This window comes from Cupressus sempervirens, chromosome 9 (assembly GCF_028749045.1).
Source record: "Cupressus sempervirens isolate cs-2001-9-10 chromosome 9, ASM2874904v1, whole genome shotgun sequence".
Lineage (NCBI taxonomy): Eukaryota > Viridiplantae > Streptophyta > Pinopsida > Cupressales > Cupressaceae > Cupressus > Cupressus sempervirens.
In genome coordinates, this window is record NC_143126.1 from 646465512 (window position 1) to 646537600 (window position 72089).

The 72089-nt window shown below is 36.3% G+C and overlaps 2 protein-coding genes across 2 annotated transcripts; one reads left to right on the forward strand and one right to left on the reverse strand.

Moving 5' to 3' along the window:
- Positions 1 to 11764: 11764 nt before the first annotated feature.
- Positions 11765 to 39663, forward strand: RAD52-2 (cobalt ion-binding protein). Its single transcript, XM_089801497.1, has 4 exons — positions 11765 to 12134; positions 17238 to 17275; positions 36143 to 36237; positions 39270 to 39663. The coding sequence occupies exons 1-4, from the start codon at positions 11800 to 11802 to the stop codon at positions 39414 to 39416; spliced, it is 615 nt and encodes a 204-aa protein (XP_089657623.1). The 5' UTR covers positions 11765 to 11799; the 3' UTR covers positions 39417 to 39663.
- Positions 39664 to 69240: 29577 nt separating this feature from the next.
- On the reverse strand, positions 69241 to 70460 carry LOC149540394 (uncharacterized). The gene has a single exon (XM_089801498.1). It carries the CDS (start codon positions 70305 to 70307, stop codon positions 69687 to 69689), a length of 621 nt encoding a protein of 206 aa, XP_089657624.1. The 5' UTR covers positions 70308 to 70460; the 3' UTR covers positions 69241 to 69686.
- Positions 70461 to 72089: the final 1629 nt, after the last annotated feature.

A 72089-nucleotide genomic window follows, 5' to 3' on the forward strand; every position in this document is an offset into this window, starting at 1 on the left:
GGAACACAAGGATAAAACATGCACTAAATAATTTTTTTCTTAAGATAAGTTACTAACAAAAGCATAAAGTAACTAAGTGCAAGAGTGAAACAACCATATAAGATAATAAAATAAGGAACATGGCTAAGCTCACATGTTCATTTACACCAACAGAAGTCTTATAAACACTTCCAAAGATCTCCAAGAACTAAACCATAACTAATGAACCAAAGATCACATGAATCATGAGAATACATAAGGAGATATGTTGTTTTTAAGCCCCAAAGAACAAGTTCATAGCATGGTTAAATATACAAGTCCATTCACAACTAACCATAGCATAATCAAGAAATACAAGCAAAGACCAACAATAACCACACACAAGATGAGGGCTCAAAGTTACAACCACTAATCTACTAGACACCATGTTGAAAGATAAATATTTAATCCTAAAATTTGGCTGTCTAAATTTTTGAAGCCCTGAAATTTCCTAGAATCTTTATCTTAACTTGGAAAGGTCCAAAACCTATCTCAAATGAAACGTCGCATATATTAATATATATCTTAAGTATACATCAACTTATACTTAAATGACATATTTTAAACCCCATAGAAAATTTGTTGAACTAGGAAGGAGTGCAACCCTAAAGGGTGCCCAAATCACCCTTCAACTCTCAACCAAAAAGTTTAGAGATACCTGTTGTTTTCTTGAGCAGGTTTTTGCAAGAAATTAGGAGACACTTTTCCAGTATCGTATGACATTTCACAGTACTATTGAGCAACACTTTTCTAGTGTCGCATGATACTTCTTACTACTACTAGGTGACACTTTCAGGGATCACGTGATACAATTTACTTCTAACATGTGATACTTTTCCAGTATTGTATGATAGAACTTATAACTATTGTGCAATACATTCTTGTATCATACAATCTTTCTCCTTAAGGCGTGTGACACTTTTCCAGTTTTGCCCAATGATGAACCATTCTCACCCAAGATTGAAAAGAAACAACCCAACAAACAATTAGAAAGAGAAAAGAGTTCAAACTTCCACACCGTGGAGTACCAAATCCATAATAATCAAGGCTTGGACACTCAAATACATGAAATACAAAACACCATGCAATAGGGAGTAGAAAACATCTATCCATCCAAACCATAATAGTATAAGAAAGAACATGCAGAAAGCAACATCATAATGTACATACATGGTTCATAAACCAAACATCATATGAAGGAAAACATAAACATCTAAGCACCAACTCAGCTAAAACTCGTGCGTAGTTCTTCCTAACCATAATAGCATCATGAGACCTCAAAGGCCCTAGCCATCCCTCGTGCGTAACATCCCAAACTACCAACTAGATAGTCAAAGTTGTCTTATGAGGGAGTTACTCCTACTAATGTAACTAACATCATAAGAACAAGAAGATCTAACATGCTAATCCATCAAAGCATAGATACTCCAACTAGTAGTGAATCACATCATCTAACCATATGATATAACATCATAATAAAGGAGTGCATCAATGAAACTCATATCATCTAAATATGATATCCATACATTCCAATTAAAGCATAAATCACAAGGAAACAAACTCTAAAACCCTAAATACCAAGTGATCATCAAGCATTGGTCTCAACTGGAAATAGATCGTCTTTGTACACCAGTCCCCAACAATTGTATAGGTAGCTACACATCCTAACCACATGAAACTCATAGGTCCACTCCTGTTGATGGAGATAAAGATCCAACCACAACCACACATAAAACAAATATCCATGGCTAACACTCATGCCAAATAGTAAAGATGACTGAAACCAGGATCATGAGACAATGCAAGTGGATTAGGTCCTAGTCAGACACTTTATGGGTCAACTATGTAGGGACTCTAGTGGAGTGTAAATCGCTTGGCATCAGAAAACCCAAGCTAAAATTGATGTGGAACAAACCACTCAGGAAACTATCACACCAGTGTGGAATGAATCCCTCAAGAAACCATCACACCATGCCCTCAAAGACATCATACAAGCATTCACTTATCTAAATTAAGTTTTATTACTCATTTAATAATTTAGTTATCTCTTGTTAGAACTTCCTCACATTACCTTGTTGATAAATAACTGGGGTAAAGAGAGAAGCAACTCCACATGCCTACCCTACATACCCATGCTCAAATCAAAATGAATTCTGAGAGGCAATGCAAAGTCCCAACCCAACCCCAATGAACAATCCATCAACCGACCTATATCTGGGAGTTCGGGTCTTGCAAGACCTCATCAAACACAATGCGCATGTGCTCATGTGTGGGCATAACCAACTTCATGACATAATCAAGACTAATAAGGGTTGGATGAGAAACAAAAGACACAAGTAAACAAATCACTCAACCGACCTATATCCAGGAGCATAGATTCTACATGAATCCAAATCATGAAAATGCCACGTAACAAGAACACACACTCTACAAGCCTTAATCTAGGAGTATGGACTTTGCACACATCCCAGTGCAAACAAAAAGATGTAATTATGGTCGGATTGAAATCCTATAGATATTCTAAATCCATGACTAACACCATTCGAAGAAAACTTGAGAAAACTGGGTGGCACACAAATCGAGGTGAAAACCTCAAAAAATCAATGTTGACCAAAATCCACAAAAATAAAACCCATTCTACCCTCAGGTAAATGAGCCACATAAATCAAATAAGAATTGGGTTTGAACCTCGTATGCAAAAATGACCATCATAATGGTGCAAAACCCCAAACCCCCATCCTAAAAAATAGGAAAATGCTCATACCCACCCAACCAGTTAGAGCTAACAATCAGGAATGGAGGGGAATACTCGTTCTTAACCTCCTAACAAATGACTACCAAAAACAAAAGTTGAAATGAAGTTGAAATAATAAAACGGGAGAGCCCTACCTCGTACCCAAAAGGGCAAATACAAAAACACAAACAATAAAATAAAAACCCTACGAAAAATGTCGAAAGTTGTGACAATCCAAGGGTAAAAGCACAGATCTGTGTCACCGTTTGTGATACCAAAACCTATTTTGGTCAAATCTCATTTCTCTATCAAAACTCTTTTTTTTTCAAAAACTAAAAATACCCTTTTATAGATCTTAGATTCAATATCATCATTATATAAATTTTTGAGTGTTTTGATTAGTTATAATATGTTATAATCTCAAAGTATTATAAGTCAATATTTCAATATTTCAGAAGATGCTCCCTCAAAAAAGGAAAAAAAATAGTAAATCATATCAAAAAAATTTAAAAATTATATTTATCTCTAGAAGAGAGAATCCTCTTCACAAATATGTAATTTTTTTTCAAGAAGGTATAGATTTGATAGGAAAGTTTTGACAGGAGGAAAAAACTGTTGGATTCTAATAAGGTCAAACTTGAGTACTTATAACAAAGAAAATATACATCAAAAATAAATTTTTTTTTTTTTGTGCACTAGCTATACATGTCATCTATAAGATATTTTCAAATTAGAACAAAAAAAGATGATTTGTATATACTTTTTTGATGGCAACTACACCCTATAGTTTTTACAGTTGAAAAAGAGACTTCAAAATAAAATAAAATGAATAAATTCTTACTCAAAAAAATTAAAAAATTATAGGCATAAAATTCATCCAATTCTACACATTTCATCAGTTTACATCATCTTCATATTTTAAACACAAATACCATTTCTTTTGTCACTAATGTTGAACTGTCACATTCTTATATCACGTTTCTTTATAAAAGGTGACACAAATTTGTGCTTTTACCCCCAAGGTCTTCCTGAGCTGGATCCAACAAGACTAATCTCGTGACGATCCCATGCCCGTAGCTCCCACAATGAATAGAACAATATTTCCTTTTGAAGAGGATTTGAAATTTTCTCTCAAATTTCTATTTCAAAAGTGAGAAGTGAGGAATAAAATTGCTTTTTTGGATATTTATTCACTTTTCAAGTGAATAATGGATTAGGGTAATTAACCATATCACCTAGTTAAACCCTGAATCCATGCAAATGAAAATAGGTTGTTCCAACTAATTAGAATTCAACTATGACAAAGTTGCCAAAAACTAAATTTAATTAAATAAAGCTAGGAATTCCCTTAAACCAAAATCACATAATTTCCTTAATAACTTTCGCAAAAAATGCGAACCTCTAAATGCATAGACACTCTCATTGGTCTAATCACATAATGCAAATGAGTTCAAATTTATTAAATTACTAGATGGTTTAATTTAAACAATTAAATAGGATACATTGACCATATAGGGATGACATTGGTTAAATATGAACAGTTGACTCACTAACTCCATGTGTCACTGCCAAGGACATAAATCCTGCACACTAAACAACACGATCAAGTGCAATTGCATATAATAATATAGCCAAAGTGATAAATGCATTAAATCACCTAATTTCACCATTTATTTAATTATACTAAAATAATCCATTTGCATCACTCACTTTCGCATAAAACATCACAAAGCAAGATCATTAGGGTTGCATTCATCAAGATGACTTACAGAAATCCATTGGGAGAGGCACTATACTCGATCAATATTGAATTCTCTTTTTTAACACTATGAGCTCGGTAAACATTGATATACTTGGTTAACATTTTAGAGCTTGGTTAACACTGTGCTTTGCCTTTGAAGCTCGATAGACATTATAGAACTTGGCAGGCACTGCACTCTGTCTCAGATGCTTGATAGACACTATAAAGCTCGACATGAACTACAATCTGACTGTTTAGCTTGGTAGCAACTAAAACACTTGGTTAATACTACTAGAAGAATAATAGGCTCATTAGCAACTATAGAGCTCGATAGTAATGAAATCAACTAACTAAGTGTTAAGTTACTAATAGACAAATTGACCTTAATGTCAACAATCTCCCCCTTTGGCATTAGTGACAAAAATACTCATCATACCAAAAATCTAAATTCTCGACAATCTTTATTTGCAACTTGGTTTTGACTATTGTCTACTATTGTAGCTCAATTACCTCTTACTCTGCTTTACTCTACTTTTAAAAATTTTTCAAAATTGCTTTTGTAAACATATTTTATGCTTATTTGTACATGTGTTTCCATATTACTACTCCCCCATACATATATCTGGAGTATGGTAATATTTTATATACAAATAATCTTCTCTCCCTTTTTGACATAAATGCCAAAGGTGTAAAATATTTACAAGTTAATACCAAAATGTGACAAAAAATCACTATGTACCTTCAAAATGATAACCATAGTCTTGTCCCAATTCTCTTGCAATACCTTGGATGCATGCAAGGCTATTTATAGCTCTGCTAAAAGTTCCATCATGTGGTCAATTATGGATAAGTTATTTTCATAGATTAGTGCCTTTGCATGTGCAATATGATTTTGCAGTGAATCCATGTTTGGAAGAATCATTCCTTCGATTTCTACAAGTGTAGCCCTAATCCTAGATTCTTCCCTTAACAATTTTGCTTGGAGATTCATTAGGAATATGATCTTTGTAAAATGTGGGGAACTACAACTAGGATCAAGTGACAATTGTTGTGCACTTGCCTTCATATCTTTATCTATCTTGGATAATTTATCCTTGATTTCATTAGTAAACATAGATGTGTCACTAGACAAATAAAGAAATTATATTATTTATGTATTTTTCCAGTGTAGCAAGAATACTAGATAATTCTACTTGATCTATAGCTATCTTTCATGCTACTTGTTCCAAAACTTTGTTTTCAAATTTTCTTTCTACCCTCTACAGAATTTTTTCTTGTCCATTCAGTTCTTCATTGTATTTGTGGACAATTTTAACCAATTGATCCAAAATAGAATGTTTCTCATCAACCTCAATGCCCAGAGCATCAACAAATATGCTTTTGATGTCTTCAAGGACTTGATTTTTTTTTCCCTTTTGTCTTTGATCTTTTGCCTCCTTGCTCTTTTCTTCCATAGCTCGCCAAGGGTATCCATTTGATCAAGAGTCGGATTGGAAAGATCCCAATCTAGTATTACAATATCCTCCTCTAGATCAATTTCCTCTTCTTTACCCTTTTCTGTTGGAATAACAAAATGAACAATTTATTTTCCTTTATTCAAAACTTCAGTGTTCATTGCACTAGTCATGGTGGATACAATAGTCAAAATAGATGGAATAGCAAAAAATGTAGGGTAAACAAGACTAACAATAAGAATACCTTGTTGTTGCTCGGTCAAGCCTGATGCTGGAAAGATCTGAGCCTATTACTTGGTAGATGAAGTGTTACACTTCACTCATTGAAGTACTCGATAAAGTAATACCATAGATTGGTTGTGTGCTTGGTAATCCAATTTTAACCTCAACCAACTTGGTAGAAGCCTTCTTTGAGCTAGATTTCACTAAAGCTTTGCTTAAAGAATGATGAAGGGAAGTCATAACTTCTACTGCTATCTTCTCTGCATTAGTATCCTTAATACTCTAGATTTCTAGAAGAGTTTCTCCTATAGCTTTTTGATATTCTTCCTTATCAACACCATTAATATCTACATTTTCTATTTCATCGTCTTTTATTTCTTCATCCTCTTCTATGTCATCTTCCTCACCATCCTTATCATCTATTTGCACAATATTATCAGTAGGCTTGTGCAACCCATGGATGTTTTTCCATGCAATAGTATTAGATTTTACCACAAATTCAATGTCCTTTGATAGGATCAACAATGTATTGAACTTAGGGGTCAGTTTAGTTTCATTTCCCTTCAATGATTTCTTTACCTCTTTGTCACTAAGACTCGACACAAGTTATCTCAAGGTTCATTCTCTGATGTCTCTAGAAACATTTGCTACATTTTCCCATACTGGTGCAACTGCCTTGAGAATTACATCAGGAACTTGTTTGGTCCATTCATCAAGGGAATACTTCCATTTTTCCATCTACGCCACTAAGACATCTTCAATTTGTTTATTTTCTACTACACTCCTAGTGTCATACTTCAGTGATTTGAAGGATGCCACACTTCCTCCTTTTAGTCTATTCAACTTCTCTTCAAAGGTAGGGGTAGTCTTCTGAAATATTATTTGTTCAGCTTCATACTCTTCATCACCCAACTTTAGTTTCCTTTTAGATTTTGTGGATCTCCTTGTGAACACAACAGGGGAAGACTTTGTAGGTTTTTTTATTATGACCTTCCCTTTCTTATTGGGAGGCTCCTCTTGTTTAGCTTTTACTTCCTCTGCATTCTCCTCTTCATGTTCATCTTCAGCTATGTCATCTCCCTTACCTTCAATAAGCATGAGAAGAGAGCTTGATGACTTGGTTTTCTTCATGATTTTCTCTATCCTCTTTTTTTCTCTATTTATTGCCCGAGGCAGCTTGATCTCGAGTTCAATCCTAGCCTTTGTCTCTTCATATGTGCCAAAATGGGGTAGCCTTGGGATCCACAGGTTCATTTAGAAGAGCTTCAATAATATCTTTGGTGTCATCACTTTTCACCTCATAACCCAAAGGTTTTACTCATGCCACTCTTGGCCTAACTGCTTGGATGTAAACTTTATCACAGTCTTCTAGAAAAGAAATATCTTGCTCATAATCTTCTACTAACTTCTTAGGAATTCTATATGCATCTTCTCTTTGAATGTTTCAAAGTTGGCATCCATTATACTCTCAAAGTTTTCTCCCATTTCAGCTATGAATTCATTTATTTAAAATAATATAGGTACATCTTTGCTCCATACCACAATTCCTTTAGAAGGGAAAAACTTTTGAACATAGAAGAATAAACAGGTTAAATAAGAACCAAACTTACATAGATTGTTCTTGGAGACTTGCATACTCTCCATGTTTTTGCCCAATTGACTCAACAGTAGCTTGACAAGGTCAAAATTATTTTTCACCACTTCAACGCTAGGTCAATTGCTTCACAGGGAATGTTGATTTGTTTGCTCGAGCTATATATCTTGTGAGCAATAGCATGTATTCCAAACATGATTTCCATATCTGTTACTTCGTTAAGCTTCATTCCTCTACCATCCCACTCGGCACGAGTTCTCTTTGTTAGTTCAACCCAACCTAGGGTTTTCATGGTCTTAACTTTATTCAACACAGGCAACTTGGTAATCCTCTGTATCATCTTCTTTGTATGTGGGAGCCTTGCAATCCACTTCATGAATCAACATCTCTGAACTCTTTTTTACTTTAGTGCTTGATGATGCCATATTCTTGGTAAATTATTGAACACGAATAATCTTCAATAACTACTTCAATTCCCTCAGAGGCTTTGAAATCGCTCTTCACTCTTAGCTCTAAAAATTCATGGTGAAATGATTCGATGAATTTGCTCCTTTTGACAAAAAATTGTCTTTACAATCACCATTAATGCTTCGTACAAATATTCGCTCGGTGAGAAGATGTCCTCCACTAGGTTTGGTCTTCATGGCTCGGAAGACACCTTCAACTCAATAAGGTCTCTTGACTTGGTAGGAACTACCAACTCAGAGAGAACTTTGAACTTGGCAAGGTTACCATGACATAGTCTAAACTTGGTACTCAATAGAGTCACCAGACCTTGCTCGATAAGGTCTTGTGACCCAACCTTGCTTAGTGAGGCCTTGAACTTCCATAATCACTTGGTGATCCTTGTGCATCTTAATAGCTGATATGGATCTTTCTGCTTGCTAGCTGAAATTGATGTTGGATGACTTCTTTTGAATCACAGTTCCAGTAATCTCCATAGGGAACTAAGTTGAAATGGTTGAGTCAGCCAACTCATTGACTTGGGTGTCAACAATTTCATGACTTTGGCTTGCATTCTCTAGAGATTTCTGCACCCATTGCTGCATCATTTGTTTTCTGATATTGTCAGCTTTGGCTTTCTTTTCATCTTCAATTCTACCTATGTTCATATAGTTCTTGACAAGATGTCCAAGTTCTGTACAAACAAAACATCTTTTTGTAGTGTCATTCTTCCTTATGTGATGTTTTACAAAATTTTCTCTAATGTGCCCAAAATCACCACAATAGTGACATCTACACCATATGTTGTAATCCCAACCAAATATTGCTTTCACAATTGCTCTGCTGGGTTCCACTTCTTGGTTTTGCATTCTAAAGATTTATGTCCTTGTTTGTTGCAATTGCAACACTTTCCTTCAAACTTAGGTTTCTCAATGCATTCACTTGCTCTATGCTTATGCTTATTGCAATTGTAACACTTACTATTGAATTTTTCTTTACCTTTTGCTTCAACACTTATTTGATGTGTGACCTATCTTACTACAATGATTGCAAGTAGATCTTTGATTTTTTTGAGCTCCTTGCTAAGACGATTCTCCTTCATATGTATATCCTAATCTAGCTTTACCTTTGTGTCTATATTAATTTTGTTCATTCAATTGATTCATGCTTTCTTGAGATTTCATCATTCTCCCATTGGTTTGCTTTTCCATGCTGAGAACATTCTATAGTCTTTCATTTACAGTCCTCAGATTGATAAGCTCTAGATTTTCATCATTGAGTTGATCAATAAAGTTTGCTTGTTGAAGGGATAATTGATGGATTTCATTGTCTTTTCCTTCTAGCTATTCTTTGGCTTTGTCCTTTTGTTCCATGACTTCACACATTTTGACTGATTGGATTTCTTGCTCCCTTTTCAGCTTTTTGACTTCTTCTTGAGGAATGGGATTCTTCTCAAGTAGCCCTTTGATGACTGCATCAACTTCATCTGAATTTCTTTCTTGGCATAAGTCTTCAATTATTCTTCAATGTAGAGATTGTCATTCATCCGTGTTGCAAGATCTTTCCTTCTTTGCAAGGATTGAGAGAGCTGCTCCTTTGCTTTCGTGAGTTGTCCAATGGCCAATTCTAGATCCAACTTTTCATTCTCAATAGCCTTCCTAGTCTATATACCTCCATTGCCTCTGATCTTTTCTCAAGCTATTAAACTTCTGATGTGAGAACCAAAAGAACTCTGATACTAATTGTTGGAAATATAAGGTAGGCTAGGTTATTGAGAGGGGAGGGTGAATTAGAAACCAATAAAACTTTTAACTTACTTCACCAATGAATCCTTCATATATTATTATGATCTAATTGTATGCATGAAAGAATGAAAGAAATAAAATATTCATAACACTTTGACACAAGATATGGTGACCCAAAAACCTTCTGAATAGAAAGTAAAACTGGCGTGGGGATGATATCCACAAACTAGGGTGGGGATGATACCCATAAGCTGTAGTACTACAATATAAAATTGGCCTATTAAGGCTTACAAATAACCACTTCTAGTGATATGCCCTATTAGGAGCAATAAGGACTGATAGGTCCACCTTGTTAAAGGATTTACAAACATATAGTGAAGTATGCACTCTGTTAGGAGATTTAACTAAAGATTGTTAAGTCTACTCGATTAAGGGATTTGCTGGATGCACCTGTTAGAATGAATCAGTGGCTAATCTCTAATCTACAACTTTGATTTGTTGAATAAGATTAATTGGCTTGCAATGATCATCTTATTGTGATAGATAAGTCTCTACTATACCATATATTGCTTGTAGCCTTCTTCAATTCACACTCGTATGCTTCTTACTTTTTCACATACATTCTTACTACTTCTATTTGGATATGATACAATACATTACATATATATATCAATCCACTTGATTACCTTCTGAAGTCGGCTACAATACCAAATTCATCATAATTCACAAAGTCGACCCATTGCTATAACTCGGGTTCAAAAGACAACTCGGTGATGTTCTAACACTCGACAAGCATTATCAACACTCAACAAACTCTGGCACTCAATTGACATTGAAGCTCGGTCCATACTGATGATTTCGAGTAACAGGAACTCGGTCAACATTGTATGACTCGGTGAACACTGAGAAACTCGGTAGATACTAAATTTACTCGGTTGACACAATGATGCTCGATCAATACTGAATTCTCTTCATTAACACTATGAGCTCGATAGACATCGATATACTTGGTTAACACTACAAAGCTCGACTAACATTGTGCTTTACCTCTGAAGCTTGATAGATGTTGTAGAACTCGACAAGCACTAAACTCTATCTCAGATGCTCGGTAGACACTACGAAGCTCAACATGAATTGCAATTTGATTGTTTAGCTCGGTAGCAATTGAAACCGTTGGTTAATACTACTAGATGAATGATAGGCTCGTTAGCAATGAAACCAATTGACTAAGTGTTAAGCCAATAATAGACAAATTGACCTTAATTTCAACACTTTACACTCTTAGCTTTGTGGATATAAATGTATCATTATATACTAAAACTTGCATATGTAATAATATGATGATGCGGATTCAAGTTTAAGCCAGCAAGGTGGCTCTAGAGGTGGCCCACCTTCAAAAGCTTTTGCAACATCGGGGTAATGCCTTGTGTACGGTTGCAAGAATGCCACTAGATTCCCCTTTATATATAACTTAATAGAAACAAAACTATTCATGGAAAAATGAAAAACATTAAAATTGAAGAAGAATTTGCTTATCCCAAAAGAGAGCCGTTGATACCTATGAACAAACCGGCAGTATATATGCATGGAAGAGACAAGTCGACAGAATCGTTTCTTATAAATCTCAAAAAAAAACATGCGTTGCATATTATGACATGGCGCGGGTGACGTAGCAAACAAGCACCAACTTGCCACCTCAACAATGCAAGTTGACAAGGAAATGTGCAGCTGCCGTGTTAGGTGAGAAGTGGGACTGGAAAAATAGGACTACCTACAATGGATACAAATCTAGGTACACCTGCTTCTCCTCCTGCATTTCTCATTCTGCCGAATTCCCATTCAATTCAATGGAGGCAGTGCGCTCAATTCACGCGTCCGCACCTGCTCAAAGCCTCGCCATTTCCAAACCCAAATCGGTGAAGGTGCTGTCGCGGAGGTCAGAGGTTCGAAACCCGAGGTTACGGGGAGCGAGATTTTTGACGATCGCGTCCGCTGGGGATGTTAACAGCTTGAAGAAGGCGGTAACGAACTCGAATTATGTGGTGCCTCTCGACAATAGTGCGGCCAATTCGTCGTCGTGCATAACGCGGCCTCTCGTGGAGATCTTGCGGGATTTGAACAAGCGAGTCCCCGATAAGGTCGTCAAAACTGACGGCCTCATTGAAGCTAAATATATCCCCTGGTATGAGAAATTGTTCCGCTGTCTTCTCTCGTCAAATCCTTTGAAAAGAAACCAGAGAAAGAGAAAATAGTTCAGATTGCTTAATTTTGAGTAATACCAATATTAACGGTTTATATTCATTTTGCTTTCAACAATTTTGCTTAAAACTTTCTTCATTGATGAATATATTTATGTATCAATCTTCGGGGATTAAATTTATTTTCTATTAAGACAAGATTGCTTAAACATTGCTGTATGGATGAATGCACATTAATATTTAGGGCTTAGATGCTTTTTCCATCGAGACTAGTTTACAAAAACCTTGCTCAATCTGCGGATGTTGTGATATATTTCATTTTCTGAAAAATTATTCAATCTAATAGGTTGTTTTAATCTCAAAAGAAAAACTATACATCCTTCAGATCCTTTAGGACGTTGTACAATTTATAGATCAATTAATTCGACTTTGACCTTTTTTGCCACAAGTTCTTTAGGGTATACACGGTTAATTCAACTTTGGCCTTGCTGTAATCTGCATTCTTGGCGGTATATTTTTTTCTAATCAAGTTTCTCGTTTACCTTACCCTTCCACTATTCTCAAATATGAAGGGCCTGCAGTAAATTCAACTCTGGCCTTGCTTTGCCACGCTTTCTTGGTGTTCTTGCTTTTGTCAAGTTTTTCGTTCACCTTACCCGTCTATACTTTCAAATTTGAAATGCATCTAACCTTCCTCTCTTCACAATAATAACATCAACAATACTGTGAGAGAAATGACGCTTACGTTCTTTATATTTCGAAACTTAATATAATTCTCTGTGGCTATTTATTTCAGTCAACCGCTTCAATGAGTGTTTAGATTATTCACAACAGCTCACCAGGAGAAATTTTACCAGTAGGCTTGTATATTTACAAGGTTGTGAAACTCAAGAATTCATAGCACACAGTCCTTCATAAAGATTTAGGTTTCGTAGCTAAAAAGTATTGTTATTTTCAATTAAAAAATATTGGATGTTTTTAAAATTTAAAATTATTTAGATTTTGAATCGTATAATTTTGTTCTGAGGAATGTATCTTATATTAATTGAGGGAGCAGAACAGTGATATCAATATAATGAGAATGCAAGGGAGGTCTCTTTCTAATAAAAATAGCTTGAACTTGCCTTCATGGATTAATGGCAATGCACAATAATAATTAGGGTTTAGATGTTTTTTCAGTTGAGGCAAATTTGCTAAAACTTTGCTTAATCAATGAATGGAAAACATCTTAAATTTAATGCGGTCATTGTGATATATTTCAATCTCTGGAAAATTATTCAATCTAACAGATAGTTTTAATCTCAAAAGAAAAAAATATACATCCTTCAGGGCCTTCTAGGACGTAGTAAATTTATAAACCACTTAATTCGACTTTGACCTTTTCTGTTACAAGTTCTTTTGGTATAGATGGTTAAATCAACTTTGACCTTGCTGTAATTTATATTCTTGGCGTTATATTTTTTCTAAATCTTCTCTTTCACCTTATCCTTCCACTTCTCTCAGATATGAAGGGCCTGCAATTAATTACACTCTGGCTTTGCTTTGCCACACTTTATTGGTGTTCTTGTTTTTCTCAAGTTTTTCTTTCACCTTACCCGTCTATTTTCTCAAATACCAACTGCATCTAACCTTCCATTCTTCACAGTAATAACATCAACAATACTGTGAGAGAGATGATGTTTAACTTCTTTATTTAACTGAATCTGGTATAAGTTAATGTGGATATTTGTTTTAGGCAACAGTTTCAATGAGCATTTAGATTATTCGCAACTGGCCAGGAGAAATTTAGCAGTAGGCTTGTACATTTTAAACGTACAAGGTAGTGAAAACTCAATAATCCATGGCACACAGTCCAAACAGATTTAGGTTTTATAGCTGAAAACTATTTTTATTTTCGATTTAATAAATTGGTTGTTTTTAAAATTATAATTTATTTAGATTTTGAATTGTATAATTTTGTTCTGAGGAATGTATCTTATATTAATTGAAGGAGCAGAACAACTATATCAATATTATGAGAGGGTAGGGAGGTCTCTTTCTAATAAAACCAGCATCTTGTTATATTAAGATATTTTGAAAAAATATAACAAAGGTGTATTTTTTATCTTATATAATGTTAAATATAGAGATGGTATACTGAATCTAAGACAATGATCCTATGGAATGGTTCTGATTTTCGGATTTTCCTAAGCAGGTACTGCTGAAAAATAATTTTACCAGATGGACAGCTTCATGAAACATTTTTTTTTTGTTGAACTTGCTTTTGTAGGAAATTATTGTAAAACTACAAGTGCTTTATAGGGACACAAATCATAAAAAGTCTCACTTCATGATTACTGCTATTGGGATCAATCATCTCCTAAACTTTCTCAATGGGTATTGTATGCCTCCATTAACCTTCCTAAAGTTTTCTCCCAAATACAAGCCAGCTTCAATTTTGCAGGTCAAGATTCTATGTTTTTTCTGTTTAAATGTTTCTAAATTTTCATTGGGCCAAATTGCGTTACAAATAGGAGCAGTGCCTCCCTGTGTGGGATTGCAGTTTAATCTCTCTGGTTTCAGTTCAAAGTTTAATATATATATATATATTTTGAGTAAGACAGGTAGAGCAATTGTTCCATGGAGTGGAGCTTATGTAATGTTAGCTTACAAGATTTAGAAAAATGTGCAAACACAAAAAGTCCCATTTACAACAGAAATTATAGCTCTTTCACTAAGTCTGCATCCCAAATTACTATCAAATAATTTCTCAGAAGTAATTTACTGCATCTATGACTCCATTTGGCAAAAACGATATAGCTTTCTTATATGTTGAGCTGCTTGTGCAACAAGTCTTTTCTAGTTCCAGCTGTGGCCTAGTGGTGTAATGGAAGAGGGATTGGATTGCATTGAATTTTTTTCAGCATGATGCTGCTTAGAAGATTTATGATTTATTTTTGCACGAAAAAGGTCCAATATTATGCTCCTATTTATTCATGGACTTAGCTTTTCAAGACAAGATTTTTTTTGTTTGATTAAAGGCATTTTGCTGGAGTCCACTTTATAGCTAAAGGCTAAAGCCTAAAGATAAACATTTCCAAAGAAGGAAGGATTAGGCAAAATATGTCTGGTCCCCAAAGATTGTTTTAACAGCACCACACACATATTACAAACGAACATGTGCAGGTTAGGGAGGAAATACAAGTAGGGAGGCCAGAGATGGGTTCCTCTTGTAAGTAGGCCACTGTTGTCAGATGGATGAGTTTCCTGCCACTTGTGGGCCAAGGGGTGTTGTGTTATGCCCTTGGGCTTAATCAAGGTGAATGTTCCAGGTCACCCTATTATGCTTTCCTCTTCAATCTCTACGATGGTTTTTTAGTCAAGAATGAAGTAAAGAATTCAAGCAGTCTTATATATGGGTTAAGAAGGAGACATGAGTATGGAGGGCAGAGAAAAATTGCCCTTCTAAGTAGGCCAATCCATGTTGGATGGACGAAGTTCCTACCACTTGTGAGCCAAGGGATGTTGTATCACACACTTGGGCTTAGTTGTGGTGATCGTTCCAGGGCATCCTATCATGCTCTCCTCTTCAACCCCTGCTACGGTTGATTATTGAGAATAGAACTGTAAATTAGATCCATATACGGGATACTCATTTAATTTAATTGCTTATTTACTTTAAAGATTCAATACTATCATACGTTTAACTATAAAATACTATTTGTAAACAAATTTTGTTGTGGAATTGTTACTTTAGGCAAAAATTAGCTAAACCTCATTCAATGTAGTAGTACCTCACATAAAGCAAAGTTGATGCAAAAGTAAAATCTGAAATGCAAGCCACTGCATATCATGTCTGACAATTTTGATTCTTTTGTGAGCAATGATATATATTAGTAGTTCCATTTTAGCTATTTGCCTGGCAGTGGTCCACTCAAAATCTATTACGCTACGTCCAAGTGCCAAGATTGACAAAGAAATTTGATGTCAGGCATTTGAGACAATGAAAATGTAGAAGAACTTAACAGCAGGGTTACATTTGAACATATATGACAAGAATGTATGCAAATCCAATACAGACAATCAGGGTTTTAACGTTCTTTCAAAATGATTGAGCCACAAATAAGTGTTCTCTAACCAGCTTGCTTCTCTGTATAAACATGAAGCAATTGCGGTTTATTTGTATTTATGAAATCTTGTACATAAGTAGGCTGTAAAAGTTGGAATTCGGAACAACATTAACCTAGGAAAACCACTACCACAACTAGATTCTTAAAGAAAATACCATACACAATATTAAATTCTAAATACCACGAATCTCGGATATCTCATTCTTTTTCTTTAACTTAGTGAGATGAATTCCCTTTCCCTGCTTGAAATATTTGTTTCATTGTACTTCACCCCCTTACAAAATAAGGCTCAAGAATTAGGGGAACTTACAAAGTAGCACCCAGGGTAGAGCGCTTGCTTCCCTGCAAAATGGTAATTACTGTCCAGTTGGACACAGTAATCCTGTTTGTTTGTTGAACTGTCTTTCTAAATTTATTTCACTTTGTTTAGATTTGTAGAATACTTTCATGTCAGTTGAGCCAGAGCATTGTTTGGCTATGCTTGGCATATATTTAAGCTAGAGAGTATTAGTAAATGTGAGATGGTGACATAAATGCAAATTTTTCCTTTGACAATGAATCAGATTTAGTGAATGGGTGGGCCCCCAATAATATTTTTTATTGGAAGATAATTCTCCTTTTTGTTTGTTCTCCTCTTTTCTCACACATACTCGCCATACTCCCAACTTTTTATTTTTCGCACATAAATGTTTAAGCTATTTTGAATTTTCCCACTTGTTTTTATTTAAAATGACATTTATTTAGAAAGGAAAATTTTGTTATCCAGGAATCTTCTAACTTAAATTTATTGCGCATTGCATTCCCATACGGCCAGGATATAGATGTCTCTTGAGCTTGGAGTTTAATTTTCTTCACTTTTCAATTTAAATGACATAGAGTCTGATTTTGGCATAGCATGTTCCCTATTTGTTGACTATTTTGACCATTTAGTGGTGTCTTTATAGCAATAATCTGACAGATTCTTGCTTCTATGTGTAGGTACCATGCGAATCGTATGCTCAGCTTTTATGCACCAGGTTTATATTTTATCTTCATTTGCTCATTCATGTATTATCACCATGGTACTGGGATGCTGCTTCTCAGGCCTTCAACGTGAAATTTTTCTGTTGATAATTGCACAGTACAACTTTTAGGCATAAAATGCTAATAAACATATTGCCAACTTTTTACAAATCTATTGGAGACTTGTAGTACATCATTTCTTAGTCTTTGTATATTGGCTGGATAGAAGATGTATGATTTTGTATGCAAATATACTTTAAAGTGCCAAACTCATGATTGAAATGTGTCATTGTGATGTCATAAGAGATTGGGAACATATTCCATAAATTGATCATGACCTTTTTGGGATATGCCGCTGGTGTCCTAGGATAATATATCAATACCTGGAGTGTAATCTGATGAGAAGACATCATTGGCACAGTTGTTGTTCAAAAAGCTATGGTTTCTGTTTGAGTGCAAATATTATTTCCTTTTTGTTGAAAAGTGATGTACATAATTGAAGAAATCTTTAGTTATTTTATGGACAATTCACCTTTAGGGTGTAGCATGTTAAAGAAGGTTGAATTGAGACATGATACTAACTAAAAATTGAAGTCCCAAATCAACTACAAAGTTCCTTTAAAATATGGATTCTAGTGGACAGTTAAGAGTAAATACATCAATATTGGGAGTTGCAAGTGTGGTTTAGAATTCGAGAGTGAAAGGTAAATAGGTTCAGTGAAGTTTGAACAAGTGGAAGTAGAGAATCATGGAAGATTTGGGGAAAGCAAATATGTGCATTTATAATGCATTTTTTTTGCTCTTGGATTATGGGAATACAATATCAAATTATCTTGCTTCACAAAACAAATAAGACCAAGAAAAGAAGTTAGTTGTATGAATCACTAAGCTATTGTGATAGGGATAATAGGTGCTACTATAATTACTATCTTGGTAAGGGACCTTTGCCTATTTCATCTATCATTATATTTTTTTTAAGGGTTGTAAAATTCAGAGTAACTTATCGTCTCTTGTGTCTGGCTAGCTTATCGTTCATTTTTCACTTGAGCATTGCATTATATGTATGTACCTTATGAACTCAATATGTGATAAGATTTTCTTGCTTGTGCTTGTTTACTGCTTCGGGTAATAGGTGTAAACACATACATAAAATGTAGCAAAGAAAGTAATATGATGCAATAAAACACAGTATCAAAGAACTTGCCAACTTCTTTATTAATCTCAAGAAATGCTTACATTCATGTATTGAGACTCACAATTACAACATTACTCCTTCATTCACAATGATGATGATTGTTTACAAGTACACATTATTAAGATAATATCTTATACTTTCTATAATAGTCAACTACTTGTCTGTAGTCCGTCTTTCAGTCTAGATAGGAATGTTTCCTATCCTGTCTTTTTTCTTCTTCAGTCCAGATAGGAATGTTTCCTATCCTGTCTCTAGTTTTGTTTCTAATTCCGTCTTCAGTCTACGTTGTTTCTTTTAGAAACAATGTCCTTGTAATTCTTTATAAGGAACACATTTGTTCCTCTGTTAATCAATCAATTATCCGAAAATCTGTTAATCTACCAACTCTTCTTGAATCTTGTAACATGGTATCAGAGCCTAGTTCTTGAACTTTTTGAAAAATTTATAATTTCATTTGAAATTATTTGCTCAAATTTTTCGAAATCCAGCTAGGTCTCTTTTCTGAAAATCGTGGGAAGATTTTTTTGTTTTTGCAAGGTCTGCAAATTGAGGGAAATCGTGGACAATTTCATCTGCAACTCGCAATTTTCTTTTTCCTACTCGTGTTTTTTGAACTTGCGTTTGTGGCTGAGGAACTCACGTTTTTTTTGTGCTAAAAAAAATGACGGGTTTTCTGATTTCGGCTAAGTTAGAGATGGCTTGCGTGTTCAAGTCTGCAGTTTTTTAAGGGCAAAAGAAAAACCGAGACCCTTTGCCACTGAACAATCGAGAGGCAGTAATGCTTCTCAAACTATCCGTAGCTGATGACCAACTTTCTCAGATTCCATCCGGCAAGACAGTTGCCGAAATCTGGACACATCTAAAAGGTCTTCATGAGACTTCCGACAAGAGCAGAGCCTTATTTCTGAAAAACACTCTATTTTCTATTGTCATGGATGAGCGCACCTCGCTCCAGGCACACCTGAATCGGATTCAGGAAATCCGTGACCAGTTACTTGCCATCGGTTGCAAGATGGAGGAAGAGGATATTGTGGTAATCACTCTTCAGAGTTTACCAAAATCCTATGAGCATTTTATCGAGACTCTCAACATCACATCTACTGGTGTTGATCTAAAGTTCACTGATCTCTACCCCCTGTTGCTTCAACAAGATCGGTGGAAACAACAGTTTGGTAGCAGCTCCAGTTCCACCTCCACTGAGCAAGCCTTTGCTGCAAAATCCTTTCAACAGAACATTGGCAACCATCAGTCTTCTCAGCCTTTCCAGCATCAACCTTCTGCTCAATCCTTGGATGGCTCTACGAAGCAAAATGTACAGTGTAATTACTGTCACAAGTTCGGCCATATGAAATTCGAGTGCCGGAAACGTTTGGCTGCCCAAGCAAGGCAAAATGCTTCCCAGCCAACAACACAAGTTGTCGAGCTTCTTGATCAAGGCAAAGCTGCATTTTTTGCCTTCTGAATTTTTTTTTTTTTTTTTTGGGTTTGTTGATTTTCTCCTCAAAAATCATTTCAAGTTGTCTGTAATACGCAAGGTTGCGTGAGATTCTGGGTTTTACTGTTTTTCCCACAAAAACGAAGTTTTGTAAATGCAACTTATTTTGAGTCATAGCACTCTTCTGGCAAAGCTTCTTGTTTTCAACATTCTGTAGATCTAGGGAGGGTCTCAGTTATCACAGAATGTTCCGTCATCAGTACGTTGACCATTAAGGGAGGGTATTAAGATAATATCTTATACTTTCTATAATAGTCAACTACTTGTCTGTAGTCCGTCTTTCAGTCTAGATAGGAATGTTTCCTATCCCGTCTCTTTTTTCTTCAGTCCAAATAGGAATGTTTCCTATCCCGTCTCTAGTTTTGTTTCTAATTCCGTCTTCAGTCTACGTTGTCCTTGTAATTCTTTATAAGGAACACATTTGTTCCTCTGTTAATCAATCAATTATCCGGAAATCCGTTAATCTGCCAACTCTTCTTGAATCTTGTAACAAAACACAGTATCAAAGAACTTGCCAACTTCTTTATTAATCTCAAGAAATGCTTACATTCATGTATTGAGACTCACAATTACAACATTACTCCTACATTCACAATGATGATGATTGTTTACAAGTACACATAATATAATATTATAAAGTGTTGAAGGGTTTCGACTATGAATCGTCGTGACCAACCGACTACTCACATTGCCTATCTGTTTGGACATACTAATCATATTTTAATAACTATTTGTATCGACATCATCCCCCACTAAAAGAAAGTTGTCTCCTGATGCCACAAAAAACATGAGACACTATACAACACTACAAAAAAATCATGGTTGTGGGTACTGAGAACACATCCTCGATGAAGAGGATGGCAATGGTGGTGTAGGTGCTTCCTGACAAGTTCTCAAGTCGTACACCTGATCTGTCCTTAACTTCAAATCTTGCTCAACCAACATCTGTTACTCCACGATCGTCTTCACCATAAAAGTAGCCTCAAGAACCTCCTTTCCTTCTTTTTGGTGCTTCCAGGGCACTAGCAAGGTGGCCCTCAAGCATAGCCCTCTTTGCCATCACCTCCTGCAACTGAACTGGTATGGCTGTCTTCTTTGTAATAGGGTTCCCTCTCAACTGCCCATGTAACCCTCTTTGAAGCCAACTCCTATCTATGCTGCTCCTCAATCCCCTAAAGGCAGGATGCGAAATCCTTCCTGGATGTGGCCATTGCTAATTATTGAGCCTTGGTCCTAAATGCCGTGTGTTGAGTCTGTTGCAAGTCATAGTACCCCACTCTAAATGCTTGCTCCACCTTCTAGATTAGAGCCTGGACTTGACTCTCCCTACTTTGAGAATCACCCCAACCCTATGAAAGGGTCCAAATCTCCATCATCACAAGAGTCTATGTGGCTAGCCAACCTTGAGACTCAAAAGGTTGGTGAAACTCATGCATGTAGCCCGTCTTGACAAACTCCAACAAGGCCTTTACTTCCTCCATAGCTACCTTTGAGCCTTGTGACCATGCATAGGCTTCTATGCGCCTAGCTCTTGCCTCTGTCTCCTCAATGTATTGGTCAATGTCACCAAGACCCTTTAGAGGCTTTGGTAGGCCTTCCTCAGGTACCACTGTCAATTGTGCCACTAGTGCACTCACCTCGAACTATCGGACTATAGGTACACTTTCCTCCATCTATCTTAATAGTGAAGTCTCTCCCCTCTAAATCCATTATCTTTGAGGGTACCTAGCATCGGGGAGATAGGACGGCTATCCCACAAGGGCTATGGGCGTCAGTTGGAATCTACCAAGCCAATCACTCATGTCTACTTGAGATGGAGCATCACTCGTATTAGACTGCTATTTGCTATAACCTGAACATCTACCTTGCTCAGCTTCTTCGCCATTGCACTCTGTACTACTTTGGCCTCAACCTCAATGACCGCCATTGTCTTTGTGGGGACCATCTTAACTGCGTCTGCCTCCCATGCAGTACCAAATCTCCTGGGGCTCCAATGTACTTTACCACAATTGACTCCGCCACAACTATACCTCCAACAGATCGGCACTACTCACTCTACCACAACTGGAACTGGCTTGACTACTGGTACTGTATTGACTAGCGTCCTTAATTGGTCGAACCTTGGAATGGGTGGTCATCAAGCCAACTGTTGTAGGTGGAGTGAAATGGGTAGCCTGTGAGAGGAGTGGTCAAGCTAAGAGGACCTATGTAGGTGTAGCCACGGTTGCTGAGACTACAACCTCTCCATCGACCATTTGGCCACCACTGCCGACCATTAGTAGGCTATCTGCAGACATGCCAGAAGTCGTCGTAGTCGCCTCCTTGCCACTGTCTACATCCTCCTTTGACTTTGATTAGAAGACCACTTGGTGTTAACTCTTTTGCCTTGCAAGTGCACTACCAACATCCAAATGTTTTCAATAAAATATTGAAGGATCGCTAGGTTGTAATGTCCCCATTTTAGCAGTTGACCAAGTGTGTGTGCGTTAGCCTTGTACTACATGGTCCCGAGGGCTAACGAAGGGTTTAATGGGATCCTGGAGTGTTTTGTCCTAGTCATTTCCAGTTTGGGCCAAAACGAAGTTGATTTACTCAGTTTCAGGCATACTTACTATTTTTAGTAAGTCGGCAGGACACAGTGCAGGTCAATTTTGGTGATTGGATTTGATACTCCTCGGTTAGAGCTTTCCGATGAGCTATCACTCGCATTATTCGGAGTCCGATTGCTAATACATTTTAATGCCTAAAGTTTTATTAAAGTAACGTCTATTTCAATCGTAAAATATTAAAGTGTTACTTTAATATTTATTTTATGGGAATGTGTACCCAAGGGAGACATAAGGGGTATTTAAATATATGTTTTATATACTACACATCTTTTATCCCACATTGCCCATATGAGTTGAGCGGACCCTTGGAAATAGAATAAAAGGAAGCATTTGTGGCTTCATTAGCCAGGTTGAATATGAGAAGAAATTGGTGTGTGAGTTGCAGCTCCGTTCTTGGCATTTGAGGACGTCTATCCTCTCTTGTAACATTCTAGACGTCATTCCCTTGGGGTTTGGCCTTTGGAATTCTTTGTTATTGGCTTCATTATCAGGCAATTTAGTTGCATTTCCAGCTACAGGTAGATTTGGTATTTTGCTCATATCTTCTTCACTACTTTTCCGACGCTTATGCCGCTTTGAGGGAATGATATTACGAAGGTAGTGGACTGATTGAAAGACAAAGCACTGTAGCAGCAAGTTCGAAAGCATGGGCTAGAGTATTATGTCAATACTGCTGAAGTAATTAGTGAGTTGATAAATCTGCCATGTATTTGGTTTTATGAATTTTGAAAATAACATTTTATTAGCAGCAGTTCATTTCCACTTTGCATATTATTGTAGTTTCTTTCTTGTTTATGTTGTATGATACCAATTCCATGCATAAAACACAACAAACAAATAAACGTTTGATTTCCGGAGTTATAAGGGGTTTAAAACATTAAATGGAGAAATAAGAGGTTGAATGCAAACTGTTTGACAAAATTCCTTTTAGCAAATTGGTTTAGATTTTTGGGACATCCAGGGGTGCCCATTATAGTGGTATCAGAGCTATAAGTCTTGCCATCCTGTGGAGGTCTTATAGGGAATTTGGAACAGCCGGATAGAGGGAAAAGTGTTTGACGAAATGTCAAAACACTAAAATCAGAAATAAAAAAAACACAGGCTAAGCATTTATGTTTGAGCATGCGACAGGGGCCTTATAATTTTCGCGATACCAGAGCAAGACAAAATAGGATTTCAGACTTGCAAAGCAAACAGTCTAGTACATCTGTGCAGGGGGGCATTGAATCCAGCCATACAGACACAGAGGAGATATTCTTTGATCAGGACAACAATATGGGTGATCGAGATGACAGGAATATAGGATTAGGCAGAGGTGGGAATGTCGGTCCAGATTAGGGGGACGTAATGTTTAGACAATTACTGGATACATTAGAGCAGAGGCAGCGTATGCAGTAGAAGCAGAATAGGCGAATGGACATGATGTTGCAGCTCATGGCTAGACAGATGGGTGTCAATATTAATCCAGGTGATGCCAACAACAGAAACAATAACAATGAGGGAAACAATAACAATGGGGGAAACAATAACCATGGAGGCCAAGGAAACAACAATGGTCCTAAGAATAACATTAATGGTAATAATGGACATGGCAACAATGGAAATGAGGCTGATAACTTTAGACATGTTGCACGCCCAGCGCAGACTGCGAGCTCGAGACCTCTTCTACCCACCTTCCCACCCAGAGATCCCGTTCAACCAGTAAACGAACCGCAGATTACCGAGTTACAGGATCAGTTCAGGAGGGACTGGGAGGCTAGTGGACCGGAGTTTCAGGCGGATATTTCCCTCAGAGATTATATGGACTTGAGGATGAGACACATGCCTAGAGCAGGAGGGAGGAATCAAAACTTTGAGCTGAGAAAGAAAGTTGGAAAACTTTCCTTACCTTATTATGATGCTTCAGGGAAGATGACTGCACGAGCTTGGGTGCAGAAGGTAGATACATACTTGCAGCTAAATCCTATGCTTGAGGAGAAGGCTATCAAGTATGCGGCTATGCACTTGGATGGCGTTGCACATGAATGGTGGCATCATGGCATGGTGACTTTGGGGCATAATCAGATTACATCCTATGAGGAATTCACCGAAACATTGATTGAGAGATTTGACACTAGGGATCCCGAGTTACATTTCAAGGAACTAGCACAGTTAAAACAGTCAGGTTCTGTGGATGCTTACATTGCCGAGTTTCAGTGCTTGTCAGTACTTGTTACTGATATCTCTCCTAGGAGATTGCTGGTGTTATTTTGTGATGGTCTTGCTGATCCATTACGAGGTTGGGTGAAGGGACATGATCCACTCACCTTAGCTGAAGCAACTAAAAAGGCACGAGATTTAGCCCCTTCAGTATACAAAGGAAAAAACCATTCAACAGATTCTTCCTACCGCAAGGACAAAGACAAAAAACCGTTTCAGAAAGAGTATAGCAAACCCAAAGAAGGATCAAAAGGACTAGACAATGAAACCTTGAATGAACTTCGAAAGAAGAAGCTGTGCTTCCATTGTAGAGAGCCTTGGGACTTATATCATAAATGTTCTATCAAGGCTAAGGCAAATCAAATGGAGTATTTTTCAGCAGAAGATTCAGAGTCAGAGGGGGAGGATCGACACTCCGATTCAGATGAGGGTAACACTATAGAGGAGAGCAGCATTCCTAAGGATGATAGATCATTGGCACGCTTGACAGGCGCCCAAAAGGCAATCACATTTAAGGTCAGGGGTACTATCCAGGGGCAGAAAGTGATATCTCTTATTGACACTGGGGCTACACATAACTTCATAGATGCATAGTTGGTAGCCAGGAGAGGGTTACAGACAGAGGAGCATGATGGGTTTAGAGTCATGGTGGCTAACGGTGATAAATTATTATGCACTCGGAAGATATCTAATCTTCACATCAGGTTTGGAGATGGCTACGAGTTGAAGGATGAGTTCTATGTTGTGGACATGGGAGATTATGATGTCATCCTTGGCATGACATGGATGGCTTCACTAGTGGAGTTCGCACTCAACCTAGCGAAATTGGAGATGAGATTCCAGCATGAGGGCAGAACTGTGGTACTTAGAGGTCTTTCAGATGGAGGTTGTAGAGTAGTGTCCTTGAGGAGAATGCAGAGACTTTTTCGTCATGATGACATAGAGAGGGCGGCAGAGTGCTACATTATGCCAACTTCACCAGAGCCACAAGAAAAGAGTCATCCACCAGATATCCAGAAGATACTTGATAGACACGCTAAAGTATTTAGCGATATTCCTCATGGGGTTCCTCCTGACAGAGGGATGAAACATGTTATTGAGCTCGAGGAGGGAGCCAAACCAGTTATGATTACTCCTTGTTGTCATCCTAAGAAACATAAGGATGAGATAGAGAAGGCGATTAAGGATTTGTTGGAGATGGGGCATATCAGGCCCAGTAAGAGCCCCTTTGCTTCAGCAGTAGTATTGGTAAAGAAGAAGGATGGGACGATGCACATGTGCATCGATTACAGGGCACTGAATAAGAAAACAATTAAAAACAGGTATCCCATTCCTAGGATTGATGAGCTGATTGATGAGTTGCATGGGGCATGCTTCTTCACCAAAATTGATTTGCGATCCGGATACCATCAGATCAAGATGAGAGCAAAGGACATTGAGAAAACAGCATTCCGATGTCACTTTGGCCACTTTGAGTTCATGGTTATGCCATTTGGTCTAACCAATGCACCTGCTACATTTCAAAGTTGTATGAACCAGGTATTCAGGAAGCAGCTGAGGAGATTTGTCTTGATCTTCTTTGATGACATCTTGGTCTTCAGTAAGACCTGGGAGGAGCACTTACATCATCTGGAGGAGGTGTTATCTATTCTGGAGAGAGAGTCATTGTATGCCAAGGAATCTAAATGTGAGTTTGGCATGATTGAGCTCCTTTACCTTGGGCATATCATTAGTGCAGATGGCGTTCGGGTTGATCTGGAAAAGATTAGAGCTATTGTAGAGTGGCCTACTCCCACAAACCTTACACAGCTTAAGGGATTCTTTGGTTTATGTGGTTTTTATAGGAGGTTTGTTAAGGGATTCTCACAGATTGCTACACCCTTGACAAATCTTACCAAGAAAGGAGCCTTCGTGTGGACAGGGGCAGCACAGAGGTGTTTTGAGCATTTCAAGCAGAGAATGTCTTCATGTCCAGTTCTAGCTCTACCGGATTTCATGAAGCCTTTTGAGCTTCATTGTGATGCATCAGGTGATGGGATTGGAGCAGTATTGATGCAGGAAAAGCATCCCATTGCATTCGAGAGTAGGAAGCTCCGAGGAGTTGAGAAGAGTTATTCTGTCTATGACCGGGAGATGTTGGCCATAATGCATGCATTGGCCAAATTTCGATCATATTTGGTAGGTGGACGTTTTGTGATCAAGACTGATCACAACAGTATTAAATACTTCATGAGCCAGCGTGATCTTAATGACCGGCAACAAAAATGGGTGACTAAATTGCAGGCTTATGACTTTGACATAGAGTTTGTCAAAGGTAAGAAAAATGTGGTGGCTGATGCCTTATCTCGGAGACCTCACTTATGTGCTCTGGCAGAGATTTCAGGAGATTGGAGAGATCGGATTATAGCAGAGTATGTCGGAGATGCTTGGGCTTCTGGATTGATTTCAGGTACCATACAGGATGATCGCTATGAGGTGATAGATGTATTGATCAGAGTTCAGGACAGGGTTTATTTGATTCCGTCATCACATTTGAGAGAGGTGATACTGAAGGCATTTCATGATGCACCCACAGCTGGACATCCCGGGGTCTTCAAGACCTACAGGCAGAGCCGAGAGCAGTTTTCATGGAAAGGGCTCAAAGATGATGTTCAGAGGTATGTCAGGGAGTGTGTGGTTTGTCAACAGAATAAGGGAGAGCACACATTTCCTGCAGGTTTATTACAACCCTTGCCCATTCCTGATAGGAAATGGGAAAGTATTTCGATGGACTTCATCACTGGTTTACCACGAGTGCAGGGAAGAGATTGCATCTATGTGGTGGTGGACCGCTTGACAAAGTTTGCTCACTTCTTTGCTATTCCGTCCAATTACACAGCAGCACAGGTGGCAGATCTTTTCTTTAGAGAGATATTCAGGTTACATGGGCTGCCCAGATTCATTGTCAGCGACCGGGATAGTAAGTTTATGAGTGTTTTTTGGCAAGAGTTGTTTAGGTTGTGTGGTACAGATCTTACACCTAGCACTAGTTATCATCCACAAACAGATGGGCAAACAGAGATTGTGAATAAATGGGTGGAAGGATATTTGAGGAACTATGTAACTGCACAACAAAAGGCTTGGATTAGATGGTTGCATATGGGAGAGTATTTTTATAACACCACTTATCATATGTCCATCAAGATGACTCCTTTCATGGCACTCTATGGTTATGAAGCGCCTAGCTTCATGGATTTAGTTTTGGGGAACAGTAGAGTGCCCAAAGCCAAAAACTTATTGCAGGATAGTCAGGACATCCTGAAAGTGCTCAAAGAGAATATACAACAGGTTCAGAATCAACATAAATTGTATGCTGATCAGCACCGAATAGAGCGTAGCTTCGAGGTAGGGGATATGGTTTACTTGAGGCTACAACCATATAGACAGTCATCGCTCAAGAAGAGCGGAGCTGAAAAGTTGAAACTTAGATTTTATGGTCCCTACAGGGTGATTCGCAAAGTGGGCAAAGTCGCCTATGAGCTTGAGCTTCCAGAGGGCAATCGAGTGCACAATGTGTTTCATGTGTCTAGGCTTAAGAAAGCCATTGGTCAGAATGTAGTGTCTTTTGCAGATTTACCCCCTTTGGATGAGGAGGGGAAGCTTGTGTTAGTACTCGAGGCTATTCTAAACACCACAGAGAGGAAGCTTAGAAACAGGATAGTGAAGGAGTATTTGGTCAGATGGAGAGACCTGCCGGAGGAAGATTCTACATGGGAGAGTGAGTAGGTTATTCAGCAGGCTAACGAAGGGTTTAATGGGATCCTGGAGTGTTTTGGCCTAGTCATTTCCAATTTGGGCCAAAACGAAGTTGATTTACTCAGTTCAGGCATACTTACTATTTTTAGTAAGTCGGCAGGACACAGTGCAAGTCAATTTTGGTGATTGGATTTGATACTCCTTGGTGAGAGCTTTCCGATGAGCTATCACTCGCATTATTCAGAGACCGATTGCTAATACATTTTAATGCCTGAAGTTTTATTAAAGTAACGTCTAATTTAATTGTAAAATATTAAAGTGTTACTTTAATATTTATTTTATGGGGATGTGTACCCAAGGGAGACATAAGGGGTATTTTAATATATGTTTTATATACTACACATCTTTTATCCCACATTGCCCGTATGAGTTGAGCAGACCCTTGGAAATAGAATAAAAGGAAGCATTTGTGGCTTTATTAGCCAGGTTGAATATGAGAAGAAATTGGTGTGTGAGTTGCAGCTCCGTTCTTGGCATCTGAGGACGTCTATCCTCTATTGTAACATTCTAGATGTCATTCCCTTGGGGTTTGGCCTTTGGAATTCTTTGTTATTGGCTTCATTATCAGGCAATTTAGTTGCATTTCCAGCTACAGGCAGATTTGGTATTTTGCTCATATCTTCTTCACTACTTTTCCGACGCTTATGCCGCTTTGAGGAAATGATATTACGAAGGTAGTGGACTAATTGAAGGACAAAACACTGTAGCAGCAAGTTCGAAAGCATGGGCTGGAGTATTATGTCAATACTACTGAAGTAATTAGTGAGTTGATAAATCTGCCATGTATTTGGTTTTATGAATTCTGAAAATAACATTTTATTAGCAGCAGTTCATTTCCACTTTGCATATTATTGTAGTTTCTTTCTTGTTTATGTTGTATGATACCAATTCCATGCATAAAACACAACAAACAAACAAACGTTTGATTTCCGGAGTTATAAGGGGTTTAAAACATTAAACGGAGAAATAAGAAGTTGAATGCAAACTGTTTGACAAAATTCCTTTCAGCAAATTGGTTTAGTTTTTTGGGACATCCAGGGGTGCCCATTACATAGGTGCCAAGGTACCTTCCGACTTCACTTCCAACTCACCAGGTGGAACTTGCACTTGTACAGCATCCAATAACAATCCAATAGCATAATGGGGCATATAGAAGGTCATGTGCTTCAAGGTAAGGAACTCGTACACTAGTTTTGTGAGTAGGGATTCTCAATCATACATTAGACCATTCATGTGAAGAATCTGTGGAAGGGCAATATTCGAGGCTTTGCTAGACCTCATAAGCTGATTCTTCACCATGTCCATAAGACAATGCCATGGTCCCTTTGCAGTGAATGACTTCTTCATCCCTTGTTTCTTGGAGGCCCTTGCTACATAATCCATCTTAGTCGCTATGAGATTCCATGAGACCAGTTGAATCAATAACTCCTATTCTTCCCGTGTCATTTTCTTTGCCTTCAAATCGATTTTCTTACCACTTCTTCTAGGAATGCCAAACACCCTTGTGAATTTAGTGGTTGTGAAGGAGACCTTGAGATTGTAAGCAAGATACTCTAAAGAACTTGTGCATGTAAACCTGTCAAAGGTCTCAATCAACATGCAAAGGGCACCTTCATAATCTTGGATGCAAAATATATGCATTTGTATGGCCCAATGAACTTCAGCCCTCTTATTATTTTGCTTCACCAAATCAGTTTTTGGTGTTTCTTGCCACCATTTTATGCACTCTAGCCCAATAATTCCTTCAAAAACTACATTATGCAGTGTCACTTTCTCCTGTTACGTGTGAGATTGCTCTAGCATCTTTGGCCTTATCTTCTTTTTCCTTGAGTCTACATCCATTCTTTGTGCAATTTTACGCTAGAGGGTAATATTCTTGCATTCCTATACACTCTGAAGGAGCTGCTTGTGTAACATGCTAAAATTTCTGAAATCTATTTAACCAATAATTAAATGGAATAGCATCAGATATTCTTTCATATGAAAAGGAAATATGAGTTAACCATAACTTATATTTCAAATAACTAGAAACTAACAATCATTTCAACTACTAGGTTCACATGATATTCAATTAAAATTACCATACCATTGCATTTCATATATCTGAATTTCTGACAACTAGAAATAAGAAATAACAGAATTAAAAATACATGATGGTAATATGTACATTAGATGAAATGCGAAAAAACATGAAATAGGTACCCGAGGATAAATATATGATGTCCTTGTGCTGTGCAAGTCTTGGCATCTGGAAGAGAGGAGAAGCATTGCCATAGGCTTAACCTCCCAATTGCGGACCCTTAAGTATCCCCACACAATCTCAATCGAGAAAGACCCTCCCTACCTTGGGATTAGGCTTGGGACACCATTGTCCTACCACTGAGCATCCTAGTGTAAAGTATTGGCTAATCAGCTGACGAGGTTGTGAACACTTTCCAATCAATCTATCTTCTAATTGCTAGCACTCTGACCTCTGGTGATCACTGTGGAAATCATACCATTAACTTACCTTGGCCAAGGATTTTGGATGGGCAACATAGATGCCCGATCACCCACCGCTCGACTTGACAACAAGAAATCATACAAAGGATTTATATGAGCTAACTTATTTATTGAGATTTGAGTGTTGTTACTGATTATGTTCGCTTTTCATTGCAGGGATATTCCCATTCACTCCCTTCATCTTGACCATACCAGCCCTCATGGATGAATTCTGGGAAGGTTTCTTAAGTGATATCTAGTTTATAGAGTATAAACATTGCCATCTTTCATGTCAAATCTGGCCTATGGTATCATAAATGAGTTATGCTTTCATTCTGATTAATTCTTTATCATATGGTGCAACACCCATCTCAGAGATATATTGACCATATCTCTGTACGAGTTAGCACTCTTTGACAAAAAAACATAAGTGCATTCACATTCAAAATGTTATCACAAGCAAGGTATTTCGATAACAAGATGGTTCTTTTTCTTATAACAATTTTAATAGGAAGAAGAATATGCAGGCTGAAATCATTCAATTCTGGATTTCAAGAAAAGATAAATACTGAAGCCTTCCTTATGAGGCAAGTCGGCAATTTCAAATGCATGACTTAAGCACGATAACAGTAAACAAAATGTAATGCAAGACTTGGGATTGGTCTAGTGGGATTTGGAAATGTAAATTTAATGGTGTCAAGTATGCCACCCTCCTGCACTATCAAATCTTACAATCCCGTCCAGTATAAGGAGCGCTGGGCAATCTTAAACAAGCTCGGCTAATTCAGAGACAGTTGCTGTATATGATCACACTTTTTCTTGAAAGAGCAGAAAACATGGCGAGTAAAATGAATTACGGTAAAGGCAAAGATGCTTGGAAGAACTGCCCAAGAAGGTACGAGGCAATATATTCTTCGTTGAGGTGAGCAAAGATTTGCAGAGAGACACCCGTGTGCATGCTCAGTTACGCAAGATTTACTGAGGTGGCAAGGCATTCGAAAAAAGGCCTTCTAATTAATGTTATGATTTAAATTGGGATAAAACATATAGTCTGATGACATAAAAGAAAATATGAAAAAGGTGACCGCTCAAGGCAAAATAAACTATTGCCAAGGTCCGAGAACAATAAGGATATCAACAAAATGTTTTAATTCACGCCTTAATATAATAGTGTCACCCCTTTATGTTCATGCTTGTTTGAGTAGCTTTAACATGTATGTATGTATGTATGTACGTACGTGTGTGTGTGTGTGTGTGTGTGTGTGTGTGTAGACACGATATTATTATACTAAGACATGATAGAATTTGCAAGATATACTGAGATCATCCACATTATGAAGGTAATCTTTCTTATTAGAGTTTTATAATGTCATATTTCAACTGATTAGCTCATGGTCATCCTTTGTACATTCTTGCTTGTCTAGCCGTTGCAACCTTGATCTAGGTGGTTAGATTTCATAGCTGATGGTGTGACAGTGGATTTAGGTGCCCCATTCCTAACTCCCATTTTGGCAACACTCCCCCCCTTCAACGTGCTCCTACAAAAATACAAGGTTCCGGAGTAATAACATCTTTCCACAATTTGAAATATAAATAAAGTATCACATAATCATTTTCAATTTCCAAAATATTCATTTTTCAGTTTCCATCATAATGACTAACAAACATGACTTATGAAATAATAACTAATAACCGAAATTCCATTTCACATGAATCAAATATCTCAACAGTTTATACCAATCAACTAACTTCACACAAATTCTCAACAGCTAGAAGATTATTTTAAATTAGGCAAAAATTTGGGATGTAACAGCTTGAGGTCGGTTGTAACTGTTTCTTCCAGTCCTTCCTACTGGGATCCATCAATAACTGTCGCCCTTCTGTTGTTTTGGGCAAACTGAACAAAGGTAGTTAGAGTACACTACTTCATAACTGTCTGCACCCATGCGAGAGAAGCTTGCTGCAATGGAGAAGATTGCCTTCAAAGATACTTAGGATGCCTGCAAATGCTTGGAGTCTTGATCTTTCCAAATGTAGGAGAGCACTTGAATTCCAACATGTCTTATGTCCAAACGAGAGTTAGGTTTCTTTTATACCTTTCACAACATCTTGGAGCTTAAAACTCGCAGGAGGCCGACAGGAATCTAGAAATCCTGCTAAACCAATGCGGCATGCCCTCATTCAAGTTTCAGGGCAAAAACCAAGGAAGAGGTCAGCGTGGGTGACCTCACTAAAAGTTTATGAAATATAAATTGGGAGTCAGGAAGGTTGATAGAAAACCGAAAAATATAGATGATATGGGACAGAATCAAGCATAACAGACATGAAATCTTGAGATGAGCATCTAATTATAGGCACTTACAATTTAGGACGGTACAAACAAAAAAACAACAAAAAAACAAGGGTTTATGCTATAATGGTATTAGAGCAGTTTATCCTGCCATCTTGAATGGCTTAGCACGATACATCAGTGATATGTCATGGTTAGAGCATTATCCTTGCACACATCACTACAACACCCATAGAAATGGGTCTAATCCTAACTTGGTTGTAGAAGAATAAAGGCAAGAGAAAAACATATATGGGGATTAAAGAGATCATTTCCCGAACAAGTTAGATACTCTTCTTGGAGGCTAACTGGCTACAAATCAGAAAGTGCAGGAAACCAATTAGAGTGGCAATTGGTTAAGTTAATGGCTTTTCAGATGGGGGTTGATAACAACAATAACAATATTGTGAGTGCAAAGAATGGAGATAACAATAGACGCCATGGTGGTACTGGTAATAAAGGCAATAATGGTCAGGGGGATAAATCAGTTAGTATAAAAAATGCAAATCAAAGAGCAAGAAGATTTAATCCCAGACTCATGCTAGTTTTCCTATGCGTGGTTCAAATTGAGGTTGAAAATCGACATCAAGTGACAAGTTACAGATTTGCAGAATTAGTTTATGCAGGATTGGACGTGTGGAGGTCCAAAATTTCAAGCTGCTATATCATCTAGAGACTACATTGACCTCAAAATGAAGCATAGACCCTGTGCTAGTGCAAGAGCGCATAATTATGACTTGCAAAAAAAGGTCAGAAAACTAACCCTTCCTTAGTATGACAGACAGGAAGACTTTTGCTAGAGCATGGGTGCAAAAGGTAGACACTAAGTTTCAATTCAATATCATGTCTGAAGATGAAGCTATCAAATGTGCCACTATATACCTAGATGGTATTGCTCACAAGTGGTGGCATCATGAGATGATATCATCATTTTTTATGCTGAGTTCACAGAGAGGCTCATTGGTAGATTTGATAAGAAGATCCAGAGCTGCACTTCATGGAGGTCCTCTTCTCAAGGACCCTAGGAAACAAGGCATTGCTTTAGCCATTCAATGGATTGTGAAGGCTCTCAAAGGTGATGAGCCATGGAACTGTTGATAAGGAAAAATGTCCGGGATCCCTTCAAAAAATGGAAAGAACTTCATAGTCATGATATTCTGTTTGGAAAATTTAATGCTACCCCATTAGTATCCAATGTGTTTTTCAGTATATGGAGAGCTTGGAAATCTATAAAAGTTCTCTTATCCATGTGGATTCTATTAATTATTCTGAAGGTGAAATTGTTGGGTGTAGATCTGCCTGGTGGAATATTGAACATAATGGGAAATCTTTAGCCCTTCTTCAAGAATGTTCTGCTAGGAGTTGGAATGTTAAAGTCTTAACTCCTTTGGAAGATCATTGTATTGAGCAAGATACTAAGAGTTGGGAACATCTGAAAGGTGAATTCCGTCTCTCCGACAGCACTAAAAGGATCTATTCAGTTTTGTGAAAGTCTTCTCTCTAATCTCTGAAGGCCTATTAAGTCCATTGGTGAACCTACTTATTAAGTCCATTTTTAGAAGGTTAGCTGTTCTGGAAGAGTGGCATCCATATTTGGGTCTCCAGTGTACTGGCTTTTTATAATAACATCAATATTATTTGTAAACAGTAAATGGGGTATGCTTAATCTCATTGTAAAGTGATTTCATTATCTGGGGTATCTCTCATTTTGGTGAAACATTGTATTTTCTGTTCTGGATATAAATATGAAATATCATTGATAGTGGATTTTTCTGAATATTATGATTTCTATGTAATTCAGCGAGTGTGATTGTTGCAAAATGAACCCTTTTTGCATCTCTATCTACTCTCTATAAACAACTCAAACAAAAAGAAAACAAGGATGTATGTTACGCTCCATCACAAGGGGTCCAGTGCAGGAGTTAATAGGATGATGCTTATAACATGAATTATTAAGAAACTGTAGGCAACCTAGTTCAAATATGTGCAAGTGCAATTGCATGCTTAGATAATTCTTGTATTTCTGTGTTGCCCCTTAGAATAATTTGTCTATTTCGGGAGGGATTCTGGAATGATCAACAGACTCTGACCTCATTAGTTATCCACTTGTACAGGTAGTTGTAAGGACAATTTCTTCACTACATTTTCTAGTTCATAGACACATACAAAGAGTGACCCTGTTTATTGAAAAATGATCTCATTATGTGGACCCGTGAGTGTGATTTGAAATGTTGATGATGAAATCTTGTAACCTGCTCTTCCAAGCATTATTCTTCAAACCTCATGGTCTGTGAAACACTTGTGATCTTGAATGATAACATGCTAAAAGCCGACCGTTTTCTCGGCTTCAAATTATTATAAGCTCTGAGAAAGATATAGTAAGTTCCCATTTGGAATATTAAATCTTGAAAGTTGATTTTTTATTGCAGTGTACAACGGTCAAGAAAATTTAATGATAGGTAATTCATGATCTCTTGAATCTTCCTGGCTACCATTAAATCTCTAAATGAATTTGCTAAAACTCATCGTTCTTCTCAAGGGCTAAGTCTAGTGAACTATCGGAAAACAGTATTATCTTAGGAATATCAATAGCCGAAATTCAGAATTGTTTCAAGAAGCTGGAATGCCCATTGCAATGAATTAGGTTTATTGTTTTCCATATAATCAATTGATGAGCTTGAAGCATTATCTATTTATTAGTTTTTTTGTTGTCAATACAATACAACACTCCAAACCAAAAATAATCGATAGGACTATGAAATGGTGGTGTCCATGCAGGTTGGTGTGGTGAACTCCGCAATGTTACATTTTCTGCTGATGGGAGGACTGTGTCAGTAGTATATCGTGTCACAATTCGTGGATCTGATGGAGAGGTATGCTTTTTATTCTTCCCATAAATGGTCCTTGGTTGGTAGCATACGACATAAATTTCCAACTAAGAGCGTCTCGGCTATTAAAGTGTTTCTTGAATGCTTGCTTCTGCTGGTTTTCCAGTGGTTTGATTCCAGGTTGTTTCTATATAGAAAGTGATTATGATTTTCACATTTGATGAAAATCTCCATGACACCAAGTTTTTAAGGAGAGTATCATGGTCCTGTGTAATTAGTAATATTGTTTTGTTTAAGAAAGCCAATAAAAAATATTTAAAGAACATGGAAGATGATAGGAGTGTTGACTGTGAATTTCTTGTATTCCCTTCTCTGTCTAGGTGTTTGTGTGCTTTTTATTTTTGCTAAGTTGACTTTTGGTGGTATGCCATGAATGCTTATCCTTGGCTAAGAATTTATTATGAATATTTGTGACGACTTAGTATTTTTCCTTTTCAGAATAATCAACTTTGATTGCAAAACAATAGAGAAATTTTCTACACACCAAAAAAGGCAGAAATTATGAGATAGTTTAGAAAGATCATTTTTCCAGGGTTTTTACATGACCAAATTTATGCTTAGCAGCTACCTTTCTGATTTGAGGAGTGACAAAGGGCTCTCCTTTCTTATGATCTGGGTAAAAGAAAGGCCATTGCATATTCTACAGGCAAAACACAATCGTACCATGTGACATTGAAAATGCTCACATCTTCTGGTTGTGGGAATGGTTCATATTCTGTAATAGGAATTTGGTAATATGTGTGAATACTCAAAAATGTGTGAGACTTTTAAAATTCTTTCATTTAATATATATCCATGCTTGACTGTATCTAGGTGTTTGTTTTCTTTAACAAAAATAAGTAAAATGTAAAGTTGATGAGAAGGCATTTGGCATGACAGTTTACAAGCAAATTGCAAAATATTTGGGATATGTGGAATATTAGATCTTGAAATACGGCTTCTAATTTTTTGATGTATGGAATGTTGCTTTTTTTGCAGTCTTGAGATATGTTTGTGTCTTTTTAGCATTGGTTTTTTTCAGAACGGTCAATTTTGGTTGCAAAACAAATGAGAAATTTCTGAATTCTTCTGCATACCAAAATAGGCAAGCTTTTAAATTATTTTCGAACATAATTTTTTCAGGATCAGCATGCAACAAAAGGTATGCTTAGCAATTAACTTTTACAACAAAAGGCCCTCCTTATGAACTTCTAGGCAAAAGAGGGGCCATTGCATATTCATGGAGATGGTTCTTTCCGATGGTTCTTTCCCAAAATATAGAAATTTGGCCATATGTTTGAAAACTAAAAAATGCATGAAACTTTTCAAATTCATTCATTTAATATATATTTATGCTCAACTGTATCTAGGATTTGTGTTCTTAAGAAAACAGTATAATGCAAAATTGATGAGAAGGCACTTAGCTTGATAGTTTGTTGCAAAGTGACTAAGTTCATAAGCAAATTGTAAGATATGAGAGATGTGGAATATTATGCCTTGAAATTGGGACTATAATTTCTCAATGTAGGAAATGCTGCCTTTTTAGTACCCTTGGGTGTTATCATTTCTCAGCATTTTTTGGTCTGGGGTTTTTGTAATTCATTATGTATGTGTTACTGGACTATTTTGTAGCATTTGATAATTTGTAAGCATTTTTAATATGAACAGAATTGTGACTTAAGAAGAGTCTCAGAGGCTTTGGGTGTCACTACAGTTTCAATCCTCCTTCACAACGTTAGATTTATATTTCTCATGACTTTTCTATTGGTGTGGGAATTCAATATAGTTATCTTTGAACCTCCATTAAAATAAAATATTTATCCATGGAGAATGAATAATAACTGTGTCCAATATATTATGTGGTGTTTATTGAGCAGAATTATCTCAGGGCAGGCTATATTAAGGTTGTATCAGATATTGCAAACCTAACAATACACGTCATATACAGAGCATAAGTGTCACTGTTGGATTCAATCTTAATACAGGCTTCATATTTTTCTCTGTTCTATACCCCTATGTTTTTGGTTCAGACCCTTCTTTAGTTTAAGCCCATGAATCAGTCTATTTATTAGCTACACAATTATGGGGTAGGTATCATGGTAGGATCGAAAATAATTATTAAAAAAACATAATAACTAGGATCAATTACTGGGAGGCATGGGATGTGGGGATAGGTATGGGCATAGTTCGTAGATTTAGACTTGAAGTGTGCTCAGCAAGTCTGAAATTTTCGACTCTGCAAATTCTTAACAAAAACTCGGCAACTTAGAAAATACGTAAAAATTGGAGTGCATTAAATTGTGAGAAAATTGTTTTAACCAACATTTTACCCACGTTGGCATTTTTACCCACATTTTTCCTATGTCTTCAAAACTCACAAGTTCAAATTTTTAAAAACTCTCAGAGCAAAAAAATAAGAGTGCTTGCAAACTATGGGTATAGGGATGCCATATCAAATCAGGGCACATGATCAAATGAATAAGAGTGTGGCTGTATTATATATTTAATGACCTTAAGATGTGGGGATAGGGACTAAAGATTTGTGGGGTTCATTGTAGGAAACAGTTTTCATAAGTAGGATAGATTACTAGGAGACATGGGGTAAAGGGACGGGGATGTCTTTTTGAGTCAGGTTGCAGAAGCAAATGAATAAAAGTGTGGCTATATTATATATAATATCTATAGTGACCAGGAGATGTGGGGACGAGGACTAGAGTTTCCAGGTGATAATGTATGAGTGTCATTTACTTTACTGGTCAAGTGCAAACATTGCAATGCAAGGCTGGAATGAGATTGACTCCTGGAAGCAGATATTGATTCTCTACATTGAAAATATTTGTATTAAATTAATTATTCTCACACTATTCATAAAGAGAAGCAGTGACTGATTTTTGTTGTAATTGTAATATGGGATGGATGAAGATTCAGAATATTAACATGTTAAGCATCCTTGAATACAAAGTTGCTTGCCTTAATTTTTTCCCTTATTCTGTCACTATTTTATTCTTCAATGCCACTGACAGTTTCTAATATTACAGGCATACCGGGAGGCATCAGGAACTGTATCCTTGGATGATGACAAATTTGAAGACCCTGTGCAAGTGGCAGAGGCATTGTCATTTCAAAGAGCATGTGCTCGATTTGGCCTTGGTTTGTATTTGTACCACGAAGATGATACGCAGTAAAAGTGCTACGAACCTTAGAAAACCACCAATTTTCTTTTGGAAGTGAATTGCTAACTCTGGTCTTGAGCAATCTGGCCTGAGGAGTTCTAGTTTAGAACTTAAGCTCAAGGTAATAACATATGTGGCATTTCTTGCAATAGGCAGGTAGCATAGAGTCAAATACAAGAGAAATATAAGAGAATATTGTATAATTTGATGAGTTTCCTTTAATTTAAATCAGAGAGTCAATGCCTCCTCTTGCTAGCAATCTCTTGCTTGTTTGTAGTATGAAATGCCACTAAATTCACTTCTTCATTGATAAGAAACACGGGGCCTTACTTTTAGCAAATTTCTTAGAAATAAATTCCAAATTGTAGACCTTAAATCCAATTACAAGGCTGGCCTGTGCAAATGGGTTTTGAAGATTAAAAAATGACATTAAGTTTCACAATCTTGGCGTAAGGCTGCACCCTTTGTGCTTCCTTCGGTTGATTATATAATTTCCTGTATATTTAACATATCTTCTAGTAACAAGTAAGACATGATAATTGGAGATACGAGATCTCCATTGATAAGGAATATCTTCTTTTAATTTCAGAATCTTGGAGTCCAGTTTTCTTTCTGCCAGGTAGACCAGTGCGTTGAATGAATACCACCAATGTCTGTTGGGTAACAAGTTCCTATCCAATATATGAGAAAATTATGGTGTATAAAATCTTTTTTTAAAATCAACTTAATTTGAGTGAAAGAAGAAGATTGAGTGTTTTACAGACATCTTCTATAATTGGGAAGGATACATTTTAAAATTACTTCTTTCAAAAATGATATACATGGATTTGATTTTGAGCTTGTGTTTCTCACAGCTCAAATGCTTGCAGCTATTATTAAGTACATCCTATTTCAAATGCTGACCAACAGGTAGGCTATGTAAGCTGCCACCATAGTTGTCTCAAGCAACGAACAAAAACATCAATCATTGGGCATGGCCATCATAATATAAAATTTCTAGAAATCAGGTGTGATTAAAATGATTTGGTTAAGCCCACTCGAGCTGGAGTAGTACTGGGATGAGTTACCTCCCAGGAAGTCCCAGTGCTTCACCTCTATTAGCATCACCTAGATCCAGTCAGTGCTAAGTGAACCATTCATTCTCATCAGAGAGTTTTGTGTGAATCACTACTCATGAAACATGGGTCAATGAGTTTGACTCAAAAAACTACACAGTTGAATCCTGATAGCAATATCACAATTTGACTTGTGGACATTATCTCCTTCTTATTAAAATGATTTGACTTAAGCAGAATAACCACCATCTGCACTCCAATGTAATGCATGTCCAACTCCCCTGGACACAATGGTCTCTGGAGTCTAGATGAAAGTGATGGGGAGTTGATCAATGGTAGGACTGTAACACTATTTATGGCCTTATAATCATTGATTTGGAGTGATGATGAATTATTCAATCATAGGCCAGAGATGCTAGTCTCAGATTCAACTGGAATTTCCTCCATGACAGCAGTACTAATCATGATCTTTGTGGTTCTTAATTAATGCTATTTTTCCTTTGTGCTGACGATGATATCGAGAACCCAAATCCGAATCCTTAGAAGCATGATTGGACTCGGTTTAACTTCTTGTGACTTTGATTCAGTGATCCCCCTGTACCTAATACAACTTAGCTGAAGGATTAAATTTGGTTTAGATGTATACTTAATCATCTATTTGCAATCTACTTCTTTAAAAAGGTGACTTGAATATCATATAACTAATAATTGTTTAATTTTAGAATTAAAAAAATTCAATTAATATTTCTATGATTTATGGTGCATACATTAATATAATTATGTATTCAATAAAATTTTTATATCCAAGCAATTAACTAATATAGATATTAAATACAATTAGTTCAGGGATGTTGAACTATCAATCTTGAAGTACTTATATTAAATTTATGGCATAAATTAGATATGCAACTCTTCCTATTTTTAGATAGATGTATTTTATTTCTACCTCTTTTAAGCATACAACTATATTATAGTGCTAAGTTTATTATTTTATTTTGACATTTTAAATTGAAATTAAAATAACAACAATATCAAATAAATTTCAAAACAAAAATAATTATTTTATATTGAGAGTTATTTTATTTTTGGAGCTATTTTATTTATTATATACACATAAATTTAGACATTTTATTTATTTTTATTGTTCAAGGGAGTGAATTTTTTTGTCAAGCCAAAACAATCCCAAACAATTGGAATGATGAAAGCCAAAACAACAGTCAAAGTTCTTCTGGGATTTTGCAAATAATCTTTCATTGCCTCCATAAGAAGCCTCTCTAGTAAACCAGAATACAAGTGACTCTAATCCTTGACATTCCATGTTCCAATTTGCTTTAAAACTCATTTTGTCAAACAACTTGCTACCTTGTTCCATTCCCAGAAATAAAGACAAGTCAGTCTAACAATCTAGTTGACCACCTGAACTAGTTGCCAGTTCTTTCCCTCTTATCCCTCATTTACTCAACTTGTCAACACCTACCTAAAAATCTGATTCACAAATGATCTTTCACCGTTCTACTTAAAATATCTACAAATTGTTGTCCTAGGTTTTGTCAAAGTCAAAGATTTGGGGCGTGTTTAAATCAAATCATGTCGCTGTACTCACTTGACTTCATTTTCATTCAATTTCCTTGTAAATTTTTTATTCTACAAACCCTTTGTAATTGAATCAATTTTTTTTGTATTGAAATGGAAGGTGTTTTAAAAGGATTTTTGCTCTTATTTTCGGCCTATTATTCTTTCGTGCCCTTGACGAGTTTCAAAGTCAAATTCAAAACCCTTTTATTCATTTTTTTTGGGTCTTGATCTTTGTCATAGTCGTGGGTTTTGACACATTTTTTTAGGGTATAGATTTGGGTTTTTGTGCCTAGGTCGAATGCCCTAGGCCGTTTGATGCATTTTACCTACGGATCTTTCATTTGAATTGATCAACATGTTTTGTGCATATTTGGTTTTGTAGAAGTACTTTAGACGCTCTAAATCATGGCATTTGCATACGACTTAAACATCGTATACTTGATTCCTAAACAAAAAAATGTTAAATAGTAAAAGTTAAGTCATTTTTAACGAGCTTAATTTTTCGTGTTGTGTGTGATATTCGTGAGAGTTGTCTTGTGAGACATATAGTTTAGTTTCAATTATGGATATGTAATTTAGTTTTGACAAATGCCATCAAAAATTGGGAATTTTAATTACAAAATTGTAAAATGCAATTTCATGTAATCACATACAAGTCAATATACCATAGGATTGTAATGTTGAATATGTCAATAATTAGTTTGAATCTTCTCACCTTTTTCTCATGGCCTCTCCAATTTTTGTATGCACTCTCAATATTTGATTTTGGATGCAAAAACCAATTGCAGTCAATAAAAGAGTTGGATTATTTCTAAACTTTGCATTAGAACAAGTTGTGATGGGATGACATTATCTAGAATTGGCTGTGAATTGTCTTATCTAAAAGAGATTTGAACTCAATCTTGTAGTCTTTGAGCTACACGAGTTTAAAGTTAATGTTTCATTTTTAGACTTGTGTTGCCGTTATTCGCTCAAGCTAAGAAATTACTCATGGTATTTGTGTTGCTTTTATCTTTTGCATTTGTGTATCTTTGATGCAATATATTTAGTAGTACTCGAGTCGCATGCATATTCCATCTCTATTCTTGGATTAATGTAAGAAGCCACAAAAAGAGTAAGCTTGTGAGCTTTTTGATCATTCATTTTGCTAGATTGTAGCTGAAAGTTTATTGTAAGTAAAGAACATCTATCCTAAAATAAGAGGATACAATGAATGATGAACACTTATTCTAAATATTAGAATATGATTATTGTAATGCCCATTGATTAGCTTAGCTCAAGTTTTAGTTAGTGTTAGTTGTTTTCATTAACAATATAGAGGAGGATCCTTCCCTTATAATTAAGAGAGGCTTTGTCTCATGTGTTATGGTTGAAACTATCATTTTCTAATTGACTCAAAAAATGTTGATTTCAAAATATTTAGCTAACATTTATGGTGATGTTAATATCAATAGACACTAACAGGGGGATGGAGATTAGTGCAATAAAAGCCTTTGATACTTTTATCAAAACTTTCCATGACACAAAGCAAATAACAATGTAGCAACAAAGTAAATTAAAAATTTACACATCAAACACTTCACACAAGTATTTCTTATGTGGAAACTCTTAGTTATAGGAAAAAAACACAGTGGGAATTAGTACCCACAAATCTTCACTATTGTAGTAATGAGTTACCCTATTAAGAGAATCACATCCACCCAATGATGGGTGTTCAACCCTATTAGGCACTTTACAATAAGATCTATTGGGATCTACTTGGTTGAGGGATTTTAGAACCCCTAATAGTTACCTTGTTAGAGATTTTCTCCTTCATACCTATTAGGATCTTGCACACCCAATTAAGAGTGACCTTGTTAGAAGATTTCTCTTGTCAATCTATTAAACCAATAAGTAATGATTGATATGAAAATCACACTCATTGCATGACATATCCTTTATTCTCTTGATCACTGCTCTGCTCTAGATTGCTTCTAGCACACCTAGTTGCATCTACAATATTATCACATCAATACTTACCACACATTGATCTTTCAATCATTTTGATATCGTTCTTAAGGTGGTGGAGTAACTCTAAATGTGTTACTCTTAGTTGGCTCCAAAAGCAAATTGAATTTCATGAGAAAGCACTACAACCTTGAATTTTGTGCCTTGATGTCAAACCAAACATACCTAACCACTTTTTACTTGGTATAGTTCATATTTACCAATTTATCTATTTGATCAAACTAATCACCACTATAACTGATCCGTGACTTGCAGATTGTTTGGTTACCAACAATGACAACATATGCATTATACTATCAATCTTTATCTTCTTTCCTAACATTGATAATAATATAATTGCCATGTTTGAAAAAATATCTGTTGTTGCTGCAATTAGGTCTTCTGCCTCTGTTGTGTCTGCCATCTCTTCTTAGGTTGCTATGCTGTCTGTTGGTAGTTCTGTGGTGTCAATATCTGTGGTGACAAAGTGGACCCTTTGCCCCCACTTGGCCCTATCCCTTCTGACATTTTTGCTACTCCTTTGGCCCCTACTTCTGGGGTCCCTAATTTTCATCCAATTGCAGGTTCTCTGGAAGCTTCTTAGGCTACTGCTGCTAGTGGCGTTAGGTTAGGAGGGCTCCCCCTTCCAAAATCTTCTGGCATATTCAACAAGAGTTATTCTCATGCTGTTAAGTTTGCTTCTACCAACCCTCCAAGAGTTAAAGCTCGTCCCATTTCTTATGCCAAGACCTCACTTGTGGTAGTTTGTGGTCCTGATGTGGTGGAGAATATTGACTGCTACCAACATCGTGGGTTGATGGGTTAATTTGTAGGTCTTTGACCTTCTCTCCTGGATTTTCACAATTTGGTAACTATCTGTTGGAAATCCCTTGCCTTTGGTGATTTTGACCTTTACCTTGCTAAGGGTTTCTTTATTGTTGTCTTTCCTTCTCCTCAAGATCAAGATCTTATTGTGAGAAAGATGTGAGTTTGGGGGGATCATTCCCTTTCTGCCAAACCTTAGACAACTTCTTTTAACCCCCTTATTGAACCACTTAATGTGTGTTTGGTATGGATTCACCTTCCTAATCTCCAACTACACTTCTGGGACATGTCTTGCTATGAGGTTGTTGGGAATTCCATTGGGCGGTTCTTGAAGGCTGATGATAATATAGTAGCCTTAGGCCTTACTACTTTAACTTGTATTTCGGTTGACTTGGACTTATCTCAGCCACTTCCTGGTGATATGGTGCTCATGGTTGGGGACCAGCCATGGACACAAGTGTTGGACCACGAGGGTCTTCCCTTTCGTGGTCAGTGTTGCTTTGCTATTGGTTATTTAGCTTTAGATTATGCTCTTTTGTGTTGCAAAGGTGCTATTACTTGGTGGAAGGCTGCTTGTTCCAACCATTTGACTGTTCATGTTGATGACTCCCTCTTGGAGTCCTCCTTTGATGTCTTCCATATTGTTGATGATGATGTTACCCATGTAGATGCTCTTGTTGTGGCATATGTTGTTGATCATGATCTGGCCACTATAGTTGCTTCAACCACTCTTCCAGGCCTTCCTACTATTGCCACTGACTCTGCTTGTGCTTGATCCTATAGTTTGGCAAGCACTTCTACTCCCTCTTGTTCGATGGCATTGTACCATGTTCCTACCAATGTGGCTCAATTTCTTCAACATTCACACAATTGTGTTGTTGACTGCCCTTTCCATGTCTCCTTTGTTGGGGATCCTAAGGATTGTGTCACTTGGACAATTGTTCAAAAGTGAAAAAGGAACTCACACCCTCCTCTTGTGGTGTGAGTTTGGCCCTTTTTTTGTGGGCTTCCCCTTTGTGTCCCCACTCGCCTTCACTTGCAGTGTGGGTTTGTTTTTTGTTAGTACCCTTTGTGCTGACTCTGTACAACCTTTGTGTTTTTGTTGGCATGTTCACTAGGCCTTGTATTTGTATGTCCTTTGTAGCATGGGCCACCACCCACTTGCTTCTTATTTTTTCAAAAACATATGCATTATAATCCAACCAAATATCTCATCCAATCCTGTCACACATCATCAAGCAACCAACAATCCCCCCTTTGAAATTGATGGCAATATTATAGAAAATTTGGCTGTTTAAAACCAAAACTTAACCATTGAGTTACTAACGAAAAATGTAACTCCCCTTATTACCTTTGTAGGTAGGAACACTTTGTTAATATACTTAAGGTCCTAGATTACTAGGGTGGGAGTGGGGGAGTGAATCAGTGATCAGCTGGATTCAAACTTTAACCAAACTTCACAATACTAGTTAACCAATATCAGATCTAACACTTAACCATCCATCCATTCATTCTTTGTTAACTTATGAAACTATCAATTAGAATATCTAACTAAAATTTCTACACAAGTTACACAATAAAAACCAATATTTTTTTCGTGGAAACCTTTGGTTAGAGAGAAAAATTATCGAAGGAATTAATACTCACAAGTATTTGCACTCTTTTGAAATGTGCCCTGCTAAAGGCTTGGCAATGTTAGGAGCTTATGGTAATGCTTGGTCAGGAGTAGACCTTGTTAGGAGTTGCTCGATTAAGGATTTACCTCTAGCCCTATTAAGAGATTTACCCTATTAGGAGTAACCTTACTAAAGGATTTTCTTTAACTCAAATTAATGAGCCTCCTTGTTAAATGGATTAACTTCAAACTTGTTAAGATCATGTTCACCGTATTAAAAGTGACCTTGTTAGAGGCTTTCAACTTGAGAATCTGTTAAGATTCACCAAGAAGAGTGATATGAAATTAACACTTCACCATTGCTTGTACAAATCCAATTCCACTCACCATCTGCATCTTCTTGCATACATTCAATGACCAACTCAATCCTTTTGATCTTCTTACACTCATATACTTGGCAAAAACGACATTCTTCAATATAAATACACATATCAACTTTAGGTTAATCCACTACCTTACCTAAATGTATTACACCAAAAATCCATCGTAAGGGACCTACTATTCAGTAGGGGCATCTTGACTCATCCCTTAGGTTGGCTAAGACTTATTACCAAACCTTAGTCTATCATTAGCTGGTACCACTTGGTCATCCACTTGAATCTCACATTGATCCACCAAAGAACATCTCACTATTTCATTTTTCCAAAGAAATGCACAACTTCAAGAAAATTGAGCACAACTACCAATTTATACTGATCCATCTTAACACATTGGTTCCACATCGTTGCCACATCATCAACCAACTTTACATCCCAAATATCTATCAAAAATGACCCAAATGTTAATAGTTACAAATCAAACACAAAGATTCAACCTATTCTTCATTTTCCTTCTTGTACTTTCTTTAATTGATCCAAAACATGCCTTCCTATAAACCAAATCATACACAGTTGTAACCATGATGTTCAAATCATATGATTGGTGATAAAAATAATTTTTTGAAAATTGAAAAATATAATGGATAAGATAATATAAATTTATTAATGTTCAATAGGAGACCAACGAGGGTCTAAGGGACTAGAAATAGTACAAAAGGAAAACGCCAACAAGGGGAGTGCCAAACGATGTCCACAGAAAGAACATGAAAGCAAAAAAATAGAAGAACCAAGAAAAGGAATAACAACAATTAAGAACTCCTCATAGGCGAGAAATAGTCCATAATGGAAAGGTGGGCATTAGAGCAATCAGGTACTCTAGAAGGTCACTGCCGAGTGTGATCTTTGCGAGATCTCATAGATCTAGTGTGACTCGAGATAGTACAAGGAGGTCACTTTAATCCTCGAGCAGGGACTGTATGACTAAAGAAAGAGGTGATGAGCTGTGTAGGGGTCAATTTGAGCAAAGCTGGAGCTATATAGTGTGCTCGCGAAGCTGCATGATCTCTTGAAGGTAGAGTGCAAGGCAGTGTTGGTCAATATATTTGAAGACTAAGGGAAGAGACCGACACTCGCTAAAAAAATAGTAAAATCTCCCTCAGATCTCATAATGAATGGGACAACGAAAAATAAAGTGAGACTCGGTCTCAACCTCCTTGAGGTGACAAAGCTAACAAATCCTATCCTCCTTGCCAATCTAGTGATCAATTTGAATACATAGCCGGTGAGATCCCACTCTAAAAGATCTCAAGGAGATGTGAAGAGTGTGAGTCCAATGACGAGTGAGCTACTAGGGGTGTATGATGATCTTGTCCTAGATATTAATGAAGTGCTCAGCATAGAAGGCTATACGTCATAGAAGGCTATACGTGGGTGAAGCCCACCAAGGGGGTTCCTCTAGGTCGTGATAACATATTGTCTATAGATTTCAAGTCTAACATGCTCATTCAACCTCTGCTAAGTTGGAAGAAGATGGGCTGGAGTGTCTAGAGAAAACTAAAAGGGGGGACAACGATCCAAACTAATACCAGTCGAACCCAAGAGGGCAGAGACCTAAGTGTACACACAACGAGACCTGTGTCCAAAGTTTGAACCCACAACCTCCATAGAGGAACAACAAGCCAAGTAGGAATATCTGTGATGACCATTAGAGGAATCAACAAAAATCTGGAGCCAGTGAAGAAGCCAAACTAAATCAAAGATGGTCTCCAATCTGAAAGGGTGAGCACCAAACTTTGCTAGAACGATGTTGTGTGGTGTGGATCGGTGACACTTGATAATGCGTCGAAGGAAAAGAGTTTAGACTCTCTCAATAGAGGTCCAGTCAAAATCCAAGAGGGAGGGGCCCTAAACAGTAGAGCCATAGAGGACAATCGGCTTGACCAGGGAGTCAAGAAGGGACATCTTAGTCACGGTGTCCTGGAAGTGGTGTCGAAAATAGTGTCGCTCAAGAATAGCAAGGGATCCAAGCCCCTTGTTGACTCTGGGCTACATGGTTGGTCTCAAGCTAAATCGAGTTCTAGAAAACTTAACCCCCAAGTAAGTATATGAAGATGCAATCTCGATCTCGGTACCCTAGAAGTAAAAATGGAGGTGTGATGTCCTCAAACAATTGAAGACCATAACTTGAGTCTTGCCCAAATTTACAACAAGCTCATGTGAGTCACAAAAAGAGGCCAAGCCATCAAGGAGCCACTGAAGACCATCAGAGGAAGATGCTAGGAGAATCACATCATCAACAAATAGGAGAATAGAGATCAACACTTGATGCAAGTAACAACACAAATTTTGGAGATGATAAAACAACACAAAATGTTAGAATTGGTTTTATTACTTTTGATGGTAAACATAACACTAACAATGTTTACTATGTGAAGGGTTTATATCATAATCTTTTGAATGTTGGACAAATGTGCAAAATTGGTTATAATGTTGTATTTTAGGGTGATGGTTGTGAAGTCTCGAAGATATCCAAAATTATTACAAATAGAAAGAGAATAAGTGGAGATATATATCAAGTAAAAGGAGATACAACGAGTTTCTTAGTATCTCAAATCAATGACAGTTGACTCTAACAGCAGAAGATGTGTCTCATCAAACTTGACAACTTGGTGAGGATAATTTCAATAAGTAGAGTAAGAGTTTTTCCAAGATTGACCAAACCAAACAATATTATAAGAAGGAAAGTGAAAAAAAGAGACATTCAAAGGAAAATATTATGCATTTATTCAATTTTCAAATACTATACATATTGAATTATGTGTTATGACCAAAACAAGAATCTTACAAGGTTCATAGCTCATGATTTTAATTGATGATTATTCCATATTATCTTAGGCTGCATTTCTTAGAGAGAAATCATAAACATTAAATAAATTTGAGATATTTAAAGAAAAAATTGAGAATGAGGTTGACAAGAAAATTAATTTTCTAAGATCTAATGGAGGAGGAGGTTTATTTCCAATTAACAAATTAACAATTTATTTGAGAAACATAGCATTAAAAGATAATTATTATCCCCTAGAACACCACAAAAGGGGTATAGTGGAAAGAATGAATCAAACATTTCAAGAAGTACTAGGGACAATGATTAAAGAAGCGAAATTGTTAGAGGTTTCCTAGAGAGAAGTACATACAACAATATATATATATATATATATATATATATATATGCTTAATTGAATACTCCACTGAAGGTGATATGGTAAAATATCTCATGAGCCTTGGAATGGAATAGCTCACACTGTGAAATACTTCAAATTTGTTGAAAGTAAATGTTATATTCAAAGAGATGAAGACAACCTTGAAAATTTTGACAAAAGAGTTGAAGAAGGCATGGGGATATTCTAAAAATTGAAAAACATGAGTGTTACAAGACTGCACAAGAGTAAAAAATAAAAATTGATGAAGTTATACAAAGAAATTGTGATAGACATATTGAATATGAATCCAATGTCTCTAAGCTAAAAAGAAGAGAAGGCAAGAAAGAAGAAGAGAGAAAGAAAATTTCAACATCTACAACTAAAACCTCAAGGTATGTATAGAGAAATCATTTAGAAAATTAAATTATTGGACATAAGAATAAGGAATTATCACAAGAAGTAGAGAAGCTCAAGAATAGGTGCTACCATGTTTACTTTAAGAGAAGCATGCGACGACCATAATTGGCTGAAGGAAAAGAAATAAAGTTTGATCATATATAGAAAAATTAGACTTGGGAACTTGCGCCCATACTGATAGACAAAAATATGATTGGAAGAAAAAATGGTGTTTTGGAAAAAGCTAGATGAAATTGGAAAGGTAATGAGAAATAGGGCAAGAGTGGATTGCAAGGGTCACACTAAAATTAAAGATAACAATTTTGATGAAATATATGCCCATGTTGCTTAGGTATAAGCAATTTGGATATTCTTATCTTTTACAACCTTTAAATATTTCAAGTTTTATTAGATGAATTTTAAGTCAACATTCTTGGATGGAGAACTGTAGGAAGAAGTACACATTGAACAATCAAAGGGATTTAAGTCTAAAATTGACCAGGATGTTGTTTGCAAGTTGAAGAAATCATCGTATGGATTTTAGAAGACACTTAGAGATTACTATAGAAGATTGGATAAGTATCTAATTGGATAAAGATTTTGGAAGGGATATGCGGATAGTAATGTATACTACAAAATTTATTCAATTCAAATCTTAATTACTTTAGTTTGTGTTGATGACATATTTTTTAGAGAAAAGATGATTTGTGCAGAAGATTTGCAAATGAGATGCAAAAAGAATTTTAGATGTCCATGATTGGCGAGTTACAATTTTTCCTTGGATTATAGGTAAATTAGAAAAATGAAAAAAACTTCATTTCTCAAAAATATACCATAGAATATTGAAGAAGTTTGGATTAGAGAATTTTAAACTGGTTTGTACACATTATTAATGGATGTAAGTTGACAAAAGATGATAATTCACCAAAAGATGATGCATGAAAGTATAGGACAATAATTGGAGGATTATTATAATTGACACTTACTAGATTGGATATTATATATCTCACTTGTTTAGTAACCAATTTTTAGCAAGAATTGGAAGAATCACATGTTGTTGTAGTAAAGATAATCTTTAGATATTTGAAGGGTACAAAATATTTTAGATTATAGTATCCAAATGGTTCATATTTCACATTAATAGCTTCTAATGATGTCCATTGGGTAGGATGTGTTGATAAAAATAATAATACAAGTGACATAGCTTATTTCTATGGCTCTTTGTTGGTTTCATGGTTAAGTAAGAAGCAAGATTCTATATCATTATCTACTGTTGAGTTGAATAAATTGCAACATCTTCATGTTATGCTTAGGTACTATAAATCAAACAAAACTTGAAGGGTATTGACATAATTTAACGAACTAATCTCAATTATGTATGATAATACTAGTCTTGTAAATATTTCCAAAAATCTTGTCCAACACTTCACAAAAAAATATATCCATCAGACATCATTTCTTAAGAGAAAAGGTTTTGGACAATGATGTAAACTTGAATATGTGCCCAACAAGAATCATATTGCAGATATATTTACAAAACCATTTGTTGGAATTAAAGATAGTGTAACTGAGAGGGGGGTGAATCAGTTACACACAAAAATTAATCCACAAATCCCTTAGATGTCTTAATGATTTAGTTATTGCTTTTACTCGGTAAACAATTGCTGTAACTTGGTAAATTAAACTGTTACTTTCTTTTCAAGCATTCATGCATGAAACTGAAAATAAAGTGAACACAAGAGACACCAGATTTAACGTGGAAATCCAATATGAGAAAAAACACCAAGTAACTAGTCACCAATTTTTCACTCTTCTGAAGTGAGCCCTGTTAGGAGCCAACCCTGTTAAAGGTTACAATACACACTGTTAGGTGTGACCCTGTTAGAGGATTTAATCACCCTGCTAGGAGTGACCTTGCTAAAGGTCTTTAGAAAAATTCAACTGAACTATCACCTTGTTAGAGGATTTACAAAATGGCTATTAAACCAACTCTATTAAGAGATTTGAAATAATTGCTACAATGGTTAGAAAGCAACAATGAATTGACCTGAACAAGATGCAACTGAATTTGCTAGATACAGGTCTCTATTCAACATCATTAGATCCTCCTTGATCAAATATGGCTATGCTGCTCCTCAATGATCTTTGATCATCCTTCGAATCTACTTCCACAACAATTAGTCTTCATTTCATATTAATTCCACATTCTTCCACCTCATGCGACTTTGAATTCGCAACTTGACTTCTTATTTATATCATTTAGGTTGTCAAGTCAGCTCATTTACATGTTACATTTACCAATAAACCATTCAACAATTGGCTACATATATTATTCTTAAACAAATAAACGTCCTTTATTGGCCGACCCTGCTCGGTAAATACTGCTTCTAGGAATTTCCAGAGTTAACCTTCTTAACTCGGTTAACATTACAATATCTTAAAATCCTTTGGCTGTCGAGTTAATTCGGTAAGAACTGCTTTTACCAAATTACTTTTGATGACTGAGTGAGCTCGGTAAGAATTGTTTCTGTCATATTTTCTTCGATTACCGAGTAAGCTCGGTAAGAACTTCTTTTGTCATATTTTCCTCGATTACCGAGTGAGTTCGATAAGAACTAAATTTCTTTGATTACCTTGAAGGCTTGGTAACCAACAGTCTACTTGGTAGACACTGCAAGCTATCTTTAATAACCTTTTGGGCTCGGTAGACACTGTCTATTGCCTTGCTAACCTTTTGAGCTTGGTAGACACTGTCTGATGAATGATATGACATTTGTGTGACATCAAAGACAACACCCAATTGAACAATTGTATCCAACAATCTCCCTCTTTGGCATTGATGGCAACAAAACATGTCATAGCAGAATGAAATTTGAAAACAAGTCTTTTAATGACAGAATACAAAACTCCCTCTTACATATAATCTCTCCCTCTTACGCAAACTCTTATTATTTGCAAATTTCAGAAAGATATAATATTTCAGAAAGATATGACAATATATATTCTCCCTCTTTGACAACACATTCCAAAGATAACTCAAAACAACTAAATAACATTGTACTTGATGTACTGATTCATATGCAATGTCTTCATTGGTTTCCTGCATCAACTGATAGATCTTCAATTCTGTTCCTATTGATGCATCACTAAACTGTATTTTAGTGAGCTTCAGATAGGGGAATGACCCCTAACTTACCTCTTAGATACAAGAATGCATCCTTAGGTAAAGGCTTTGTGAATATGTCAGCAATTTGTTCTTTTCTATGCACATATTCCAATCTTATTTCCTTTTCTTGCACCAAGTCTCTAACAAAGTGATACTTTATGGCAATGTGCTTGGTTTTTGAATGCATCACTGAATTTTTGGAGCTGTTAATTGCACTTGTGTTATCACAAAACATAACACCTGGTTCTTTGATTTCTTGCTTCATACCTTCCAATAGTTGTTTAAACCACACAGTGTTTGAACAATTCACTGCTGTTGCAACATATTCAGCTTCTGTTGTGGATTGAGATGTACAATTCTGCTTTTTGCTTGTCCAAGAAACCAACCTTTTTCCAAGAAAGAAAGCTCCTCCACTTGTGCTCTTCCTGTCATCAATATTTCTTGCCCAATCTGCATCAGTGAACACCTTTAAATCTAATTTTCCTCCAAGTTTATACCATAATCCATATTCTTCAGTTCCTTTCAAGTATCTCATGATCCTTTTGATTTCCATCATGTGATTTTCTTTTGGTTTTGCTGAGAATCTTGCTACAATTCCTACTGCAAGGGCAATGTCTGGTCTTGTGTGCACTACATATTGCAACTTTCCAATCATAGATCTATACAATGTCTGATCCACTTCCTTTGATTCATCATCTTTGGTGAGTTTTAATCCAATACACATAGGAGTCCCAACTGGTTTGCAGTCTTCCATACCTAACTTTTTCAGTATCTCCTTGATGTATTTAGATTGAGTGATGTAAATGCCATTCTTATTCTGCTGAATTTGAAGACCAACAAAGAATTTTATCTCACCAAACATTGACATTTCAAATTCCTTGTTCATTTGTTTTGAAAATTCTTTGCAAAGATCATCATTTCCTATGAACAAAGTATCATCTACAAATATTTCTGCCAAAACAATCTTATTATCTGGTCCTTCCTTTATGTACAAACTGTTGTTGTCATTAGTTCTTTGAAAACCTATCTAAATAAGATAGTTATGCAACCTTTCATACCATGCTCTAGGGACTTGTTGCAAACCATATAATGCTTTATGAAATTTGCAGACCATGTCCTTCTTGTTTGGTTCAACAAAACCTTTAGGCTGCTCAATGTAAACCTCTTCCTCCAATATGCCATTGAGAAATGCTAACTTGACATCCATCTGATAAACTTTGTATCCTTTGAATGTAGCATATGCAAGTAAGGTTCAGACACCTTCCAATCTTGCAACAGGAGCAAAAGTTTCTACATAGTCTACACCTTCTTCTTGAGGGTATCCCTTGCATACTAGTCTGGCTCTGTTCCTTGATACCTTACCATCTTCATTTAGTTTGTTTCTGAATACCCACTTTGTTCCAATCACATTCTTGTCTTTGGGTCTAGGTACAAAAGTCCATGTTTTGTTTTTCTCTATCTGTTCTATTTCTTCATTCATAGCTTCAATCCAACTTTCATTGTCTAGTGCATCTTTGACATTTCTAGGTCCAAAATCAGCAAGTAAACAAGTGTCTTTCAACTTGCTTCTTGTCATTGTTCCTTCTGATTTATCACCAATGATCTGATCTGGTGCATGATGCTTTCTGACATATTTGGCTAACACGGGCTCCTTGCCTTTTGAATGAATTGCATTGTTATCCTTTTGTCTCTCAACTTCTAGTTTTGATTCAGGTTCCTCGGGCTCGGTAGATGCTAACTTGGTAGCTTCTGTTTGCAACTTGAGTTCTTGCAACTCAATAGATGCTGACTCGGTTTGAACTTCTTGTGACTCGGTTAATGAAGACTCTGGAGTTGAGGATTCCTGATTGATAGGTATACTTGGTATTGTATCAGGTTCAATGTAAACAAATCTTCTGTAGTCTTCAGGTTCCTTTTTGCTTTCTTCTTCTGTTCTTTCTGCAAACTCATCAACTTTCACATGTGCACTTTCTATAACTTTGTGAGTAGATAAGTTCAAACATCTATATGCTTTGCTTTTGCAAGAGTATCTCAAAAAAATTCCTTCATCGCTTTTTACATCAAATTTACCTTTCCTAGATTCTTTCAAAATGTAACATTTGCTTCCAAATATCTTTAGATAACTTACATTAGGTTTGTTGCCATACCACAACTCATAGGTTGTTTTGAATGAGTCCTTTTTCAGCTGTACTCGGTTCAAGGTATGAACTGCAGTGCTAATAGCTTCCTTCTAGTATTTGATAACAATGCATTTCTCAATCATTAAAGTTCTTGCACAATCCATGATAGATCTATTCCTTCTTTCTGCTATTCCATTTTGTTCAGGAGTTCTAGGTGCTGAAACCTATCTTTTGATTCCTCTTTCAATGCAAAAGTTATTGAACTCATGTGAAATGAATTCACCACCTCTGTCAGACCTTAGGCATTTCAATCTTTTGCCAGTTTTCTTTTCTACTCTGGCCAAATACCATTTGAACTTTTCAAATGCTTCTAATTTCTCTCTAAGGTACATGACGGTCATCATTCTTGAATAATCATCAACAAACAGAATGAAATTTTTTTCACCAGTATAACTTTTAATGCCAATAGGTCCACACAAATTAGTATGCACAATTTTTAGAACTTCTCTAGTCTGATAGTTCTTGCTTTTAAAACTAGTCTTTCCCATTTTACCAATTTGACAATTTTTGCATAGACCAACCTCAGGTTTCTTTATGTTAGGAATACCTCTTACTTTCCTGAATTTACTAATTTTTATTAAGTTGTCAAAGTTTACATGACACAACCTCCTATGCCATAACCAACTTTCTTCAATTTGAGCAATGAAACATGAACATTCACCAAGTTCAAGATAAAATAAGTTACCTTTTGTTTGAGTGCCATATCCAATCAGCTTTCCTTTGCCATCCAACAACCTTTCTTTTCCATGCATGAATTCTACCTTAAATCCATTATTGAGTAGCTGTGCCACACTCAACAAATTGTGCTTTAGTCCTTCTACCCAATATGCATTATCACACACAAGTTCCTTGGTTAGAGAGATTCTTCCTTTTCCTCTTCTACAACAAGGTTCATTGTTACCAAATCTTACACTACCACCATCATAGTCTTCAAAATATTCAAACTTAGATTTATCACCAGTCATGTGATGAGAACAACCACTATCTATGATCCATGTATCATTTTTTCTCATATGAGAAATTAGTGCCATTTTCTCATCATTATCAGATTCATCTTTTACAACAATGTAGACAATTTCATCTTCTTCTTCATCATCAGAATCATTGGAATCTTTTGCCATAAAACTTATTTTCTTACCTTTATCCTTGAATGATTTGAAGTCTTTCTTGCCATTGTACTTGTGACCTTTCTTTTCATCTTTGTTCTGCTTATTTGGGCACCTAGCAGTAATATGTCCAATTTCTTCACAAGAGAAACAGATTAGAGGAACTTTACCTTTGTATTTTCCTTTGCCTCTTGAATATTTTCTTGCTAGTAGAGCTTCAACCACTTCAAGATCATTGTCTAAACTTTTTTTTGATTCTTTATCACTTTTTGATTGTGGTTCCTTCATCTTTTTCCTTTTTTTTTGAGTGAAAGCCAGGGTTCAAATGCTGATTCAACATTCTTGGCTGCTGGAAAATAGTTGTCATAGTTGTCTAGCTCAAATGCACTCAATCTTCCAACTATGGCCTCTAAATTTATTTTATGATTTGCCTCACATCTCCTTTCTTGAATTGTAGATACTTTGATTAGATAAATAGGAAGTAGGGTTCTAAGTACTTTACTTATAACTGTCTCCTCACTGATATCTCCTCTAGATGCTTTGATTGCACTAACACATGCTTTAACTCTTTCAACATACTTTGCAATGTTTTCATCCTCTCTCATCCTCATTTGGTCAAATTTTCCTCTCAGACTTTCTGCTTTGGCTCTTCTCACATTATCATCTCCTCCATAGATTTCTTTCAGCTTGTTCCACATTTCAAATGCAGTTTTGCAATCCTTGATGTCATCAAATTCTTCACAACTCAGAGCGGATGCTATATCTATCATCATGTTATTGTGAGTCTTCTTTTCATCAATATCATTGACAGATAATGTACCAGAAGGTTCTTCATATTTTTCATCAAGGTACTGCAACCTTGTATCACCAATGGAAGCCAGATGAAGCCTCATCAATCCTTGCCATGCTGAGAAGTTGTCCCTGTTAAGTCTTGAAATTTCTCTTTTGTAAGACATCCTGATCTTTAGCTTAGATCTTTGAAATCTTTTCCTGTAAGCACCAATAGCTCTGATACCAATTGTTGGAATTAAAGATAGTGTAACTGAGAGGGGGGTGAATTAGTTACACACAAAAATTAATCCACAAATCCCTTAGATGTCTTAATGATTTAGTTACTACTTTTACTCGGTAAACAACTATTGTAACTCGGTAAATTAAACTATTACTTTCTTTTCAAACATTCATGCATAAAGCTAAAAATAAAGTGAACACAAGAGACACCAGATTTAACGTGGAAACCCAATATGGGAAAAACCACCAAGTAACTAGTCACTAATTTTTCACTCTTCTGAAGTGAGCCCTGTTAGGAGCCAACCCTGTTAAAGGTTACAATACACACTGTTAGGTGTGACCCTATTAGAGGATTTAATCACCCTGCTAGGAGTGGTCTTGCTAGAGGTCTTTAGAACAATTCAACTGAACTGTCACCTTCTTAGAGGATTTACAAAATGGTTGTTAAACCAACTCTGTTAATAGATTTGAAATCACTGCTACAATGGTTAAAAAGAAACAATGAATTGACCTGAACAAGATGCAACTGAATTTGCTAGATACAGGTCTCTGTTTAGCATCATTAGATCCTCCTTGATCAAATATGGCTCTGCTGCTCCTCAATGATCTCTGATCATCCTTCAAATCTGCTTCCACAACAATTAGTCTTCATTTCATATTAATTCCACATTCTTCCACCTCATGCTACTTTGAATTCGCAACTTGACTTCTTATTTATATCATTTAGGTTGTCAAGTCGGCTCATTTACATGTTACATTTACCAATAAACCATTCAACAATTGGCTACAAATATTATTCTTAAACAAATAAACGTCCTTTATTGGCCGACCCTGCTCGGTAAATACTGCTTCCAAGAATTTCCAGAGTTAACCTTCTTGACTCGGTTAACATTACAATATCTTAAAATCCTTTGGCTACCGAGTTTATTTGATAAGAACTGCTTTTACCAAATTACCTTTGATGACTGAGTGAACTCGGTAAGAACTATTTTTGTTAAAGTTTCTTCGATTATCGAGTGAGCTCGGTAAGAACTGCTTTTGTCATATTTTCTTCGATTACCGAGTGAGCTTGGTAAGAGCTAAATTTCTTTGATTACCTTGAAGGCTCGATAACCAACTATCTACTTGGTAGACACTGCAAGCTATCTTTACTAACCTTTTAGGCTCGGTAGACATTGTCTATTACCTTGCTGACCTTCTAAGCTCGGTAGACACTGTCTGATGACTGATATGACATTTGTGTGACATCAAAGACAACACACAATTGAACAATTGTATCCAACACCATTATGTAAGGATACTTTTGAGCATCTCAAAATGCAGTTTGGGGTTTTGCCCCTTCTAGTGTACAGTAAATGCACTGGTGCATGCATTGATGCAAATTATTATATGCTCATTCTTTTTTTTTGGATCAATTCTTGAGGTAAGAAGATGAAGTTTGTTAGGAGGACCCTTTTGTCATTGTTGTCAATGTGGGAGAAGAACATAGGTTTTGATGTTAATATTATTTGAAATAGAGTTATTTCTTTGTTATTGATGAATGTTTCCATCAATGAAAAAGGGGAGAGTTTTGGAATGTGATGCTGATGTTATTGTTATTTTCATTAATGGTTGTCATTGACATAAACATATTTTGGTTGTTTGGTTGTGGATTTGACACTTTGATGATTTGGTGTAGCTCATCCACATGATTTGATGTGAAGACCTATCTTTGGTTTTGTTTGTGTGGTCCCATTCATATTGAAACATGATGTGGTTCACTCCTTTTGGTTTGGATTGATCTAGAAAGTAATTAATTTTCTTTGGATCAAGTGTTTGCATTGTAATGTGTATATCCTATTTCTTGGTTTTGAATATCATGGTGAATGTGTAACATGTTTATTTGAGTGAAGAAGTTTGGTGTGGTCTACATTTCATTTCTTATTACCATGTGAATACTTTTTGGTAGTCTATTTTAAATTATGTTTAGCCAACTTGGAAGCTTATATGGCATAACATGATATAAGTAAGAAATGATTATGTTTGATGTTATACAATATGTATGATGGAGTACAAGGAAAGAGAATCCCCAAAGGAGATGTCCTAGCCTCTAGCAAATAACCACACAACAAAAACACAACAACAAAGAAAGATCAGATACCAAATGCTATTCTTTATTCATAAAATAATTGATTACATGCAATGTGTCAGGCTGTAAGGCCTTCCTGGTTACAACCAAATACACCATCAATTACAATAACAATTCTACAAGATCCCTCAAGATCCAACTCAAACACTAGCTAGTCCAGATCCACATCTGGATAAGAACACCAAGATAAATATATGCTTGTACCTGGTGGTTCTCAAGCCTCAGCTACTAGCTCTACTCACAAACTCACAACTCCACTACAATCCTATCGTAAACTACCTCGCATTTGATGCTCTATCCACAAACTTAGGAAAACTCACCCTTCAGCTACTCGACGTTGAACTCGGGATTCACTCCCTCTAAATGAATGCTTAAAGACTCCACAAGACCCCCTTATACCCAACTGAGCCACAAGTCAGCCCAGTTTATTACAAATTAAATTAAATCCTAATATTAAATATATGTTGAGCCACAAGTGTGCCTTCAACATATATTAAATACCAAAACACATTAGAAGGCTTACAATACAAATTAAATGCACATAGGAGAGACAACAAAGACCTACACATAAGAGAGACAACAAAGACCCAAATAGGTCTACACAAACTCCGAGATCGATCCACATCACGATCACACACTACATGCATTAAATGCACCAAATCAATTGAGAAAACTCGCAAGAACTCCAGCTGGCACCAACACACTACTGCGTGTCAACAAACTCTCAAGAATTTTTGAGCAACCAACACATGCCGAGAAACCAATACTTGTCGAGCACAACAAGTACTAAGCAATAGAAGATGTTGAGCTCCAACAATGATCGAGCCCCTTCAATGATCAAGCACCACAATCATCGAGTACCTTCAGTGACAGAGCATGTCGACCAACACTATGCCTAGTAACGATTGAGCACCCACCCTTTTTCTTCGACCGAGCACCAAGCTTATCCACCAAGACCATTTGGGCAAGCCTCCAATTGAGAAACACCATAGAGATGACCGAGCACCTCTAACTTTCTATAAAAATACCCAAATCTTCCAGAACCTTAGATGCCCCACATCAAATTCCCAAGGTACAAAGAAAAGTGTGTCCTACATTTTGATGCTCAATGAAAAATGCATAATCGTCTTCATCTTCACCAAAGGCTTCCACTCCAACAAGGACAAGAAAACCAATGTACAAATCATCCACATCTACATCATTATGTCAAACATCAGAATCTTAACATCCAATCAACATGCTCACTCCCAGGGATAAACTAAACATAGCTCTTCATAAAAAAAACCTCATTCACATCAGCAACCAGTGAAACCACACCAGCAACAACAAAATCCACATCAAAAATAATATGTAGATCTCCATCAACACATTCCAAACTCTCAACACCAACCATCTCATTGCTCACAACAAGATGCTCTGCAACACATGACTCACCACCAAAAGCAATTGGATCATTCATGATCAAGTTCTTTGCAATATCCATGTCAGTTGCAACTGACTATTCATGAATCTCCATGTCAATTGCAACCGAGTGCTCATGAAAAATAACTTCCATCCCAACATCAACATGGTTAGGAATATCCTTAGCAACAACCTCAAGTTGCTCTACAAGTTCTACATTAGACTCCACAAATTGATCAACAAAATCAACCTCTTCCACCTTGACTTTTCCATGCCCTCTTCTCTCTCAAACAAGTCTTCTAACCGGCCAAACAATTTTCTTCTAGATCAGTAGACTCCAACTCCACAAACATCTACAAAGTGTTGTCCTCATCCCATCCTTAACTTGATCAACCAAGCTAGCTTCAAACTAAGCAAGCAACTCCTTAGCTCGATCAGCCAAACTAGCTTCAAACTGAGCAAACACCTCAAAAAGCCTCCTCTCCACCACATTACGGGGATTCACAATCATCCCAGGGTCCGATCCTCTCAGAGCCATCTTCCAAGATCTTCGCCAACCCTTTGCAAAAAATACTTCCCATGCTCCTTGTGATAAAATCAAATTGTCTACAAGTCAGATCACAAGCTGCCACCTCGCACAAATAATTAGGAACCAAATCACAAGTCTAGGAACACATATCTACAATACACAAACTCTCTACGATCATGCCTCAACAAGATCAATCTTCCATCTTTGCATCCATCGATACATCTACAAGTCCTCTACAATTGCAAGTCAGAACCACAATCTACCACCTCACAACCAAGAGATCTAGGACTCCAGAAAGAACATTCCACCACCAGACCAAGATCTTCTCAGATCAACTTCTCTCAACCCTGCAAGATCCTGGTGTAAATTGCCTCAACTTCATGATCGGTGTACACACTCAAAAATACCTTTTCTCTGATACCATTTGATGGAGTAAAAGGAAAGAGAATCACAATGGAGATGTCCTAGCCCCCAACAAATAACCACTCAATGGAAATACAACAACAAAGAAAGATCTGATACCAAATGCAACTCTTTATTCATAAAATAACTGATTACATGCAATGTGTTGGGCTCTAAGGCCTTCCTAGTTACTGCCAAATACAACAACAATTACAATAACAATTCTGCAAGATCCCTCAAGATCCAACTCAAACACAAGCTAGTCTAGATCCACAACTAGATAAGAACATTAAGAAAAATCTACACTTGTACCCTTAGGTCCACCAAGCAATCCTCTAGTTCTCAAGCCTTAGCTACTAGCCTTGCTCACAAACTCAAAACTCCACTACAATCCTACTATAAATTGCCTCACATTTAGCACTTTGTCCACAAACTCAAGAAAACTCACCCTTCAGCTACTCTACGTTGAACTCAGGATTGACTCCCTCTAAATGAATTCCTAAAGACTCCACAAGACCCCTTAATACCCATCTAAGCCACAAGTCGGCCCAATTCGTTACAAATTAAATTAAATCCTAACATTAAATATATGTTGAGCCAAAACTCAGCCTCCAATAGATATTAAATACCAAAATGCCTTAAAAGTCTTAAACATAAATTAAATGCATACATGAGAGACAACTAAGACCCAAATAGGTCCACACAAACTCCTAGATTGATCCACATCATGATCACATGTTACATGCATTAAACTCACCAAATCGATTGAGAAAACTTGCAAGAACTTCAATCGACACCAACACATTGCTGAGTGTCAGCAAACTCCCAAGCATTGCCAAGCGACGAACACATGTCAATCAATTAATACCTATCGAGCACAACAAGTGCCAAGCAACAAAAGATGCCGAGCTCCAACAACAATTGAGCCCCTTCAATGACCAAGCACCACAATGATTGAGTACCTTCAGCGACCAAGAACCTTGGCCAACACTATGCCCAATAATGACCGAGCATCCATCCTTCTTCTTTGACCAAGCACCAAGCTTATCCACCAAGTCCATTCCGTTAAGCCTCTAACTGAGAAACACCATAAAGATGACTGAGCACCTCCAACTTTCCATAAAAATGCTTGAATCTTCAGTAACCTCAAATGCACTCGCATCAATGTATGTGCATAGTGGATACAAATTTGACAAGTAAATATTTGTATAGTTGAGTATGTGAGATTGTGTAAGTGGTAAAAATAAAAATATTATTTCTGTGTTTTGTTGTTGGTGAAAGTTATTTCAGTGGTGGATTCTCTTTCATTATTCTCATTTAGGAAGTGATCCTTTTTCTACTTAGCAGTGAGTCTTATTACTTTAGGGTAGTTATCCCAAACTATAATGAGCCTTACCTGGAGTGAGAAAAATTAGTACCGATCCTTTGTAAAAATTACCTTAATTGGTGTCACCTTAATCAAGGTTTTTATTCATAGCAATTATCTTTTCTCTGTTTTTTTTTCCTTTCTTGGATTTTCATATAAATTTTGTCATTCATAATGTATGATGTTTATGTTCCTTCAGGTTCATATATGTTTTAAATATATGATTGCTTTAAGATTTCTCTAATTAATTAAGGTTAAGAAAATTATTTTGTGGTAACTAATTTTCCCCCCTCTCAGTCATCTAGACTTTTCTACAAGTGCATCATCAATAGAACCAACATCCTCAAACCAAATCAAGATAGAAGAAAGGTGAATGAGGATTTGTCACCACAATAATCTGATAAGGTAATTCAAGGCTAGGTAATAGTCCCTACGCAAGACAATGTCTTAAGATAGGTATAATTTTGTGTCTTAATGCTACGCTCTCCTCTTCCACCATCAAAAAATATAAAGGAACACTTAGACCTATTAAGCCACATGGAATCGATGCTTGGTACCTACACAATCAACTACACATGATAATAACATATATATAATATGTCAATCAATACAATCAATGAGGAGGAATTGAAAAGATCGTACATGTCTCACGAATGAGTAATATACCATCCTCCATCTTTATACAAATACATCATGGAAGATCAACTTAAGTATGTATATTAAGCAATGTCAATATCCTAAATCATCTTGGATAACAATATCATAATCATGGGTTAGGCTATAATAATACATTGTTAGCATAAAATATAATCACTTTAATATTCACATCAATAAATAGCACATCAATATCATAAATTCTATTAATAAGGAAATCATATGCAATAACCTCAACGATCTCAACATACACAATAGTAATCAATAACATCATCAACATTATATCTTACCAACATTGAAGATGTTAATATCCCTAAATTTCATTTTCAATAACATGACATCTCACCAAATCCATGTAATATGAAAAATGATTCATTTCTTATGATTAACTATACTAACCATTAACCCAATCCACAGGGATACAGACACCAACACATTAAGAAGTATGAAAAATGGAAAGCAAACGATAGAGTCATTAAAATAAGATATGACATCATTTTCTACATTTTGATTAGTTTTACCACTTCTAGGAACTTGATTGCTACTCAAAAATTTCATGCATTGGAAACAACAACAAAAAACCATAGTGTTTAAGGTCACCATCAAATACTCAACACTTATATTATAATTTGTAATAGTAAAACGAAATAGACAAAATTAATCATAAACCTAGAAGACCTAGATGTATCACTACTTAGAATTATATTTAATAATGAAATAAAAAAAGAAGAAGAAGAAGGATGAATCTTATATGCATAGAACAATAAATAAATAATATCTTGCATTTTTCTAACTTACTAATGCTTATAATTTCCTAAGGCTCACCAAAAATAAACTTATTAATAGAAAGAAAATGTTATGCATAAAAGAAACCATATTAGGGAATTCAAAATAGAATTCTTCAATGGATCTATATATGGAAGAATTGAATCAATTAGATTGAGAGAAAAATAAATCGTGTAAAGGATCAATTGAGAGTTTCAATTGTATTTATATGAAGCCAAGTTTGGTAGAATGTAGAGAGGTAGAGGAAAATGTGGTATGTTCTGCGTAATTGTAAAATAATGGCCATGAATGTTAAGTGATTATGACCACAATCCAAAACATTCAAGTGTTGAATTCAAGGCTAGTAGGACCCAAATAACAGAGTGGATTTATAATAATAATAATTATGTATTGTCCTAACAAGTTAGAACCCATAAGTAGATGTTCAAGGACCTATTTGACCCTAGTTTGGTGAAGAGGTTCAAATGTCGGTATGTTTTATCACAACCACACATATTTTCTCCCCTCTCTCCTATTCACCATCCCTGACATCCCCATGAAATTGAGCCCTATTTACCTATGACAAGTCACTAATTGTGATATGTCCCTTGATTTTTGGACCCAAATTTGGCCTATATCCCAATGACAAGGTTTTCTTCCAAGATTTTAAATTATGGTCGACCTAGATCAAATTTGAATCTTGAAAGGAGGGGGTTAAGTATAAAAGGAAATTCTCTCCCCTTATTCAGTAACAAGGAATTAAGTGCAAGTTATCCATCAAGCTTTTGAGAATTCAACCAATCAAGTTGTGTAATTAAGGATTTGGAATCAAGATTTGAAGGCAAGCATCCAATTCAAGATCTTCAAATCTTCATTTCTTTAAAAGAAAGATGTCTTCTCCAATCGATGTAAGTTTCTCTCTCATGATTGTGAAGTAGAGGGATTCTCAATCAAGCAACAAGATCCATCCATTTGTCATTCTCTCTTCCTATGTGGTTATCAAGCATATCTTTATTCTAGATCTTAGAGTGACAATCATATATCTATGCATTTGTGAAAGCATCCTTGATTCTACATCTCGTTCCAATGTCAAGTCTTTGAATTCCAAGCACATTCAAGCATTTTCATGGATTTGAAAGATTACTACATATGTTCTTGAGGATTCACACAGGGTGAATCAACAATTTATCCTTTTACATTACTTTCCTTTATGCAATTTCTATCATATTCCAAGGTTGATACCTAAATAGGGGTTTGACCATGGAAACCACTTTTCCCAACCTTTTACCTATTTTTTTATGTGCAGGAATAGGTTTTAGAGCTATGATTGTAGGTCTGCGCATTACATGTACAATTGCACAATTCTAGAAAGTTTAGTTAGAAATTGCTTGGTACATGTGGCCATTACCAACTTGTCCCCCAAAAGTCAACTTTTACCTAAAAAGGTGAGTTGTACCCAAAAACAAAATTTGTCCATGTCTTTTTCAGTAAAGTTCTCGGAGCAAAAAGTTACAATTCCCTATGTGCCAGATCTATAGTTAAAACTGAATATGAGATTGGGGAAATTCATATTCAGAGTACTATTTCCTCCATCTTATTTCTTGGTGCCTTTATTCTCTCTTCTTTTTCCTAATGCTTGCTTCATTAGATTATATTTGTTATTTCATTTCCACATCATTGTAACAAAAAAGGAATACAAAAAACCTCACATGACATAGATCTTACATTGGCACCCTTTCCCATTTTGGTTGTGCTAACCAGATTATCTTTGTGTTGGTCTTGTATTCCAATGTATGTAGGATTTGGGAAGTATTACCATCATAGTTGTTTCACATTTCCCATTATATGAAAAATATAATAGGAAAATTTGTTGTCATTTAAGGTGGAATTTTTGTGGTATTGTGCAAACTCTCCTAATCTTTGAGAAATTTACAAGACATGTAACAACATACTTCGTCACATAAAAAAATCATAGCTAAGACCTTGGTTTGAGATTATATGAGATGCATATTATTCCTTGTGATGATATAGTGAAAAATTATGAGCATCTTGCTTCATATAATATCTTATGCTTTAAGAACATAGGAGAATGCATCTTACTAAAGATGGAAGATGTAAAAATAAGCTTGTCAACTCCATTCAAAAGATGTATAACACTAATAATGCAACTTTACTTTAGCAACAATAACTTGCTTTTGTCAATATATGAAATCCAAATTTCAACAAAGTAGAGGTCAACATAAGTATGACTACATTATCTTAAATTGACCCTATTAAATGACAATCGTGATATAGTAAGTATTAAGTAGAGGTTAGTATCCTAGCCTCTAAATTATTTTCATTGGTTCTTGATTCCTTTGTTACAAAGAGGAATTAGTTTGCATATAGCTTTAATAATTCAATTTAGAGAAATAGATTTACCTCTTAATGAGGGAAGGGGTTTGTAGCCATATACATACAACTTTGCAACCTTAAAAGCAACCAACTCCACACTCATCAAATATTAGCAACCTATCAATTTTTTAAAAATGCCATAGATTGATAGGGGAGGAGGTGCATAAATGATTGGTTGAGATTTCATTTGACAAGGAAATCCCTCATATTAAGATTGACATTGATTCACATGCTGACTTTAGTACAAACAAACTGAATGTAATAATAAATCTTGATTTTGCACAATATTTATTTTTCAAATTTTCTAAATTTTATTATTTTATTTGTAGTCTTTTGGCATTTAGGTATGTATACATTTACACTAAAAAATAATGATTTTGTTAATTTTTACATCTGCTCCCATGACTTCTCAATTCCACTATAATGTTATGCAATATGGTTGGCTATACGTGAATATGATAAATGCCTTACCCTATGAATTATTTAAATTTCATATGGTTATAATTGCTTTCTTCAAGGAAAAGGTCTCATGTCCCCTTTCATCCTAATGTATCTCCATATTTTCTGTAATCTGCTTTTCAAAAACACGTAAGATATTATGAGAGAGATATTAAAATGCAAAATTAAAGATCATACCTAACATAAACTGGTCAACTCTCAACAATAGAACTAAATGAGAAGGCATATGACTTATATAGCATAGTACACCCATTTAGCTTATAAATATGGTTACATTAGCTCAAACTAGCCTTGCACTCAATATGGCGAGGACATACCAGGATTGCGGATGTTAGCCATCCACCTTGTTTTACAATTGTAAATTTCTCTACCACAAAGACAAAGCAATCCACATGCACCTTCTTATCAATCCATAGGTATTGGGTTGTGGATGTTAGCCGTCCACCTTGTTTTACAATTGCCAATTTCTCTACCACAAAGACAAAATAATCCACATGCACCTTAAAATCAATCCATATGTATGGCTTACCTCTCAACAAACAAAGAAGCTAGTAGTCAAACATTTACTTTAATACTTAAAGATCAACAAGCTCCAAACTATTGTCAAAATCTAGATACACATTATGATGTTGATCTTGAAGGTGCCGCATAAGCACATAAAGTATTGCTCAAAGTTCTATTTTATTAGACAAACCTTAAAAACCCAAGAATGAATCTTAATATAATCAAAGATAAATTGTCGCATCAATATGTTGTTTCCAAATAATCAACATTTTATTGATTACCTCCTCTCTAAAATACATCTACACATTTACTTTCATCTCCATTAACCATGGAACATCTCCATTCTAAAACCACCATGGAACATAACAAAATGGCTTTAAGAAGTCTTAAGAGTCCAACCCTGACATAAAAAGCAATTGTCAACTGCCCAAATAATTGGGACGAGAGATTCATAGAGCTTGGGGCACCCTCCTCCAAACAAACTAAATAGAAGGCAAGGTGAGGGGACTAAGAACATTGTAACGTCAAATAACCTTGACAACTATCACAACTAACTGTATCTATAGTTTTCAGTTTATCAAATCACTCTCAATTGGCTGTAAGTCCACTCCATACATTTATTGGTCCCATTAGTAGCTTGTAAGAGAGAACTGTGAGATATATCAAGAAGCAGAAAACTCATGGGAGAAAAACTCCTTATTTCAATTACCCATAAGAGAAAAATTCAGATGATAACTAGATAAAAACAGCAAGAATCCTTGTCTAATTTCATTATAACTTGGAGAACGGATATGAATCCGGTTGGGCTTCACATCCGTAAGCCATGTCTGCTGCCTGAAAAATACAGAGAAGAGAGGCCCAATAGCAGCCAGATAAGATCTCCATTGATGCAAAAATAATCATTCTGGAAGCTCCGTGTGCAGCATGATCATCCCTCATCAATACACATACAGCAACAATGTGGGTGTGGGCCTTTTAAATCCTTGATTTCTCAAACCACCCACTAAAAATCCAGTGCGTTGACTACATTTTCACATCGCTAGAACCCACATAATATCAATCAAATGCCAAGAATTTCAACATACATAAAGATCAACAAACCCTCAGATTTCCGCCATTGAAACCGGCATTACCAACAAATGATCTTCAATGGGTTCCCTTAAAGATCCCCAAAAAGACCAAAATCCTTCAGGACTTTACCCCCAAAAAGATCCACCCCTTTTTCTCTCCTCCGCCCTTTTGAAGCCCATTTTTAGCCTTGTCTCTGTTCTTCTTCTTGATAGCGGAAAGTTCCTCCTCTTTGGTCTGCAACAAAAGCCGGTTCTCCATTATCACATCCAAGGCAGGCTCCCAAAGCCTCCTTGGCTTCACACCCACAACAGCACCGCCCTCTGAAATCTTCAAAGGCCCTTGTAAAGAAGGGCTCACAATGCTCCATGGGCGCTTCAGAACAAACCCTGAATGAAGAAAAGCGAGCTCCTGATAACAAGAACAAGAAGAGGAAGAAGAAAAGGGGAAAGAAGAAGAAGAAGCAGAAGAGGGGAAGAGGCGTGGGAGGGGCAGCAAAATGTAAATGCCGCCGCTCTCTAGAGGGGTATCAAGGGGCAGAATGGCTGATTTTCTCCTACCAGTGGAAGGTTTTGCCTTGGCCTGGCTGACATAATGATGGGGATGAAGGAGAAGGAGGTCTGAGACTGTAATGGGTAAGAGAAATTGCCTGATTTGGCCGTCCGGCTGGATCACTCTCACAGTTTGGCGGGGAAGGGCGCACTGGATTATTCTCAGACCCATTTTCGCTCCTCTTTGCATCTGCCATCCATTCTTGGGCTTTAATCGGTTGACTTGAAATGGGTCGGTCCCTTTCCTTTATGGGATTGGGATTAATAATCAAGTAGAGGGATTTTTTAATTTCATTGGGATGCCAAAATAGTATGGCCCTCCTATAAGTAAAGATACTTGGGTTTGATGAGACTTCATGGTTGGGGAAATAGTTTTGTATTGGTTGGTCATCTTGGCTTTTGTGGGAATTTGTTTTATGGTATTGTTTTTTATGTAGTAATCATTGGTATACTAGGAGTGGAGTGGTGATTCACATAGATCTATTATCTAAATGTGTAAAAATCAATAGCCAAAAATTATCAAAGACTATGTAGAAAACAAATGACAAGCTAGTGTGATGGTTGTCATTTTGGTTTTAGTGTTAAAGTATTTCCTATTGTTTTGTTCTTAAGGGTCAGCCCCTTTGATTTGGCTGCTTTAATATTAAAAAACAAATGACGAGCCTATTACAAACAAAGTGGTCAAATAGATTATGCACAACCAAGTTATCATCACAATACATTATAATAACAATACTAGGACCATGAGGGTGACTTGACTGACGAGGACTCCAAGGTGCTGTTTGACTTCCTTGCGGAAGATTGGGCTAAAATCCTCTTGGGGAGGAAGGATGCCAAGAAGCCTTAGGGCTCTTTCCCCTGGGTTATTATGGTTTTTTTTTAAAATTCTGTTGGTTGTTGAACTTTGCTAGGTTTAAGGTGGTAGTGCCTTTGTTTTTTGGCTTTCTTAGTTTTATTAGTTCTAGTACAGGCAATAGTTGTGTTATGCCTGTTGATATTTTTTTAGTTGTGATCCCGAACAATGTTTTTGTGTTAGAAGTGGTAGGGGGTAATTTTGATTGGTGGTAATCTGCTGGTGGTTCACCAGTTTGACTATTTAATGGGCCAACCCCCTTGTCTTGGTTGCTTTTTAATTCAAAAAATACTCAAGAAGTTCATACTTCTAATGCAAATAAAATAATTTAAATGACTACCAAAAATGCTAGTATTTTATGTTATTGTTATCATAATTTATTTTGGTAGTTTATAAGTCAAAATTATTGATCTATGGTTCACTTAGCACTTATTGCATCTGGGTGATGCTCGTAGAGGTGAAGCATTACCTTTTTGAGAGGTCACTCATCCTAGTACTACTTCAACTCAAGCACATTTAGCCATTGAGTTCCCTCCATGGTTAAGCCCATTTAACTTGCTATCCCTTTTGCAAAACCTTCAAAAAGTGTTATACCTTATAAACCATTAATTATAGGGCCCCTCAAGCTCATTAATGAATTTTGCAAAATGGACACCTCTTAGTCCTTGGCTCTTAACTAGGAAGGATGAATAACTCTCCATAAATAAATAAATAAAAGCCTTTGATTAAGATTGTTTATGTGGAAGAGAGATCCCTTATAGAGCTTTTTATTAGTGTTTGTATTATTAGGAGCTATTGTTATTAGGTTTTCACAGTTTAATTCACAAGGGTATTAGTGTTGTTTATCGATTCATTGTGTGAGATTTTTCAGCGCTAATATTTTTGATAAGATCATTGTAAAGATGTTAGAGAGATCAAAGAGATAGATTTTTTTAATGATGGATTGGAAAGAGTGATTTAAAATATTCTATGACCCACTGTTAGGATGCTAGAGAGCTCAAAGAGATGAAAAAGTCTTGATGATGGATTATAGAGTGTGATTTGAAACATTGATGCTAAAAAATCTCACACTATCAAGTCCAAAGTCCATGACAAGTGTGGTAGATTTGACTTTAGTGG

What these genes read in the sequence shown, in the direction of transcription:
- RAD52-2 (XM_089801497.1), top strand. Translation starts at nt 11,800, where the DNA reads ATGGAGGCAGTGCGCTCAATTCACGCGTCCGCACCTGCTCAAAGCCTC. An exon ending in GCTCAGCTTTTATGCACCAG is followed by an intron (nt 17,276 to 36,142) that starts GTTTATATTTTA and finishes GTGTCCATGCAG; the next exon opens with GTTGGTGTGGTGAACTCCGC. An exon ending in TTCGTGGATCTGATGGAGAG is followed by an intron (nt 36,238 to 39,269) that starts GTATGCTTTTTA and finishes CTAATATTACAG; the next exon opens with GCATACCGGGAGGCATCAGG.
- LOC149540394 (XM_089801498.1), bottom strand. Translation starts at nt 70,307, where the DNA reads ATGCAAAGAGGAGCGAAAATGGGTCTGAGAATAATCCAGTGCGCCCTT.